The 59,896-nt window shown below is 46.9% G+C and overlaps 3 protein-coding genes and 1 pseudogene across 8 annotated transcripts; 3 read left to right on the forward strand and 1 right to left on the reverse strand.

The window, feature by feature from the left end:
- The first annotated feature begins 4,797 nt into the window (after positions 1–4,797).
- sagb (S-antigen; retina and pineal gland (arrestin) b) lies at positions 4,798–23,931 on the forward strand. Its single transcript, XM_031758984.2, has 16 exons — positions 4,798–4,825; positions 10,122–10,189; positions 10,952–11,012; positions 11,773–11,817; positions 12,182–12,381; positions 13,341–13,400; positions 13,599–13,666; positions 13,743–13,878; positions 14,008–14,092; positions 14,837–14,909; positions 15,212–15,349; positions 16,202–16,279; positions 20,944–20,958; positions 21,066–21,118; positions 21,557–21,566; positions 22,331–23,931. Exons 2-16 carry the CDS (start codon positions 10,142–10,144, stop codon positions 22,422–22,424), a joined length of 1,164 nt encoding a protein of 387 aa, XP_031614844.2. The 5' UTR covers positions 4,798–4,825; positions 10,122–10,141; the 3' UTR covers positions 22,425–23,931.
- LOC116335325 lies at positions 5,786–7,635 on the reverse strand (annotated as a pseudogene).
- A 1,718-nt stretch (positions 23,932–25,649) lies between the features above and the next one.
- LOC116335327 (diacylglycerol kinase delta) lies at positions 25,650–51,846 on the forward strand. 3 transcript variants are annotated; one of them, XM_039622664.1, is made up of 31 exons: positions 25,650–25,815; positions 31,325–31,435; positions 31,518–31,598; positions 34,881–34,985; positions 35,063–35,195; positions 35,552–35,658; positions 35,746–35,871; positions 35,959–36,061; positions 36,914–37,076; positions 37,169–37,277; positions 37,352–37,491; positions 37,587–37,671; positions 38,209–38,303; positions 38,387–38,486; positions 40,458–40,785; positions 41,504–41,665; positions 41,739–41,867; positions 41,990–42,065; positions 42,182–42,292; positions 42,369–42,465; positions 42,794–42,901; positions 43,152–43,265; positions 43,346–43,480; positions 43,560–43,720; positions 43,990–44,101; positions 44,186–44,278; positions 44,456–44,575; positions 46,086–46,203; positions 46,325–46,455; positions 48,222–48,321; positions 50,651–51,846. In XM_039622664.1, exons 1-30 carry the CDS (start codon positions 25,678–25,680, stop codon positions 48,309–48,311), a joined length of 3,681 nt encoding a protein of 1,226 aa, XP_039478598.1. In that variant the 5' UTR covers positions 25,650–25,677; the 3' UTR covers positions 48,312–48,321; positions 50,651–51,846. The 3 variants fall into 3 exon arrangements, with proteins under 3 accessions (XP_039478598.1, XP_039478599.1, XP_039478600.1); XM_039622665.1 differs by lacking the exon at positions 25,650–25,815 and adding an exon at positions 31,100–31,118; XM_039622666.1 differs by lacking the exons at positions 25,650–25,815; positions 31,325–31,435; positions 31,518–31,598 and adding an exon at positions 32,608–32,694.
- A 2,141-nt stretch (positions 51,847–53,987) lies between these two features.
- tsen34 (TSEN34 tRNA splicing endonuclease subunit) lies at positions 53,988–59,641 on the forward strand. Of its 4 annotated transcripts, none has more exons than XM_031759027.2 (6): positions 53,989–56,500; positions 57,340–57,436; positions 57,802–58,089; positions 58,314–58,434; positions 58,508–58,792; positions 58,977–59,641. In XM_031759027.2, the coding sequence occupies exons 3-6, from the start codon at positions 57,811–57,813 to the stop codon at positions 59,162–59,164; spliced, it is 873 nt and encodes a 290-aa protein (XP_031614887.2). In that variant the 5' UTR covers positions 53,989–56,500; positions 57,340–57,436; positions 57,802–57,810; the 3' UTR covers positions 59,165–59,641. The 4 variants fall into 4 exon arrangements, with proteins under 4 accessions (XP_031614889.2, XP_031614887.2, XP_039454157.1 ...); XM_031759031.2 differs by having other exon boundaries at positions 53,991–56,500; positions 58,317–58,434; XM_031759029.2 differs by lacking the exon at positions 57,340–57,436 and having other exon boundaries at positions 53,988–56,500.
- Positions 59,642–59,896: the final 255 nt, after the last annotated feature.

A 59,896-nucleotide genomic window follows, 5' to 3' on the forward strand; every position in this document is an offset into this window, starting at 1 on the left:
TTATCTACAGCTACTTTTAGTACCATCGATGTTAAGTTAGACTCTTTTTCTCCAATTGATCTTTCTGAGTTAACTTCAATAATTACTTCCACTTTTATGGTCTTGGGTTTTTGGGTTCATGAGGCATTTTGTGTTTTGTGTTGTTTGTTCTTTCTTTAGGGAATTGTGTGATTCTTATGTTCAGTTTTGAGAGCCCTGGATCTTGGTTCATTTCATTTTGTTCCGTTTCGTGTCCTGTTTGTCTTCCCTCTGTGTGTAGTTGCTCATGTCTGATTACAAATGTCAGTTCTTCATGTCCTTCACGCTCTCCCTCATTCTGTGTTTAGCCAGTCTGGCCGTAGTTAAACTTTACTTTAAAAGCCATCTCTAGACCCAGCTGTCTAAATTATAGGCCAATCTCCAACCTTCCTTTCTTCTCGAAAACTATTAAAAGAGTAGTTATCAAACAGCTAACAGATCATCTGCAGAGGAATGAGGCTAAAGCTTAAAGGTTTCGAGTTTGCTAAAGCACAGAGTTGTTATTAATCTCTGTCTCTCTTCCACAGCATGTCTTTATCCTGTCTTCCTTCTCTCACCCCAACTGGTCGCAGCAGATGGCCCCGCCCCTCCCTGAGCCTGGTTCTGTCGGAGGTTTCTTCCTGTTAAAAGGGAGTTTTTCCTTCCCACTGTTGCCAAAGTGCTTGCTCATAGGGCATAGGTGTCAAACTCTGGCCCCGGGCCAAATTTGGCCCGCAGCCTAATTACATTTCGCCTGCGAAGCCATACCAAATTATTATTAGAGCTAACCCGCCGGTATTATACAGCGTACTGCTAATACTACAAATCCCAGAATGCTCTGTTAGTGTTTTGGCGCGTTAGTCACGACAGGACCCATTAATCCCCTGTCCTCTGTTGACCGTAGTCATAGCAACCGTGCGAATACTGCCGCGCTACCTCTCCCAAAATGGCTAAAAGAAAGTCAGAAAACAGGAGCTTTCTGGACAGGTGGGAGACAGAATATCTGTTTACCTGTGTAAAAGACAGACCTGTTTGTCTTGTATGTGGAGCTCATGTGGCTATAACCAAGGAGTACAACATTAGATGACACTAACGAAACACCAAGAGAAGTACATGGACCTGGACATGACTCAAAGATGCTGGAAAGCAGAAGAGATGAAAAGAAGTTTTGTTTCTGTGGAGGCAGATTTCTTTTCTCATGTATTAATCACATATTTAATCATATCACATTAGTTATAGTAATATCACTTTCTCACTTTACTATAGTAAGAGCACTCCTGTCACCAGTTTGCATACATGTGGAATGTTAACACAGTGAGGCCATTGTAATGGGAGATATTGAACAGATAGTGGGACTCCTGGTTATCAGGGATGTAAATCCTTAGGTGACGGCTAAGCAGAAAACAAGGTCATAATTCTCTGTGAGGGGGCTATACCTCCCCTCATAATGTCCATCGTGAGAGGGCCAACATGTAAGAGTTTGTGGATGTTCTTTGTCTGTGTCTCTGTATATAAGATGTAAGGGCGGTGGCCACAATTCAGAGATGGTCCTGGTGTTTCACTGGGATGCTCTCTCCACATTGCAATGTGTTTATTAAACCCACTTCAAATCAAGCTCACTGGGTGTGTTGCAGGTTATTGTTAAATTTTCCACAACATTTACATCCACAACAGTAGCTGATCGCACACGTGGACTTGCCACCAATCTATATAACCAGCTGATGGAGAAGGGAAACAATTTTGTTGCATTCTCCCTCGCTGTGGATGAGTGACGCCTTTGATACTGCCCAGCTTTCAGTCTTCATCCGTGGGGTGGACTCAAATCTCTGTGTTACTGAGGAACTTTTAGGATTAAAATCAATGCATGGCACAACCACAGGGAAGGAAATATTTGAAGAGGTTTCCAAGTGTCTAACTGAAATGAAGTTGCCATGGGAAAAACGATAACGACAGATGGTGCACCAGCGATGTGCGGTCAAAGGAGTGGACTGGTGGGCAGGGTACGGGAGAAGATTTCTCTGTATTACTGTGAAGTGTTTACCTTACAATATAAAGCACCTTCAGATGACTGCTGTTGTGATTATGTGCTATATGAATTGAATTTTGCTGTTTGCACAGCATGGTCAAGACCAATGTTCCCTCTAAGCTGCGCACGTGTGCAATTGCACACTGCTGCGTTGCGCACAAAAAAAAATCTAACCTGAATTGAAATTGAAATTAAAACTTTAACAATTCTGTTTTGCAGTGTTACTCAGTAAGTGACTGGCTGCTCCTGTATGGGATTAGAACGATGCCACCTTATCCCATAGTCCAGCCAATGACACGATTCACATTCGTATATACACAGCCAATCAACGTGGTTGACAGGCTATGACAGCGTCCTTATGTGCCGACACCGGTGTTTTAGCTAGCAAAGCGGCGTGGCTGATGTGCAGTGAAGCCACATTAATGACAACGTGTCCAACCATTGGAGATGTGAGCAGGACAGACGGAACAACTGACGGGAAAAGTGTGGACTTTATACCAGTTTTTAAATTGTGTTGATCGGCCACGTAAAACCAGAGTTATGATGAAAATATCTGCAATGTTTGGTTTTCTTCCTGAATACTATCGTTGTTTATATTTACTGCGGGAAGAAACGGTAAAAACGGCGTTTTATAAGGAAAACACTCAAAAGCGCTCTCCACCTGTGACCAAAAACAAAACCAAAAAAAACCCCCACCCTTTCCTATTGGTCGAAAAATGTACCATGTCAACCAATCAAAAATGATATGGCAACATGGCATCTAGTTGTGTAGGAAGCGGGGAAGTTTTAGGAGTGACGGCGGTGTTTTGAGATGTGAGAGATTTGCGACGTTCTGCTTGTTTGGAGTCTAAAGTCTTGTGTAGTTAGTGTGTAGTGTAGTTTTGCTGTGTGTGTCAGAACAATGAGGCGGCTGCTGAATGTTACAGGTGTTACAGCAGTGATACATCTCCTGTTGTCAGGCCTGCAGGTATCAGGCTGTTGTTCTCCTTTATCTCATAGTGGACAGAAATTATTTTTTGGAGTGGCACAAATAATTTGTGTGGCATCAGATTTGATGCAGAACAGCTGATTGTTCTGTAAATAGTTTGAAATGTTTATTTAAAAAAACGCCTTGGCTGCATTTTTAGTTAAACAGCTGCAAAAAACTTTGTTTGCAAGTTACTTTTTTGAAGAAGTAACTATATAATTAATTGCCCAACATTGGTCATTATATACTGTATTTGGCAGACAGAGAGTTACAGGACTCTCCCAGACCACAGACTCATAATACAAGTCAGAGCTTTATATAAAATAAAAAGAAAGTTTTGTTTTCAAAATTGGAGTTCAAGTTATTTTTACTTCCAATAGTGTTAACATACTACACAGGTCATGAACAAGATTTTTTACATTTCCATTGTAAGTGGGTTAAAGCAGTTAATTAAAAGTAGTCTAACATAAATGTAAATGCTGTAATTTGATTATTTTAATAAACCATGTAACTTGGATGGATTCGATGCTGGCGTGACCACAGTGCACACGTCTGATTTCGCTCACAGTGGTCCAAGGGACGCTCAGGGAGTTTGTGTGTTCGCTCAGACACGTGAAAAATTAGAGGGAACATTGGTCAACTAAAAACATGTGGATGTAAATCCTGTCTAACGTCTGTCACACTTACTTTGCTTGTTTGTTCTTTGCTGATATCCTTCCTGTGTGAGCCCAGTGTGCCGTGTCAGGAAAGCACACCAGCTTAAAAAGTTTATATGTCTGTGTCAGTGACTGAGGTCAAAGGTTAATGTGTCCGCTTACTTCTGATATCCACGATGTCTTCACATTCAGGTCCTGCAGGTGACTCACCTTTAAGACTTTTTAGAAACATCAACGAGCAGCTGAATGGACCAACACAGGTCCAACTGAAGCTTCAGGTGTGTGTGTGTGTGTGTGTGTGTGTGTGTGTGTGTGTGTGTGTGTGTGTGTGTGTGTGTGTGTTGCTGCTGTCAGCACTTAGACTGCTGAGTCTGAATGACAGAAACTTATCGGCTCAGCTGAGTCGCATCCTGCTGATCATGTTGATGACATATTAATATCGATCAATACACAAACCAAAAACATCTGACCCCATGTGCTTTTAGTCTTCATTCATCTTTATGTATATATACATATATATGTGTGTGTGTGTGTGTGTGCGTGTGTGTGTGTGTGTGTGTGTGTATAAATAGACATGAAACTGCTGCAGGTTCTTCACGCTCTGATCGATCATCACGCAGCTGCTCACAGACAGCAGGCTCAGTACTCTGACTGTGACTCCTCCAGGCACTGTAGAAGCGATCGGGCTTCATTTTTAAAAAGACTTTAAACATGTTTTTCAGCCTAAAAGTTTGATGTAGAGATCTGCTGAGCTGAAAAAGTTATGAAGGATATGACATGATAGAAAAATCATTTACAAGGTCCAAATTTACTGCCAATGGTCAGGTTCATGGTGAGGTCAGGGGTTTAGATTAGTTATGTTGTTTAATTCCACTTTTATTCAAATCTGTTTTTCTTGTTTTCTATTTTGTTTTTTTATGTTTTTGTTGCCATCAGTCAGAAATTCAGAATATTCATCAACCCACTAGAAAAGGTGTGTGTGTGTGTGTGTGTGTGTGTGTGTGTGTGTGTGTGTGTGTGTGTGTGTGTGATTGTTGTGTGTGTAATGTCTGCCTGCAGGTGCATGCTGATGCTGACCAGGCTGTGTGTGCTGATTATAAATACAGCTGATCATTCTGATCAGCTTCAAACCTGCTTCTGTCCAGCTTGTCTTCATCGTCTTCATCGCTGCTGTTTCAGGTCAGTCTGTTCATTGAAAGATGAATCTGTTATCAGTGTGAATGAGTGTTTGATGATGGTTTTCATTAGTTTAATGAGGAAGTCTGAAGGTCAGCTGATGTTTCTTAATTCTGTGAAGCTTCACCTAAAAGCACAAAAAGCTTCACAGCTGATGTGAAACAACAAATCTAATCAATTACTTTCTAAAATTGGTGACGAGTTACCAGAAGTTAAAACTCATACATTTGTTTTTGTAGTATCCCCTGATTTTATATGATGCAGCATTAAGTTTGATTAAAAAAAACAACAAAAAAACAGTCAAAGGAGTTTGCAAAGAAAAGCGTCTGGACTTCTTTAAGTTGCTTGAAGACGTTTCACCTCTCATCCGAGAAGCTTCTTCAGTTCTAAGGTCAAATGGCCGAGAGTCCCAGATTTAAACCCAGTGGGAGTATCCCCCCAAGGAGGGACAAAGGACCCCCTGGTGATCCTCTAATCCAGGGGTGTCAAACTCAAATACACAGTGGGCCAAAATTAGAAATTGGAACAAAGTCGCGGGCTAACATTAATATTTATTGAAAAAAATCTTCCTCAAGATATAACAAGGAACCTTTTCTTATAGACTCAAATAAGTTTTGCTGAAAAACTGAATATGGAATAAGCAAAGCTTAATACTGAACGATATATAACTTATATAAAAATATATATAACTTAATATTGCACACATGCAAAATTGAAATTCAATTGAATAACATATCACTGGAATTCATTTCTTAAATAAAAATGTATTTGCAGCCTTCTGAATTAAATTTAGCAGTAAACTTTTTCCCAAGGCTAATAATAAATGTAAAAATAAAATAACAATAATAAACCACTTAACTAATAAAAATATCATTGTGAAACCATTCAAGCCCATGTCTGGGAGTAGCAAGACAAATTGCACAAAGAAAATGTTAATTATAGCTCAGTTTGCTACACACTGATCTACTCTGATGTGTCCAAGCCAGATACCTGGCATCTCTTCTTGGATGCTAGTTCCTCAATGTCTGGGCTCAGGTTCTGAGCTGAGGAAATCCTCAGGATAGAGTGAAGGTGTTCATCGGTCAGACGTCTCCTGTGAGATGTTTTAGCCATCTTCATCGAGGAGAATAGTTGCTCACATAGGTAAGTGCTGCCGAACATGGAGAGCATCTGAGCAGCGTGGGTGCGGAGCCCAGGCATTGTGTCAGGGATGAAATGTGGATGTGTGAAGTGCCCACAGCATCATACTTTGACTTCAGCGTGTCACTACACTGGAGTTCAATCAGCTCCATTGGAGGTTTGTTGGTGCTTTTGCCACGTCAACTGCAAAAGGATTACTGAGCAGTTCAAATCGACATTTCTGGGCATCAAAGTCGGCAAACCGCCGGGTAAACTCAGTACTGAGTACACAGAGTTTTCAGCAAACTGTGCACATGGGAACACAGCAGTAGAGATTTGCATGTTCATCGTTTGGCAGCAGGGAAAATGGTCCAGGTTTTTGTAGCATCTGATTCTGCCACAGGCACAATTTCGTTTTAAAAGCCCTCACTGCAGCGTACATATCTGTGATGATACGCCCCCGTCCCTGAAGCTGCAGGTTCAGCGCATTAAGATGGCTCGTGATATCACACATAAAGGCCAGCTCACACAGAAACTCCTGCTCCCTGAGCTCAGCTGTGTCTTGCCCTTTGCTTTCCCGAAACTGAAATATTTCCTCACGTAACTCGAAACATCTGTTCAGTACTTTTCCTCGGCTTAACCACCTCACCTCCATGTGATACGGCACGTCTCCGTATTCCGAACCACACTCCTCAAGAAAAGATTTGAATTGGCGGTGATTCAGACCTTTGGCTCTTATAAAGTTAACTACTCGTGTTACTGCGGTCATAACATGTTCCATCCTTAGGGCTTTGCCACAAAGTGATTCTTGATGTATGATGCAGTGGTAAACAGTCAGCTCACCTGCACAGTTCTCCGCTCGCATCTTCTCCCGTACCCTGCCCACCAGTCCGCTCCTTTGACCACACATCGCTGGTGCACCATCTGTCGTTAACCCCACAAGTTTTTCCCATGGCAACTTCATTTCAGTTAGACATTTGGAAACCTCTTCAAATATTTCCTTCCCTGTGGTTGTGCCATGCATTGATTTTAATCCTAAAAGTTCTTCTGTAACACAGAGAGTTGAGTCCACACCACGGATGAAGACTGAAAGCTGGGCAGTATCAGAGGCGTCGCTGCTCTCATCCACAGCGAGGGAGAATGCAACGAAACTGTTTCCCTTCTCCATCAGCTGGTTATATAGATTGTTGGCAAGTTCACGTGTGCGATCAGCTACTGTGTTTCTGCTCAGGCTGACATTTGAAAATGCTTGCTTTTTCTCTGGGCACACAACGTCGCAAACTTTCATCATACACCTTTTCACAAACTCTCCCTCACTGAAGGGCCGGGCTGATTTTGCGATCTCTGCTGCCACAACAAAACCAGCCTTTACAGCAGCCTCACTTTGTGATATGGCTTTTTTGAACATAGTCTGTTGAGAAACAATACTTCTTTTCATCTCTTCTGCTTTCCGGCGCCTTTGAGTCATGTCCAGGTCCTTGTACTTCTCTTGGTGTTTCGTTTCATAGTGTCGTCTAATGTTGTACTCCTTGGTTATAGCCACATGAGCTCCACATACAAGACAAACAGGTCTGTCTTTTACATAGGTAAACAGATATTCTGTCTCCCACCTGTCCAGAAAGCTCCTGTTTTCGTTCTTTCTTTTCGCCATTTTGGGAGAGGTAGCGCGGCAGTATTCGCATGGTTGCTATGACTACGGTCAACAGAGGAGAGGGGTTAGTGACTGACGCGCCAAAATACCAACAGAGCATTCTAGGATTTGTAGTATTAGCAGTACATCGCTGTATAAGACCACGGGCCAGCTCTAATAGTAATTTGATATGGCCTCATGGGCCAAATGTAATTAGGCTGAGGCAAATTTGCAGCTTTGGGCCAGAGTTTGACACCTATGCTCTAATCACATGAGCCAAGGTGTGAAAGCGGGTGTGGGACCTAATCAGCCAGGGTTTCGGGTGAGCTCATTGTTAAACCTGGCCCCACCTTGTCATGTGATTTCCTGAGGTCAGATGGCCCAGGATGTGAGTGGGCGAGGAGGAGGCTGCAGAGTTGGTGGATGTTAGTGGATGTTGGTGGATGTTGGTGGGTGTTGGTAGTTGTTGGTTGATGTTGGTGGATGTCGGTTGATGTGGGTGGGTGTTGGTGGCTGTCGGTTGATGTCGGTGGGTGTTGGTGGATGTTGGTGGTTGTTGGTTGATGTTGGTGGTTGTTGGTAGATGTTGGTGGTTGTTGGTTGGTGTTGGTGGGCACTGGTGGGCATTGGTGGATGTTGGTGGGTGTTAGTTGGTGTTGGTGGGCTTTGGTGGATGTGGGTGGGCGTTGGTTGGTGTTGATTGGTGTTGGTAGATGTTGGTGGATGTTGGTGGTTGTTGGTTGGTGTTGGTGGGCATTGGTGGGCATTAGTGGATGTTGGTGGGTGTTAGTTGGTGTTGGTGGGCTTTGGTGGATGTGGGTGGGCGTTGGTTGGTGTTGGTTGGTGTTGGTGGATGTTGGTAGATGTTGGTTGGTGTTGGTGGATGTTGGTTGATGTTGGTGGATGTTGGTGGATGTTGGTGGGTGTTGGTAGATGTTGGTTGGCATTGGTAGATGTTGGTTGATGTTGGTGGATGTTGGTGGATGTTGGTGGGTGTTGGTGGATGTTGGTGGATGTTGGTGGGTGTTGGTGGTTGTTGGTTGATGTTGCTGGATGTTGGTGGTTGTTGGTTGATGTTGGTGGTTGTTGGTGGTTATTGGTGGATGTTGGTGGATGTTGGTTGATGTCGGTGGGTGTTTGGTGGTTGTTGGTAGATGTTGGTGGATGTTGGTGGTTGTTGGTTGGTGTTGGTGGCCGTTGGTGGGTGTTGGTGGGCGTTGGTGGATGTAGGAGGGCGTTGGTGGGCATTGGTGAATGTTGGTTGGTGTTGATTGGCGTTGGTTGGTGTTGGTGGATGTTGGTTGGTGTTGGTGGGCGTTGGTAGGTGTTTGTGGGTGTTAGTAGGTGTTGGTTGGTGTTGGTGGGCATTGGTGGATGTTGCTTGGTGTTGGTGAATGTTGGTTGGTGTTAGTAGGTGTTGGTTGGTGTTGGTGGACATTGGTGGATGTTGCTTGGTGTTGGTTGATGTTGGGGGATGTTGGTGGGTGTGGTAGGTTTTTGGTTGGTGGGCCTTGGTTTTTGTTGGTGGATGTGGGCGGGTGTTGGTGGATGTTGCTTGGTGTTGGTTGATGTTGGTGGTTGTTGGTGGATGTTGGTGGATGTTGGTAGGTGTTGGTGGGTGTTGGTTGTTGTTGGTGGATGTTGGTGGGTGTTGATGGTTGTTGGTTGATGTTGGTGGATGTGGGTGGGTGTTGGTGGATGTTGGTTGGCATTGGTGGATGTTGGTGGTTGTTGGTTGATGTTGGTGGGCGTTGGTTTGTGTTGGTAGATGGAACATGAATATGAGTGGAGCACATCACTGCATCCACACAAAGATCCAGAAACTCCTCCACCTCCTCCGAGCAGGTGCAGGGGCACATCTGCTGAGGCACATCTGCAGCTTTAGGAGGATGTGCTCTGTCCGGACGGCGTCTGTGATTCCAGACGATGAAGAAACCTCACTGAGCACAGCCTGCAGCAGCACGGCTCCATAACTGACCCGAGTACAGCCCAGATCATCACCCACCGAAACATTAGAAACCACAGCTGGAGTCCTCCATCCACCAGACGGAAACATCTGGCTGGTCTTCTTCGTCCAAATGGCTGTTCATCATCTGGATTCCTGTTTGGATGTTTTTTATTATTCTTATTAGTCAGAGTTTTTTTTATATCTGTGCAAAGTTAATGAAAACTGCGTTAGATCAGCAGATCAACGCAGGGAGCTGTTAACAAGTCCGAATCACAACGTGCAGTGTTTGCTGTAGTGTTTTTTTGTTTGTTTGTTTTTTGTTTTTTAACTCGGTGAAAAAGAAAAAAAAATCATATTGAAGTAGCAAATAACCTAAAAGAAAGAAAAAAAGGAAAAAATACAAGCACCTCTCATGAAAGGTCAAAATGCCACCAATAATAAATATCACATTATCATTGATAAGCCTGTGTTCTCAGTTAGTCATATTACTGGGATCCTTTAATCATCCATAGATGCACAAGTGGATGCTTGGGTGTGAGGGCTGTGTGTGATTTAAGTTTGAGATGATAAAAGTTTGATATGTGAATGTCTCTGTGCTGCAGGTCAATTTCCAACACTCAGCATGAGTCCCAAGCACGTCGTCTTTAAGAAGGTGTCCCGTGACAAGTCGGTAAGTTCTGAAGATAGTTCAGCATCGACATCATCAGTCATGGAGAAGATGTGGTTTAGAAACCCAGAGCGGAGGTCATATCAAAGTTCCTTTTGCGGAGACTAAAGTTTCCCCCTGATGGGAACATCAGCACTGAAAGGATGCTGATTTTTACTCAGTACTCAGGACACCATTTAAGGCATCCATAAAGTTCTGGTCCCTGATCTTCCTCCACGGCTCTGTGTGGAGCAGGATCCAGGTCGTTAATCCGAACCCTCTGGGTTCCGATGGCATCTCATTGTGCTGAAATCCAAATTGAACTGACATGTGACAGAGTAACTGTAATATTAATGTCTGCTCACATTAGGATGCTCATACTTCCTGCTTTGCCTGCAGGTAAACATTCAGTTTTTTCATTTCTGACCTCAGAATGGGAAAAGGTTCAAAAACATTAACTCCATCGATGAACCGAACCGATGAGCCTCCTGCTCCTGGTCTGTGGGGAACTAAAAGCACAAATAAAAACCTCTACTCAGAGCTGTGCTGTCATTTCTGCCTCTGCAAGCATGTGATGGTCCACCCTGCTCAGAGTGAATGTGGAGCTCCTGCAGATTCTGAGTGTCCTCCAAGTTGGTGACTTATTCCCACAGAAAGACGTACCCATCCACCCATCTTCTGCAGGACAGGTTTAGTAGGGGCACCTGTGCTGCAGGAGGTGTAGCATAAGGAGGTGTTTGCTGTTGATCCTGCAGTCATTCTTACGTGACCCTCGTGTGTTTTCAGGTGACCGTCTACATGGCCAAGAGGGACTTTGTGGATCACTGCGACTTTGTGGATCCAGTCGGTGAGTCCCGATGCTAACTACCTGCTCTCGCTCTGTTTTTGCTGCTGTTTGAAAAATGTTTCATGAAAATGTTTAAAGATGGAGGACTGACAGATCCAGGCCTATGTCTTCATGACATCTCTGCATGTGCTGAGCCCTGTGAGAGAAAAAAGTATAAACTCTGTCGAGTCTGGGACCCCACAGAGACTGGGGAAGAAAGACATGGAGACATGACAGACTGTGGAGACAAATGAGCAGAACACAGAGACAGGACTATGACAATAAAGAGCCACAAAGACAGACCAGAGAAGGAGACACAGGTACAAGATGGGGACAGACCGGAAACGAAGACACCAAACATGAACAAGAAACATAGAACTAGAAATGTGAATAATGAAAAATTCAGAGCACTATGAAATACAGAAATAAAGAGTGAGTAATACAGAGCTAGAATTTGAAATCTGAGTCACAAACCATAATTCACTCCAAACTGGGTCAAAGACCCAGGACCGACTCTTTAAACAGAGCTTCTCCACCACACAGCACTCCTGGTGAATGTTGAGGGGTGGCCTGTGCTGTGGGATCCATACACCGCAGTGAACAGACTGAAAAACAGTACTCACTGGGTTACCTGCTGATTGTAAACCAGCCATGGATATGTGGATGGTAGCAGAGCAGGAAGTAGTTGATCATTTCTACTCATGCCCAGTAGGAGGACAGTGACAAACCTTTAAAACAGTCAGGAATGTGTTGTGATTTGATCACTTCCTGTTTCCTACAGATGGCGTGATTGTGGTTGACCCAGTGCAGCTCAAAGGAAAGAAAGGTCAGTGTGTTTAAATGTGTGCAGTAAAATGAGGCAGAACCCTGAGGAGGCGTTGTGGGACTCCCTCCTTCAGCTCGTCAGTGTGGAGAAGCTCAAATCCAGCTTTACTGGAGGAGCTCCACGGGGCTTATGACTGTGGTTCCTGTGTAAAACATATTTCACTGAATGAAAGCTTCTTTCTGTGCAGATAGACTGCAGTGTGGAGTGGGTGCGACACAAAAGATCTCAGAGAACAATGAGCAGCTTCTGACAGATGTTTCTCCAGCTTCTATTCACACTGATTTAGGTTTGATGGAGCCAGCTTCTCCTGGTGCAGCATCTTCTTGGATGTGTGGCTTCATTCCTGTTTCTCGGTGTCTGTTAGTGTACGTGATGCTGTCGTGCACGTTCCGCTATGGCCGTCAGGACATGGATGTGATGGGCGTGGCCTTCAGGAGGGACCTGTTCCTGGTGACCCGGCAGGTTTACCCCGAGCTGCAGGACAAAGAAAAGCTCACCCACACCAAGATCCAGCAGAAGCTGCTGCGAAAGCTCGGAAACAACGCCTTCCCCTTTTTCTTCGAGGTGAGGAACAGCCTGAACCATCTGGAAAGATCAGGCCCTGCTGGAGGAAGAGGTTTAAGCCCTCCATCAGGTTCAAGGATGAAAAACAGAAAGGCCGCATTTGTCATGTCTGGAATAGAGTCCTTTTTGTTGTGTTAGGTTTTGTACCCAGTGCAGATCTGGCCTAAACCTTCATCCAAAATCCTCAAGGTAGAAAAGGAAAACCTGATTACAGAATGAATAAAAACATTACAGCACCAGTCAGAACAACAAAAAACCCACAAATGTTTCAGAAATCTGTCAAAACCCAGTTTAAAACTAGAAATGTGGCACGGTGGTTAGCACTGTTGCCTCACAGCAAGAAGGTCCTGAGCTTGACTCCACCATCAGGCCGGGGTCTTTTTGTGTGGAGTTTGCATGTGTGCGTGGGTTCTCTACAGCTTCCTTCCACCATCCAAAGACATGCAGGTCAGGTTCACTGGAAACTCTAAATTGCATGTGTCTATATGCCCTGCGACAAACTGCCGACCTGTCCAGGGTGTAACCTGCCGCTTGCCCTAAGACAGCTGGGATAGGCTCCAGCAGAATAGGGTGGATGGATGGATGGATGCCCACATTTGAGCAGAAAACAGTAGAGTTCTCTGAGAGGTTAGAAATTAATGATCATTAACCGTTCAGAAAGAAAATCTAACATTTTAGGGAAAACATTTTCAGATATACAGAGAAAGGTTCTCTGCAGCTGTATGAGAACCTCCGAGAACCTGACTGAAATCTAAACACAGGCGAGGTCGTTGTTCTGTAGTCACCAGCATGTGTCTGTGGCGCAGTTACAGAGGAAGGGGTGGGTTTCGCTCTTCTAATCGTGTCGATTACTATTCCTGTGTTTATTTTTGAAGAGGTTAGAATGAGATGTACCGATTCGGGTACCATGCAGGACGAGCGTGATGGTCTAACGTTGGTGAAACAACTCTGTGCTTCAGTTTCCAGACAATCTGCCCTGCTCCATCGCTCTGCAGCCCGGACCGTCTGACGTGGGGAAGGTAACGCCATCACTACACTCAACCTTTCATGTTCTTCATCTGTTCATTGCTTCAGCGCCACAAAGTCTCAGAGTCCACACACTGATGTTTCACATCGGCTTCTCACGTTCTCACGCAGTCCTCTGAAATCAGCCAATTCCCCCGATGACTGATACGAGCTGTAAATGTGCAAACTGTGTGTTTCTGTGTGCTGGACAGAAATGTGCGGTGGAGTTTGAGGTGAAAGCTTTCTGTGGTGAGAACCAGGACGAGAAGATTGACAAACAGTGAGTCGCCCAGAGTGGATCTCAGTCTGAGGACTCGATGGACATCCTTTCACGCGTTCCTCCTTCCTCTCTGCAGGAGTTCTGTCCATCTCACCATCCGTAAGATCCAGTTCAGTGCAGAGGACAGCAAACTGGTTCCCAGCGCAGAGACAACCTTCGAGTTCCTGATGTCCGAGAAACCTCTGCACGTCAAACTGAGCCTGCCCAAAGAGGTCAGAGCTTCAGTCAGGTCCTGAACCAGACACCAGAACCACCAGGTTCTGAAAGCTGGTGGGCTCTCACAGATGTACTCGTGAACGCACTTCACCTGTCTGTCTACCTGTCTGCTTACCTGTCTCCAGACTTTTTACCACGGCGAGCCGCTCAAAGCCAATGTTGAAATCACCAACTCGTCCAGCAGGAACATCAAAGACATCAGCTTGTCAGGTGACACCAGTCTGGCTTCAGAGTACCTAAAGGTGACGTAGAGCAGCGTATCTCTGCCACCAAGCATCAGTTTTTCAGTTTTTTCTTTTATGAAAGGAAAGCGTGAAATGTACAAGCATGCAGAAGTTGCATTACCATAAGGGGAGACCATTGATTTAAAGCCAAGAAGTCTGTAGTGAGCAAAAACTGTATGAAGTCCATTCCAGAGTCCTTACTCTCCAGAAACATTTAAGCTAGGCATCTACATGTAAACATGTTAATCATGTCTTTCCCATCATTATTTTGTTGGCTTATTTATTTCAAGACATACTGGCTTGAAATAAAATGTCTCCCCCTGCTGGTACTGCAGCTTCTGCACGCTTGCACATTTCCCTCTTTGGAGGGGCAAAGCGTGAAATGGACACGGTGGATGGCGTGTCTAATACGCACTTTTCCGTGGTATCGGGTTGACTGGAGACATCAGCTGATAACACTTCCTTCCACCAGCATGAATTTAAAAAGTCATGCAACCAAAGCCTGCTCAGACACGATTGGCAAAGCTGAAACCACACAGGCTCTTACAGAAGCCTTAAAGTTCTGACCTGAGGAGATTTTTAACCAGAAAAGCTGCTCGTTGTAAACATGAGGAAAGGTGTCTGTGGCGGTGACATGCTGCCTCACCTGCAGGCCTCTACAGCTGACAGCAGACAAGTATGTTTCCTCCCTGCAGCAGCGTGGTGACTTACTTTGAGTTTCTGTGCTTAGTTGAGCAGGTGACCCATGTCATCCTTTACTCCAGCGATAAGTACGTCAAGTCTGTGGCCAAAGAGGAGACCAGGTGAGTTAAGGATGCAACAGAAGTATATTTATTTTGAATCTTTTCTGAGAGAACTTAAACCAGGAGTTGTGTTCACTGTCTCAGTTTGATCAGACAGAACATTTTTTCTTTTTTCAAAAGGAAGATGTTTCCTGTACATTTAAATTTTGCATTGATCTGTTAAAAACAGATGTGCCCATGTCGTACCTGATACATCTTGGTCTAAAGTTACTCTTAGTGACCTTACACTGTCAGCTAGGTTAGTTTTAACCACTCTGGGTTTGGCTGAGAGGTTTCTAATCATGTTATGTTTTCGGTTACAGCGACTCTGTGCCTTCTGGCACCAGTCTGAAGAAGGAGTACACCCTGCACCCTCTGCTGGCGTACAACAAAGACCGCAGAGGACTCGCTCTGGATGGACGACTCAAGCACGAGGACACCAACCTGGCTTCATCGAGCATGTCAGTGACACACTGAGGTTTTAATGAAGGTGTTAGACAGGAAACACGGCTGCTCTTTAAAGGACAGGTTTACAGGATTTAACCTGGCAGGTGAGACAGATCTGTCATCAGAGCATTCTGGGCAAAATACACTTCAATGTTCAGACTGGCTGCATTCTCACGAGATCTCCGGAGACTCCATCAGGTGAGCCTGAAGGCTGGTCAGGCCATCGGGGTGATGGAGCTTCAGTTAAATCACGGCTCGATGACCTCTGACGACTGGACGCCTCCGGAGACTGAACTCTGTTTTCCAGAAAATCAACCACTGAAATTAGAAATATGATGGAAATGGACTCATCCAAGTGTCAGAGCCGAGGTCTCATTTTGTTCTGTCAGGTCGTGAAGCTTCCACAGTTTAATTTTCTTCTCAGAGGTGGAACCAGAAGCTTCCTAAACGTTAGTGAGACGATGATTTGATTCGATGATTCGGACATCTCCCTCCTAATGTCTCCTCTGCGGGGTCAGATCTCTGACCTGTTTCTAGCTGCAAGGTTAGAAACACCACGGGGACTCTGGATGATCTGAAGCTCTGTGCTGCAAACGGTTCCTGACTCTCAGTTTGTGCTGACGAGCCTGAAACCTTGCTCGTGATTTCAGACATCCGTGACCCCTGAAAGAGCTGTGAACCTGTCCTTTAACCACGTGACTGGCAGGTGTGTCATTGAACAGATATGCGTGACCTCCCTAGAGTCACGTCACATAGCATGCTAGAACACAATGCTGAGAGCACCTGAGTTTCCTGAGCTTAGCGAAGAGCGTTGCATGACTTTCAGAAAGTTTTCCTTCAGCTGATGAGAGCTGTCTGTGTCTCAGTGTGAAGCAGGAGGTCCTGAAGGAGGTTCAGGGGATTCTGGTCTCCTATAAGGCCGTGCTGAGGATGGTCGCCTCAGGGTGAGTCTCACACTTCCTGCTGTTAACAGTGTGTGCATATTCAGGTGTCTGGTGAGGGGTCAAAGGTCACGACAGGCCCTCTGCCTGACCTCACTTACAGCAGCTCAGGTGTGATGAGGTTTGAACACATTGTGAATATGAGCGACTGATGACACAGAATAAAAAAAACAGCTTCAACGTCGCCAACACCTTGGCCCCACATAGCAGACAGGTCTGGCCCGGATCCGGCATCAAGCTGGCACTTCTGACTGACTGGTGTCATGGCAGGGTGTATGTCAGCCAGTTGTGGGCCAGGTCTGACAATGATGTCACTATTTATGTTCCTGTTTTCCTATTTTAGTTATTAGACCCAAATGCCATGTTGCAATACTATACAGCTATGTTAGCCAATGTTTCAAATGCAGGTTTGACAGGTTTGTGAGTGTGCACTTTATCCAAAACCTAGGGAGGGTTTACTCATGTTTATCACCGAGTGGCTGTAGCTCAGGAGGTAGAGCAGGTCACCTACTGATCAGAAGGTTAGGGGTTCGATTCCTGTGTGATCCTTCAGTCAGCAGGTCAAGAGTGTGAATGTGTATGGATGTAGTTAGGAAGCCCTCAGTTTAGAGAAAGTGTGTGACTGTGACATGTTGTATAGAGCACTTGGAGTAATCTAAGAGAATAGAGAAGTGCTATATAAGAATGAGTCTGTTTAATTCAATTTTATTTATACAGCGCCAAATCACAACAAAAGTCGCCTCAAGGCGCTTTATATTGTACAGTAGACTCTATAATAACAGATACAGAGAAAAACCCAACAATCATATGACCCCCTATGAGCAAGCACTTTGGCGACAGTGGGAAGGAAAAACTCCCTTTTAACAGGAAGAAACCTCCGGCAGAACCAGGCTCAGGGAGGGGCGGGGCCATCTGCTGTGATTGGTTGGGGTGAGAGAAGGAAGACAGGATAAAGACATGCTGTGGAAGAGAGACAGAGATTAATAACAGATATGATTCGATGCAGAGAGGTCTGTTAACACAGTGAGTGAGAAAGGTGACTGGAAAGGAAAAACTCAATGCATCATGGGAATCCCCGGCAGCCTACGTCTATTGCAGCATAACTAAGGGAGGATTCAGGGTCACCTGGTCCAGCCCTAACTATATGCTTTAGCAAAAGGAAAGTTTTAAGCCTAATCTTGAAAGTAGAGATAGTGTCTGTCTCCTGAATCCAAACTGGAAGCTGGTTCCACAGAAGAGGGGCCTGAAAACTGAAGGCTCTGCCTCCCATTCTACTTTTAAATACTCTAGGAACAACAAGTAGGCCTGCAGTGTGAGAGCGAAGTGCTCTAATAGGGTGATATGGTACTACAAGGTCATTAAGATAAGATGGGGCCTGATTATTTAAGACCTTGTATGTGAGGAGCAGGATTTTGAATTCTGGATTTAACAGGAAGCCAATGAAGGGAAGCCAAAACAGGAGAGTCAAAGGAGCTTGCAAAGAAAAGCGTCTGGACTTCTTTAAGTTGCTTGAAGACGTTTCACTTCTCATCGGAGAAGCTTCTTCAGTTCTAAGGTCAAATGGCCGAGAGTCCCAGATTTAAACCCAGTGGGAGTTTCCCCCCAAAGAGGGACAAAGGACCCCCTGGTGATCCTCTAATCACATGAGCCAAGGTGTGAAAACGGGTGTGGGACCTAATCAGCCAGGGTTTCGGGTGAGCTCATTGTTAAACCTGGCCCCACTTTGTCATGTGAATTCCTGAGGTCAGATGGCCCAGGATGTGAGTGGGCGTTAAGTCGTCTGGGAAGGATCTCAAAACTGGATTATAGATGGCAGACAGTTGGTGTCGTAAGCCCCGCCTCTGTTCAAAGATGGTCGCTCACAGTGGACATAAATGGCCTCTTTCACTCCTCTTTCAAACCATCTGTCCTCTCTGTCCAAAATGTGAACATTGGCATCCTCGAAAGAGTGACCTTTATCCTTTAAGATGCAGATGGACTGCTGAGTCTTGTCCTGTGGAGGTGGCTCTTCTATGTTGTGCCATGCGCTTGTGAAGTGGCTGTTTGGTCTCTCCAATGTAGAGGTCTGGGCATTCCTCGCTGCACTGTACAGCATACACCACGTTGTTCAGTCTGTGTTTTGGAGTTTTGTCTTTCGGGTGAACCAGTTTGTGTCTGAGTGTGTTGCTGGGTCTGAAGTACACTGGGATGTCGTGCTTGGAGAAAACTCTCCTGAGTTTCTCTGATACACCAGCTACATAGGGGATGGCAACGTTGTTGCGTCTGTCTTTCTTATCCTCCCTCGCTGGTGTCTGATCTTCTTTTCTGTGACTCTTTGCTGACTTTATGAACGCCCAGTTAGGATAACCACATGTTTTGAGTGCTTCCTTTACGTGTGTGTGTTCCTTCATTTTCCCCTCAGGCTTAGAGGGAACATGTTTGGTGACATTCACATGACAAGGTGGGGCCAGGTTTCACAATGAGCTCACCCGAAACCCTGGCTGATTAGGTCCCACACCCGTTTTCACACCTTGGCTCATGTGATTAGAGGATCATCAGGGGGTCCTTTGTCCCTCTTTGGGGGGGATACTCCCACTGGGTTTAAATCTGGGACTCTCGGCCATTTGACCTTAGAACTGAAGAAGCTTCTCGGATGAGAGGTGAAACGTCTTCAAGCAACTCAAAGAAGTCCAGACGCTTTTCTTTGCAAACTCCTTTGACTACGATGACCTGGATGACTGAGAACTTTCACAGACCAAAACAGGAGAAATCTGCTCTCTCTTTCTAGTCCCTGTCAGGACTCTTGCTGCAGCATTTTGGATCAGCTGAAGGCTTTTCAGTGAGTTTTTAGGACATCCTGATAATAAAGAATTACAGTAGTCCAGCCTGGAAGTAATAAATGCATGAACTAGTTTTTCAGCATCACTCTGAGACAGGATATTTCTAATTTTAGAGATGTTGCACAAATGGAAGAAAGCAGTCTTACATATTTGTTTAATATGTGCATTGAAGGACATGTCCTGGTCAAAAATGACTCAAGGTTCCTCACAGCATTACTGGAGGCCGAGGTAATGCCATCCAGAGTAAGAATCTGCTTAGATACCATATTTCTAAGATTTTCAGGGCCGAGTACAATAACCTCAGTTTTATCTGAATTAAGAAGCAGAAAGTTAGCGGCCATCCAGGTCTTTATGTCTTTAAGACATTCCTGCAGTTTAACTAATTGGTGTGTGTTACCTGGCTTCATGGACAGATAGAGCTGCGTGTCATCTGCATAGCAGTGAAAATTTATGCTATGTCTTCTAATGATGCTGCCTAAGGGAAGCATGTATAATGTAAACAGAATTGGTCCTAGCACTGAACCCTGTGGAACTCCATAATTGACCTTAGTGTGTGAAGAGGACTCTCCATTTACATGTACTGTCACAGTCTGGCTGAGGCAGACTGTATGTGTTTGCAAAAGAGGACTCGAACGCAGACCAAAAACTGAACGTGACGTGGATTTAACAAAAAACAAGCCGTTTATTGAGGCTAGGAAACAAAGTACAAACAAAGGGCATAGGTGAAACTAAACAATAACCTAAACTGGGTGAACTAAAACTAAACATGAAAAAAACCTTAAACACGGTGAACTGACATGGATACCTGAAGTTGTGACGTGGATGAGCAGACGACCTGACAAGGAATGACTGAAAGCACACGGACTAAATACACACAGGAGGATAATGAGGGAAGTGGGAACACATGGAGAAACAGCTGACACACATGAACATAACGACGTCACAAGGAGAGAGTAAAACTAAAAACATTGAACATAGGAACACAGGACCCCTTCAAAATAAAACAGAAAACAATGAGACGCAGACATGACAACGTGAACTTGACAACATAAGACTCACAGACATGAAACACATGAAGGGCAAGGGAGACTTCACAGGGGTTGAAAACACAAGGGGGAACTAATAAGCAAATGAACATAGGAGACCTAATGAGCTTAAACATACTATAAACATCAAAAGAACTAAAACTCAAAACACTGGGTCATAAGACCCAGAGTCGTGACATGTACAAACTGGAGTCTATTAGATAGATATGATACAAACCACTGCAGCGCAGTACCTGCAATACTATTGTAATAAAATGTTCACTGTCTGAACAGAGTTTTGTCATGTTACTTTTGCACTATTATGTCCTGCACATGTTGTTATTACATGGCTTGATTAAGGTACACATTAGGCTGACATCTGGGGCCAGAGCTGAAACTGTTCTGGGCCAGCACAGGACCACCAGTGTGTCTGCAATTGGCCTTGTGCTGGCCCATGTGTGGGCCACCTCTGGCAAACCAGATCTGGGCCACCAAAGGGCCGTCATTCTTCGTGGTATGTGGGCCATGTGTAAGCACATTGTGTGGGCCAGATCCAGGCCATACCAATTTTGCTATGTGGGTTGTGTCAGCCTCCTGAGACACAGCTGACCCTGACACCAACCACACCTCTATCATGTGCCGGGGTCATGAAACTCCATCTTTTCAAATCAGAGATCATGAAGTGTCACTGACCAATAGGAGCGCTCTCTCAGCCAGGGTCATGCCCGCCCACTGCGCCTGACAGTTTATCAGAGGGAAAATTAACCTCCGAGGCAATCTGACGCTTTGTGTCTGTTCTCTCTCTGCTGCCCTTCATTCACAGGACGGTGGGATCCAGGTAGGGTCATGCTCAGACACACTGTGTGTGTGTGTGTGTGTGTGTGTGTGTGTGTGTGTGTGTGTGTGTAAAACATCTGGACTCACAGCTGTGTCTGTGCTTTACAGTGAGGTGTCTCTGGAGGTTCCCTTCAGGCTCATGCATCCCAAACCTGAACCAGGTAAAGATTTCTTTCAGCTTCCACAACACACACACACAGCTGGACCTGCTTATGAGCCAGTTTACATGAGAACATGTTCTGTGTGTGTGTGTGTGTGTGTGTGTGTGTGTGTGTGTGTGTGTGTGTGTGTGTGTGTGTGTGTGTGTGTGTGTGTGTGTTTTAAGCTGCTTTTTGTGTATTGCTGACAGCAGTTTATGATATAAACAAGAAGCTGCGTCACACAGATTAACATCCAGATTAGCAGCGATTAATAGAGTTTAAGACACACACACACTCAGGTCTCTTGTGTGTTCCCAGTGTGACCCTCCAGGTGTATTATTGTAGGGTCTACCTGACAGTATGAAGCCAGCTGTTGTGATTTGGCGCCATATAAAAAAAGATAATTGAATTGTTCATATTTCACCTGTTTCTCTTTTCTTGATGCTGCCTGACCTGCAGCCAAGGACAGGTAAGTGTGACAGTGAACGACATCACTTCCTGTCCCACACAGTGAAGTCTTCCTCTGTGTGACGGACATCTTAGGGAAAGGTTGGCGCTTCCCAGCCCCATTCTCTGTCTTACAAAGGGGGAGGGGGGGCTCAAATCTGATTGATTAAATTTAGAAGGAGCAGAGCAGCAGACGTAGCTCACGTGGAGCAGGAAGGTCAAGCTCGTCTTACATGGAGGGCCGAACCAGTGAAGCGCCCCTGCTGTCCCTGTAAAGATGAATCCCCTTTTAATCCCTGAGAGGCGTAAATAATATAAAACAGGCATCTCCTTTTTCCACACGACAACGAAACGCAGCATATCAAAGAAATCTGTCAGCACGACATGTAGAAAACTGGCTCGTCGCTCATCCCGTGACTGGAAAATATTATGCTGTCGTGTTCTGTTGTCACCTCGGTGTGAACAGCTGGAGGATTTTGAAATGAAAACACAGTTAAAAGTCCAAAATTCCTGCCCTCCTTCACGTTTGCCCAGCGGGTGAGATTGGAGGCCAGTTTTTGCGACCTTCATCGGGCGGCTGTGGTTTAGGTGGTAAAGCTGGTCATCGACCAATCACAAGTTCTCAGGATTGAGCCCCATGTGACTGTTTACGGCAAACACATCGTGTGTGTAAACGTACCCATGTGTTCCAGTTTTTTCTTGTTTATCAAGAACAGGAAGTGACTTAAACTGCTGAGACAGGAGGCGGAGCTTGCTGTTGACCTTCCCACTGTGTCTGTGCCGCAGCGAACCAGACGACATGGTGTTTGAGGAATTCAAACGGGCCTACCTGAAGGGCATGGTCTACGGAGACGATGACGAGTCCCCCACCGACGCCTGAACTACAAAGATGGCCGCCTCAGGTCGAACGGCGCAGCGGCCACTCGGAGCTGAAGATGAACACAGTGTGGTTGTCCACCCGTGGTTTCCTCGCTGTTTTAACGTCTCCATCATGTTTCCTGCAGCGCCACCCCCAGGCTAACTACAGCCGCGAGGTGGTGCTAGGAGGAACCAAAAACTCTGCCAGAAATGACCATCTCCTCCTCTAATGCAGTACTTTTACCTGGAACCAGGTGTTTTTACTTTGTTTTCCTGCAACACTTCCTCCATGGCTGGGTTTGGTGTGTACTTTAGGTTTTCCCAAACCTGATGCAGCGGCCTCCGGTGGGCACAGTGATTATGCTGTGAGCAAAGCTGGGTGATGCAGTCGTGGCTGGGAGGATGCTGAGGTGGATGGATGGGTGGAGCCATCTGCTGCTTGTCTTTGATGAAGGAGATGGTCTAAGTCACAGGTGTCAAATTCCAGGCCTCGAGGGCCGGTGTCCTGCAGGTTTAAGATGTGTTCTTGATCCAACACAGCTGATTCAAATGGCTAAATGACCTCCTCAACATGTCCTGAAGTTCCCCAGAGGCCTGGTAATGAACTAATCATGTGATTCAGGTGAGCTGAAACCGTTAGTTGATATCTGAAACCTGCAGGACACCAGCCCTTGTGGACTGGAGTTAGACACCCCTGGTCTAAGTGCTTCATTAGGGTTAGGTGAAGAATGCCGACGTGGCCACAGGCCTCCGTGATTGGCCGTCCTCCGTCCACCTCCACCTCCTCCTGCAGCACGTGGAGCTTCTTTTGTTCCAGAGGAAAGCAGCTGAGGGACTGAGGGTCATTTCTGGGCATAGCTCAACATTTCCCGTCCTCAGAGGGTCGGTGTGTCACGTTAAATGAAGGAAACGCTGGAAATGATGAGTGTCAGCAGGCCAGGCTGTTAGCCGTGAGGCTTTGAGCGAATGTAGACGAGTAAAGTGCATCTTTAGAGCTCAGTGAAACGAGCTGCTGATGTTCTGTAGAGCACGTCATAGCTGACCTGTCAGTGTGCTTATTTTACAGGCAGTGGTGTTTCTCCTGTTTCTGTCTGATACCTGACATACATGTGTGTGTGTTCCACTTTCTCTGCATGCATTAAACAGAATGAGGCCGTGAGCTGTTAGTCGCTGTGCTTCTGTCTGATTAAAGAAGCCTGTCGTCCATGTTTCACACTCCGCACGGCTCCATGTTTTTACGTTTGGGTTTCTCACTTCTACTTCCTGTCACACAGAGGTACTTTTGTTATACAGTGACAATAAAGAGATCAGATCGAGTCCAGTGAGCAGAAACAGGGCAGCATCCATCTATAATATTCTTGATATTTATAATTGAGTGATTTGTGTATATTAGTGCTATGTTTTTTTTCTTAAATTTGAAAAGTCTGTAACATGTTGTATTGTTTAGTTTAGTCTGTTACTGTCTTGGAGCAACTGTAACCTACATAATTTCCTTAATGATTAATAAAGTATCATGATTAATGAGTACACCCACAAACTGTGTCTGTGGATACTAAGTGTCAGTCACTTAACAGTGAGGCTGTGGACCCAGAGGGCCCAGACTCTAAGGGCCCGGGATACGTTTTCAGGGCCCAAATGTACTCCTTTGCCTGGGTCCGCAGAGAGCGGCTAACAGCAGCGTGTAAATCCATTTTGAATTCATGGCTTCAAAGGAACACGACAGTGTTTGGAAGAGTTTATTATCCGAGATGAGTTTGTGACAGAATGACTCAAATTCAGCGTGAATTTGAATTTCATTCGGAAAAATAATAAACGTCTCTACAGGAGACGAGCTGATAGGGTTAAGAGTGTAGAGGAGTTTAGATTTTAGGGTTATGAACGGAGCCTTAAACTATGATGGCTGAGCTCTTTTGTCAGACACAGAAATTAGGAGGTATTGACTTTCTCTACCATGATATTCTCAAAGTGCCCACAAAGCTGTCAAAGTTCCACCAACAAGCTCTCCTGTACTGGAGCTTACTATACAAGCATGAGTTCACAACACATAATACACTCAAGTGAAACTAAGGATACATTGGTACTAACAGAAAATCACAGTTTTTGGATACCTGGGAGCAAAAAGCACCATGGTCCGTGACTCACTTCATGGACAATACAGGTATGAAGATCGTCCCGGTACCCTTTAACACAATGGTTCAACAGATTGTGAGATATTCTAACCTTGTTGTAGAAGTGAGACCGAGAACTGTTGAAGGTATCCAGCGAGAGAGGGAAGACAAAAATCGATTAATAAAAAACCTTTTGTCAACAAAACGCTAGCCTGGCAAACTGAAAAGGAAATATGTTATTTTCAGTGGAGATTAGGAGGCCAACAAATACGACATCGATGAATTTAAACTTGTGAACGAGTTTTCTCAGTTTTCACACGTTAGGCTGAACTGGAAGACGTTTCTGTGGATTCCTTGAAGATGACACTGAGACTGTGGAAAATATTTTATTACAGCCTAACTTAGTCTGTGAGTTTGGACCAATTCTCAAAGTTGGCTTTGTTCTAAAACATTTCTATGTTCTGTTTATGATGTGGACTAAAACTGGAGTATTAATGAAAGACAAAAATCTGGACTGAATAATGTGATTATTTTAGCAACAGTCCGAGCCCCACTTCTGTGCGTGGAAGGATCGGCTCAAAGTATTTTCCAGATCTGGACACAAAAGCCCTGAAATGTATTTCCTTACTGGACTCAAAGATGCTCAAACCCCTCTTTTATTTTATGATTATTTAGTTTTCCTCTTCTTTCATATCATTTATATGTTTTTTTTCTCTATTCCTTTGCTACTGACTCAACACCACTGTATGGCTGTTTTCTGTGTTTGAGCCAAAGGCTTGAACTTTGTTTGGTTTGGAAATTCGGCCTAAGAAATAAAATAAAAAACGACTCAGTTCACCTAAGAGTACACCTGAGTCTCTGGCGTGTGGGAGCGAGCTCGCCCTCGCAGATTTAGTGAAAAGTGATTTAGTGAAAAGGTTAGGTGTAACCCACCTAACCTTTTCAGGTAAGAGGCGGGGATGCTGTGGGTCACACAGGCCTGTCGGAGCTCGGTGGACCATCAAACCCTCTCCGCTGAGTTCAGGCTGTTTTCACGCCAGCGGATAACTCGTGTTATTGTAATGTCACCGAGTGACCACCAGGGGTCGGCTCCGCTGTGCTGCCCGGTCTCTGCCGCTGGGGGGCGGTGCTTCCCCTAGCGTTAGACACCGGGGGTCTGATGGCAGGATGGCGGAGGCAGGGGGACCGGAGTCCGCCGCGGCCCGGTGCCCGGACGAGTCATCGGACAGTGAGCCGGAACAGGAGCCCGGAACTCCGCAGAAACTCATCCGAAAAGTGTCGACGTCCGGCCAGATCCGCAGCAAGGTACGTGTGCTAACATCCGGGGCTCCTGGCGCATAGCCGGCGGTCAGCGGCGGCACTCATTCAGCGGCGCAGGGCCACACGCAGCCCGAGGGCACGGCGCTGTCCACCGGCTCACCGGCCCGCAGAACTCCCTGTAAAAATCTGACTCTTTAAAAGCCGGTCCCTCTTTCTAGCGGTAAGCAGCCGGTTTATTGTTAGAGTGAGACATGTTCGGACCAGACATCGACCGTCGGATACTCCGGCGCGCAGAGAACATGATGTGTGTCGTTCATAGAGCCGGTTTCAGCGCCGCTCTGACGTCTCTTTCCCGGACAGCCGTCCTCCACTGGCCGCTGCGGGCGGCGCTATCTTTGCCTTTAAAACACAAGTGTGAGTTGTGGCCTGGATGCTGGTAACGCCGAACTGAAGACCGGACGCGTTTGCACTTCAAACCGGTGTACTGTCTTTGGCCCGTGCTCCCGTAGTCCAAAGATTGGTGTCACTTTAAATCTGACGGATTTTAAACGGAGTTCGGAGCCCAGGCTTCAGCGTCCCTGGGAAAACTGTGCTTTTTGGGGTAAGCGCCACAGCTCTTAGACCATCTCTCCCGGTAAACCACATAACGGGAAACGCTGTAGTCAGATACCGAGTTTCAGGAGATGACCGGGTGTAAACAGGGAATCTGACTGGTCCGGTTTTTTCACCATCTGTGAAGCTTCAGTTAAACCTAATTAGGGCAGAAACGGCATAAAGTCAGCGGAGACGCCGGTAAAACTCACGGAAACAACAGAGAAACGTCGCGAGTTCAAACCGGTAACACACACCGGTAACTGGGCGAGCTCACTCCTGATAACGGAAAGATTTGGGCCCGCGGTGAGACATCGGTGTTTCCTACCGCTGGTGGCCTAGAGGCGCATGCTGCTGCGGGGTGGACAGAGGGGGCTGAGGCGGCGCTACGTTAGCTTTAGCTCTGTGACACATAACGGTCCCATCACGGTCGACACGTAACGGCCGGTTTTCCGGTAAAATCAGCTGGAACTTAACTGCGATAGAGAAGAGCGGGAACTCAACCCGGCACCGCTGATCAGTACGTGACAGATTACACTTTTATTGATTATTGATCGTTTTTCATACTGCTGCCTTTACGGGCAGGCTAAAACCTCGGAAATGTGGACATCGTGTTGTCAGACGATCTTAAAGCAGCTCCATTAGGAAACAGTTTAAAAAACAAACAAACAAACAAACCCGGATTCCTGAAAGCTCACTGTGAGGCGCTTCCTTCGACCTACAGAGCTGACCAAAGACAGGTTCTGGTTTTCAGGGCAGTAAGCATCAGTGATGAGCAGGACACAGGTGAGTGAGGTGCAGGTGTATGAGGCGTGGTTCCTGCTACAGAGGGGCCTCCGGTGACGTAATCCCACTCACAGAGAGCGGTGTAAACTGGTCTCTGAGTGCACTGAGAGAGAGAGCTGTGCAGGAAGTAAAGCAGCCAAAGTCAGAGGGAGTTAATGAGCATGTTTATCAAACGTGAAGCGTAGTTTGATCTTCTTTTGCTGCTGGTTCAGTCAGTTTTGGTCAGAGTGACGAAACCTGCAGCTTCAGAATCTGTGAGCAGTCGACTTTCAGCCCCGACGGCGTGTCTGTGGACGATCCACGCTCTGTGGTTACTGTTTTTACCTGCTCTTTAATCGTTTGAGCTGTTTGCCGAAATAGTTTTGTGAGCTTGAACCTGAGATTCTGATGTTTCTGATAAAATATTTATATGTAAAACTCATTCAGGATTTAATGAATCAAAGACGCTTTATTCAAACTCAAATCGATTTTTTTAAACCCAGCCCTGGTTCGAACACGTGAAGGCCTGAAAGCAAACGCAGTCTTTACAATTAGTCTTGTGTACCTTGATGTGCAGAAACATAATGCACTTTGACCCCTGAAGTGACTTTTTGTTAAAATAAGTTCTTGCAAAATCCAAAAGTGATTGAATCTGAATCCAACATGAGCAGAGAGCACAAACATGCTGAGGCTGTGTGAGTGCAGTGACAGACTCACAAACTCATGCGCACACTTATGTCTGCAGTTTGTTACATACAAACACAATGACAGCAGCAGTGCTGCGTGTGTGTGCACAGACACAGTTTAGTCTTGCTATACAATATTTGAAATTTAACAAAACAAAACATTTTCAGTAATATTTGTGACGTTTGTTTGTTTTGTACTACTTGAGCGCTAAAGTGTCCTCCAATGAGATGACAGTGCCAGCAGTGGCCCACAGCTCGTTTCAGTTTGAGAGCCCTGATCCATGGTCTGCTGTGCTCGGGTAACAATGGCTGTATCCCAATTCAGTGTCTGCAGCCTTAACGGTCCTCAAGACTTCTGCTAAATGGGTCAAACTGGGCAGAAAGTCTACAAACACATAACATCCTTATAGAATATGATGTAACACTATAGATCAACTTACCTCAGAATATATAAAGCATATAAACAATTACAGCAATATGATGCAACAAACACAGCAGTGCTACTAATCCAAAATACTCAAAGCTTCATAGAACTGAAACAAACATTTATTTTTAGCTCCATTCTGCTGCTGATACATACTTTAGGTTTCTGAATATTAAACTTGTTGCTGCCTTTCATAGTGTGTAACTTGAAGGCCCTGAGTACTTTCTCCCACACTGAAAACACTGGGATGATAACATTATTTGAACATTACCTAATAAGACTGATTCAGGACAGACAATTAGTTATGTTAAACTTTCCTAGCAGTCCTTCACAAACAGGGAACAGTCTGTCTATTCTCTCCATCTGTCAGCTGCTGCTGGCTCTTCCTCCTCCTCTTCCTCACACACTGCTGAGTTTGTCCTGGTGGATCATCAGGGGTGCAAAGCCTCACAGATGATGTGCAGCAGTGGGTCCCTCAGTCTGTCCTCACTCTGGACACTTGCAGTCGTCACACATGGAAATCAAATGTGTGATAAGCTGCAGGATTCAAACACAAGTGTAACTTATAAATACATGTTCATACTTTTATTCCACAATCAGAGAGAAGAAACAGAGAGAGAGTGCAGGACAGACAGACAGGTGACAGTCTCAGGTGTACACACTGCTACAAAACAGCACAAGAGAAGGAGGATTTAGTGTTTGTGTTATTACGAGTGCTAAACAAGAAGAGTTCCCAGATGGTCCAGTGGACACATGTGTGACTCCTGTGATTAAAGCATCTTTCTTTCAGCTTAACGAGTGAACCGTCAGCTCGTTCAAACACACGTTAAAGTCCGTTTGGCTCGACACCACCGAACAGAGGCAGCAATATAACATAGCTAACATTAACAGTGCAGTGAATCCTGCTTGTGCCGTCATATTCAGGACTGCAAACCGAGCAGCATCACTGACTTTCAGCTTGTTGTGTTTGTGGATATATGACTGACTTTAATTATCCATAAAATCATCACATTCTCTGTGAGATTAAGGTCGACTATTGAACGGCGTATATTTTAAAGTCAAGGCTTAAAACCAAGTTAGTACAAACATCACTAATGTCACATAACTCTGCCGACATGTGGCCAACAGTAATGTTTAATTGTTCCTCGTTATTAAACATTTGCACATAAATAAGTGACATAATATTCAGTACTTACTTTGTAAAAGTTTACTCTTTGGCCACTCCGCTTCTGCCGTCTGCGGCAAAATTATCCACACCCACCGCCGCGCTATGAAGTCTGGGATATTCTATTTCTATTCTTTATAAAACAAGAGATGCTTTGAATAAGAACTGCCTTTATTTATTGTATACTTCCCTTTGTTTGCCTTATATGACCTATTGTGCAGAAATTTGGGGGAACACATACAAAACATATTTGGATTCAATATTTAAATTGCAAAAAAGAGCTATTAGAATAATAAATAAAGTTGGATATAGGGAGTCCACCAACCAGTTTTTTGTAGGATCATCTATGTTAAAATTCATGGACATTATATATTCTAAAACTTTAGAAATGATATTTCGAGTGATGAAAAAGAATGTTCCAATTTGTATTTTAAGTATGTTTCAACTAAGAGGTGGAAAATACGATTTGAGGGGGTCTTATGTGTTTGAAATACCTAAAGTGAGAACCAATGTTAAGTATAGATGTGTGTCAGTTTGGGGAGTGAGATTATGGACTGGACTTAATGATGAACTGAAGATGTGTTTTTCTTTGTCATTTTTCAGGAAGATTTTAAAAATTTGTATCATACAGGGTTATAGAAATTTGGTTTGATGAATAACTTTGTGTTGATTTAATTTATTGATTTATCATTGATTTCTTTTCAAACTGTTATGTAACTTATTTATCAATGCTATTTATTTTCTTGGTTAAGGATTTGATTATTCCTATGGGGGTAAGTGATAGGATAATTATAAGCCACAAGGCTTCAGCCTATTCCTTTTTCTGTTACTGTTTGATTGAGTACTTTTATGTAAAATTATAATCTGTTGTTGTTGTTGTTGACCGAAAATAAATTTTATTTCATATTTCATGTTGGGCCACGAAGTCTACACCGCCACATCCTTAAAATTCAGGGAAATGAAGGACGCATTTCAGGCTGCATTTCGAGCGGCCTTCAAATTGGGACAGCCTTCGTCGCGTCGCTGTGACATAATCGGCCTTAAAATACGGCCTTTAAGGCTGCAGACCCTGAATTGGGATACAGCCAATGAAAGCACTATATCATGCTGAACTCTGATTGGCTGCAGAGACTCCAGGAAGAACTGCAATGGTTCTGGAGGAGGATCAGTTTCAGTTTTCAGTTTTATTTGTCATATGCAACTTAGCCCAGGGTTAACATTACAATGAAATGTGTTTGACAAGCAGAAGACAGTCACTCAGCAGAATGCTACAGTAGAAAAGAAAATAATAAAAAATAAATAAAAAAAATAGTAAAGAGCAAAATATTAATAAGATGTAGTAAAACAAAAAAAGAGATTTTCAGTTCACTGACTAAATATATATATGTAAATATATGTACACACTAGTGATTAAATAAATAAAATCTTAAATAGGAATGTGACGGGGGGGGGGCGCGGGGGGGCAGATGGGATATTGCAGGATCAAATCTCTTTAAACCCTGAAAATGAGAGAAAATTAGAATAATGTCAATAATAATTGTGACAGACATACAAGAGGGAGGTTTTTTAACTTTTCAAAATAAAAGCATGGAAACGAGGAGATAAATCACAGGTTTAATGCCTCTGCTCTTGCAGTGGTTATGTGAAGTCTGGAATTTCCCACAGCCCCCGAAGGCAGCACAGGCGTTCTATTGAGAGTATGGGACAAAGATGGAGAGTGAGTCATGTGGGACATTGACAGGAAGCCGCACTCCACTGTTTCCTGCTGTCCCATGCCTCAGCAGCCAGAAACATTCAGACACTTCCAACTTTATTTAAAGCTGTGCAGCTTTACACAAGATTTACACACTTTCAGCTTGAGCAAGAAGAAAGCCAGAAGAGGCGTAGTCTGTGCTCACAGGTGTGTGTGTGTGTGTGTTTCAGACGGTGCTGAAGGAGGGGAACCTGCTGAAACAGACGAGCTCGTTCCAGCGCTGGAAGCAGCGATACTTCAAGCTGAGAGGGAGGACGCTGTACTACGCTCAGACCGCCAAGGTGAGCCCCGCCCCACTGCTCAGGTGCTGGGCTGTGTTCTCAGGACACACGTGTGAGCATGACCCTCTCTGTGTGTCTGCAGTCCATCATCTTTGACGAAGTCGACCTGACGGACGCCAGCGTGGCCGAGTCCAGCACCAAAAACGTCAACAACAGCTTCACCGTGAGTCTTAAACTTGCAGCAGCACGGCCAGGTTCATCCGCCGCTGAAAATAGTCCCCACACGGGCCGCTGTTCCTGCTCTGTGTGGTTACACTACAGGAAGTGACCTCAGGATAGATTCCTGTTTAATTCACACTCTGTCTTTCTAATCAGCTGATCAGTAACTGGAGGCAGGCGTGGCTGAGTTACATCTTTCACTCATCGTGTGTGTGTGTGTGTCTCTGTGTGTGTGTCTGTCTGTGTGTCTGGTGTGTGTGTGTGTGTGTTTGTGTCTGTGTGTGTCTGTGTGTGTCTGTGTGTGTTGCTGGCGTCCATTAAAAACCTGATTTTGTGTGTGTGTGTGTGTGTGTGTGTGTGTGTTGTGTCTCTGTGTGTGTTTGTGTCTGTGTGTGTGTGTGTGTGTGTGTGTGTGTTTTCAGCAGAAACATATTTGTTCTAATTTATTTATTTATTTCTATTTTTCTGTTTTTAACATTTTTCACAGATTTTTTTTCTTATAAATTTTGAAATGTGTTGAATAATCTTCAGTTTTTCTTGTGTTTCTAACTGAATCCATTTCGTGTGTTTCGTGCTGTTGTTGCTTTGATGCTCGGAGCTGTTTGTGCTCATCAGAGTTTCTGTTTTAGTCACACAACGGACTCAAACAGGAAGAGAGCGTCTTATTTTGGCGAGTGAAGTCATTTCCTGTAATTGAGGCCTTTGAAGTTTGTTTAAAGAGCCTGTGTGTGTGTGTGTGTCTGTGTGTCTGTGTGTTTGTGTCTGTGTGTGTGTGTGTGTGTGTGTGTTTGTGTCTGTGTGTGTGTGTTTGTGTGTGTGTGTGTGTGTGTGTGTGTGTGTGTGTGTGTGGTCGGTATAATAACAGTCTGTGTGCTAAAAATACACAGTCACATGAACACAGCTGACACACACACACACACTCCTCCTTCTTGCTGGTTGGATTGGCTGGGGGTGGGGGGTTGGCATGACGACAGTAGGCGTGAGTCATAGAAAAGGAAGTAGGCGGGGCCGGTGCAGGGAGAAATAGTCAGAGTGAGGCAGAGACGACAGCAGACCAGAACCAGGATCAGGACTCTGAGCCGGACTTTCATCAGGACGCGGTAAGTCAGCTATTGGTCAGAAGGTCATGATGTCACCGACAGCTGACCAGCTTCACGTTTCCTGACTCACCGCTGCGTCAGATCCTTCCCGCTGTTATTAGTGACGTCTCTCCTCCGGGCCTTCACGCATGTTTTGCTCTGAGCCTCAGCAACGCTGACCCAAGTGGGCCGGGCGGTCTCCGTCAGCGCTCGCCGTTAGTCAGATGGTGGAAGCAGAGCGATGCCGCTTAGGGCGATCGTGGCTCAAGAGTTGGGAGTTCGTCTTATAATCGGAAGGTTGCCGGTTCAAGCCCCGGCTCCGACAGTCTCGGTCGTTGTGTCCTTGGGCAAGACACTTCACCCGTTGCCTACTGGTGGTGGTCAGAGGGCCAGGTGGCGCCAGTGTCCGGCAGCCTCGCCTCTGTCAGTGCACCCCAGGGTGGCTGTGGCTACAATGTAGCTTGCCATCACCAGTGTGTGAATGGGTGGATGACTGGTTGTGTAAAGCACTTTGGGGTCCTTAGGGACTAAGTAAAGCACTATACAGGCGAGGCTGCCGGACACTGGCGCCACCGGGCCCTCTGACCACCACCAGGCCATTTACCATTTAATCGAGCTTTCGTTTTGTCGACAAAATATCTCATCTTAAATGCTTCCTTTGCCCATGTGCCCTGATCACACAAAGGAGGATTATTGTGAACTGTGGCTCATGCACAGCCGCTCTGGTGGCTTCGGTGGGGGAGGGGCAGGAAACACTGCTGCCTCTGTTTGTGCTCACAGAGGTCAATTGTGTGCGATGGCATGATGTCACTTCCTGTCTGTGATGCTCGTTTGCCAACAGCAGCTGTGCAGACCGAGGCTGAGCGGCTCCACGCATCTGCAGGAACGACTTAACGCAAAATTAAAACAAAATACAAAATAACGCTGCGGCTCCTCATATGTAATCTGCAGGCTTCCCAACGCCAGCCAATCACAAGAAAGTTGTCTTACAGGGGGAGGAGCCTAGAATAATTGTAACAGTTCTAGATGTTCTGCGGCCTTTCCTCACGAAAGCTGTCACAGCTGCAGCCCAACCCGGGCCAGATCTCACACAGAGTGTTTCTGTCTGTGTGGACTCATCCCACAGTGTCAAAGTCCAGTCGGCAGCTGGTGGTCCCGCGCTCCGTGCTCGCTCTTCCTGTTCGTCGGGTTTACGTGACCACTGACGGCTGATTCTGGGATTCCTCCTCTCCATCTGGCACCACGCTGCGAGCTCTCCTGACCAATCAGGTGTCAGCAGACCGGGCGAGGAAGTCTGCTCCTAGATATCCAGACGTCCTGCGATGCTCTCTGTGTGACGGCCGAGCCTGTGGTGCAGATTCTGTGGTTGGGTCCTGAAACAAGGCTTTGTTGGGATGTGACTGAGCTCTGACACGGAATCCTGATCATTCCCAGAGTGTTCGGACTGAGCCTCGTGTGCTTTTATTCCCAGACACGCAGAGTCTGGGAATAAAAGTTAAGGAAACTCTGCAACAGCAGGAGCAAAACTGATCCAGTCAGGATGTAGCCTCTCATCAGACCCTGCAGCAGTCTGAGCGCGTTTCCCAGCATGCACCACACCTGCGACACAACCTGAGGAGGAGCAGAGTTACAGAGGCACCAGGAAACTGTGTGTGTGTGTGTGTGTGTGTGTGTGTGTGTGTGTGTGTGTGTGTGTGTGTGTGTGTGTGTGTGTGTGTGTGTGTGAGAGAGGCACTGTGTGTGTGTGTGTGTGTGTGTGTGAGAGAGAGCACTGCATACCTGATAAGGCTTTCTTCGTTGGGTCTATTTCTGTCATTGTGGGAACAGAAGCTTCATTGTAGAGTAGCTGATCATGAGGTCACACACACACACACACACACACACACACACACACACACACACACACACACACACACACACACACACACACACACACAGTCACACACACACACACACACACACACACACACACACACACACACAGACACACACACACACACACACAGTCACACACACACACACACACACACACACACACAGTCACACACACAGAGTTATGAGGGCAGCTGCTCTTCAAGCTTCCAGCTGTGTCCTCATGATTTGACATCTTATTAATTAAAGTTTGAAGTGTGACATCCGAAACTCCTACATCTGACTGTGAACTGTGAATGCACCGTGATGTACGCACCTGTGTACCTGTGTTTCAGGTGATCACGCCCTGTCGGCGCCTCATCCTTTGTGCAGACAACAGGAAAGAGATGGAGGAGTGGATGACAGCGCTGCGCAGCATCCAGAACAGACAGAACTATGAGGTCAGTCCCGTCCCCACCATCCCAGTATACAGAGACTGGTCTCTGTGCAGCCCGCTCACTGTGTGTGTGTGTCCCAGTCCACCCAGTACAGCATGGACCACTTCAGTGGGATGCACAACTGGTACGCCTGCTCCCACGCCAGACCCACGTACTGCAATGTGTGCAGGGAGGCTCTGTCAGGGGTCACGTCACATGGCCTCTCCTGTGAAGGTACACAAGTGCACACACACATACACACACGGTGCAGAGCAAAGAGCGGTTATTGTGGCAGTGAGGAGTGCTGTTTGTGAGCAGCAGCCTGTTCCTGATCAGCAAACTTGGAGCTCAGTGTGCTCCACCCACCTCCACCTGTGTACACGTGCAGTTGCAGTAAGGGCTGAAGTCAGCATGCAGGCAGACTGCATCCTTCAGATAAAAGCTTTGTTACAGTCCAATAAAGGAAAGCTGTGAGGATGAATGCTATCAGCAGACAGCTCCAGCTCAGGGGCTGTGCTCTGCAGTTTGTAGCTGAGCTGCAGGATAATTTGACCTGTGTGTGTGTGTGTGTGTGTGTGTGTTTGTTTCAGTGTGTAAATTTAAGGCTCATAAACGGTGTGCAGTCAGAGCCACCAACAACTGTAAGTGGACAACGCTGGCTTCTATCGGGAAGGACATCATTGAGGATGAGGACGGGGTGAGACACACAGCACAGATGTCCTGTCTTCCTGTCTCTTCTGAGTCAGGGAACGCCTCACCTCTGACCTCTGACCTCTGTGCTCAGGTGTCAATGCCTCATCAGTGGTTGGAGGGAAACCTGCCGGTGTCAGCCAAGTGCACCGTGTGTGATAAAACGTGCGGCAGTGTGTTGCGGCTGCAGGACTGGAGGTGTCTGTGGTGTAAAGCAATGGTGAGAGACACACACACACACACACACACACACACACACGTCAGAGGTCAGATGTCAGATGTGTCAACAGGTGAGCTGTCTCCACAGGTGCACTCCAGCTGTAAGGAGCAGCTGTCCTCCAAGTGTCCCCTCGGTCAGTGCAAAGTGTCCGTCATCCCTCCGACGGCGCTCAACAGCATCGACTCAGACGGTGAGTGTGCTTCTGTCAGTCTGAGCCCCCCGCTGCCCCCCGCAGGCCAAACACACTCACTGCAGATCTGCTCACACAGCTGTCATCCCCACCATCACCATCATCATTATAAACACTAACATTACCACCATCACCATCCCAGCCTCACGCTGATGGACCCTGCAGGTTTCCTTCTTATGTCCCCTGATGTCAGTAACACACACAGTGAAGCCTCTGCATTGCAACATGATCGCACAGTCAATGTTCTCCTGAATGATGGGTGCGGCCACATCTCCGTCTCTGTACCTGTACGTCTGTGCTGGAGCTTCATTAAAATGGCGGTAAAAACGGACACATCAGAGAACTAAACACAGCTTTATTCATCCCACAAGAAAGAACATCTCGAAACTGCGATTAAAGACAATAAAGATGAGAGTGAGCTCAGTAAACAGGAATGCAGCCGGCAGGTTCATCCACACCATGAACGTGTCTCCTCACAGAGAAACGTTGAGCTCTGTGCCATAAACTTTGAAGATGTCAGAATGCCGACTCTTCCCCCACAAAGACGACCTTTGACACCAGTACAAACCATAAAAGTTGTGGTCTGACAACCGTTTAAAAAGCTCGCCACCCTCACTGGTCTCTGCAGCAGACCCACTCATTTTGTTCTGTGCAGGCTGAAATAAGACAGCAAAGGGCCTCAGCGGCGGCGGTTACAGAGGTTTTAATGTGTGATGGTGTGTCAGCAGCACCAGAGCCAGCACCGCCCACGTCTGTCTGCAGGAGGTCGACACAAACCAGCGCCCCACTAACCCACAGCAGACCAACAGCTGATGTGTGTGTGTGTGTGTGTGTGTGTGTGTGTGTGTGCAGGTTTCTGGAAGGCGTCGTGTCCTCCGTCCTGCACCAGTCCTCTGTTGGTCTTCGTTAACTCTAAAAGTGGAGACAATCAGGGCGTGAAGTTCCTGCGGCGCTTCAAGCAGCTGCTGAATCCGGCGCAGGTGTTTGACCTGATGAATGGAGGGCCTCACCTGGGGTGCGACGCACACAGACGCACACAGACAAAAACACAGTAACACACAGTATGTTTGACATGAAAGTTCACACCTCTGTGCGTGTGTGTGTCAGTCTGCGGCTGTTCCAGAAGTTCGATACCTTCAGGATCCTGGTGTGTGGAGGAGATGGCAGCGTTGGCTGGGTGCTGTCTGAGATCGATATGCTCACACTGCACAAACAGGTACGAGCTCGCAGGTTAACTCGTGCTCTGCCTCCCGCCGTGCTCACCGCTGACCGTGTGACTCTGTGTTTCAGTGTCAGCTCGGCGTTCTTCCTCTGGGGACCGGGAACGACCTTGCCCGGGTTCTGGGCTGGGGTTCGGCCTGCGACGATGACACCCAACTCCCTCAAATTCTGGAGAAACTGGAGAGAGCCAGCACCAAGATGCTCGACAGGTGACCAGTTATCTGATGTCACACGAGGGTGGGGACGGCCTACGGGTCCGGGCTGTAGCTCAGATAAACCGCGCCTTTCTGTCTTCCTGTTCCAGGTGGAGCATCATGGTCTATGAGACTAAGTTTCCACGGCAACACTCTGCATCCACTGTCACCGAGGACTGCAGCGATGACTCTGAGGTGAGACCTCAGCACTGCTCTGATGAAGAATGGGTGTGGCCAATCTCATTAACCTCTGCATTGGTCGTGTGTGGGTTTTGGGTGTCTGTGGGTGTGTCTGTGATTCTTTCCTCTGGTGGAACAAACCAAAGCCGCTCATTTACAAAGAGTATAAAAGTATTCAGAGGCTTAGCATGGTTGGATGAGGCTTTATGAGCAAACTGCCTTTTTCTGGTTTGTGCCAGTTGTCCAGCTTTGGCAGGTTTTAATATTAGTTAATCAGATCATCATCAATAAGACAATAGTCAATAACCGGGGCAGCAGTGATGACAGAGCTGCATTGTTACCTAGCAACCTAATGATGAGTAACTCGATATGTTTCCGTGATTGTGGCTGAGCTTGTGCTGAACGTGAGCAAAGAGGGGCGGAGTCAATCCAATGGCTGCTCTGACGCTGACAGAAGACACCGTGATTTTATTTTGAAAGTGTCGTGCTGCTGAATCAGGAGGAACAACGAACAGACTCCTCTGACTCAAGTGTTTCCATCCTCTAATCCAGGTCCAGCACATTCTCACCTATGAGGACTCAGTGGCTGCTCACCTGTCCAAGATCCTGACCTCTGACCAGCACTCGGTGGTTATCTCCTCGGCCAAGTACGCCCACCCACCTGCGCAGCCATCTCTGTCGTGTCCCGGGTGTGTTTGAGTAACGGTGGTGTTTGTGTGGTTCATTGCAGAGTTCTTTGTGAGACAGTGAAGGACTTTGTGGCCCGGGTTGGCAAAGCTTACGAGAAGAACACGGAGAGTTCGGAGGAGTCGGAGGCCATGGCCAAGAAGGTACCACGACTGAAAAGCCACGAGTCATGATTCTTCAGTCATGACTCGTGTCTGTGGCTGTGTCCCAATCCAGCGACCGCACGCTTCAGAGTACGCGCAGTTCGCGTACTAGGAAGTACAAGAAGTGCGAAAGTGCGAGGCGTGTGAAATGGGACGGTCTAGCCTTCGTCACGCTGCTCAGGTTGCCTAGCAACCATGATACTAACCGCGAGAAACGTTTCATACAGCATTTTTTGACAGAAATGAAGGAGAAAATCTTTTGTTCATTTGTTTGTTTGTTTCTACATGAGCTTTGATTAGTTGAGCATCTGAGGCTGAGACCACAGGACTGTAAAACATGATAGTTGGGTTTCATTCCTGTACTGAAGTCATTTTAAGATTAGTTAGTAAATAACAATTAGCTCATGTTGTTCATGAGACTAAAATCATCTCACTTTGCTAATGTAAATATAATATGGCCAATATTATAGTTATCATATTAATCATTATTAGTTATCACAGCAGTGAGTTTGAACTCTGTGTCAAATACTGAGCTTCAGTAAAGATTCAAGTTGCATTTATTTATATTTCCTATCACCTTAAATCTTCACTCAAAGACACTCAAGTATCTCTGACAGTGTATATACAGATGTATTATATATAAGAGACAAATATTGTTCCTTCAGTATGCTGGCATTACTAAATTTGGCCCAAAGCTTACATATATGTGTAAAAAGAAAATGTACGAGCTGTGATAACTGTTTCTGATAGAATGAAGATCAGACTGATATATGAAATATTCCTTTATTGGGTGAGAAAATCAGACCATGTCATAACTGCTTTAAGTCATACAGAATAGATATCAGAGCCTTAAACAGGCTGACTTCTGCTAAATGGGTCAAACTGGGCAGAAAGTCTACAAACACATAACATCCTTATAGAATATGATGTAACACTATAGATCAACTTACCTCAGAATATATAAAGCATATAAACAATTACAGCAATATGATGCAACAAACACAGCAGTGCTACTAATCCTGAAAATACTCAAAGCTTCATAGAACTGAAACAAACATTTGCCTTTTTTTAGCTCCATTCTGCAGTACTTTCTCCCACACTGAAAACACTGCTGATACATACTTTAGGTTTCTGAATATTAAACTTGTTGCTGCCTCTTCATGCTGTGTGTAACTTGAAGGTGCCTGAGTACTTTCTCCCACACTGAAAACACTGGGATGATCACATTATTTGAACATTACCTAATAAGACTGATTCAGGACAGACAATTAGTTATGTTAAACTTTCCTAGCAGTCCTTCACAAACAGGGAACAGTCTGTCAGTCTAACATTAACAGTGCAGTGGATCCTGCTTGTGCCGTCATATTCAGGACTGCAAACCGAGCAGCATCACTGACTTTCAGCTTGTTGTGTTTGTGGATATATGACTGACTTTAATTATCCATAAAATCATCACATTCTCTGTGAGATTAAGGTCGACTATTGAACGGCGTATATTTTAAAATCAAGGCTTTAAAACCAAGTTAGTACAAACGTCACTAATGTCACATAACTCTGCCGACATGTGGCCAACAGTAATGTTTTAATGTTCTTAGTTATTAAACATTTGCACATAAATGAGTGACATAATATTCAGTACTTACTTTTAAAAGTTCACTCTTCGGCCGCCCTGCTTCAGCCATCCGCCGTTTTTTGTCGGCAAAATTATCCACACCCACCGCCGCGCTATGAATTGTGGGATATATGGGGCCACGAAGCGTGCACCGGACCACACTTCAAATTTGGGGAAATCGACGGCGCATTTGGTGACCGCATTTGGAGTACACTTCGGATTGGGACAGCCGTCATCGCATCGCTGTGACGTAATCGGTCTCAAAATGCGTACTCCGAAGCGTGCGGTCGCTGGATTGGGCCACAGCCTCCGTTTGACGACTCGAGTCTGTGTTTGATGACTTGTGTTTTCTGTCTCAGTGCGGTGTGCTGAAGGAGAAGTTGGACTCCCTGCTGAAGACTCTGAATGAGGAGTCTCAGGCGTCCTCCGTGCTCCCTCCAGCTCCTCCCCCAACCATTGCTGAGGAGCAGGAGGAGGTCGAGGTGGGACTTGTGCTGCCTCCTCTTCATCTTCCTCCTCCTCCTCACTTTCTGCCCAGTTCCACCTGCTCTTCACGCCCCACCCCTTCCACCTCCTCCTCCTCCTCTGTGGTAGCAGCTGCCATTTTTAAACCTCGAGAGCAGCTGATGCTGAGAGCCAACAGTCTGAAGAAGGCCATCCGGCAGATCATCGAGCACACGGAGAAAGGTGAGCCCGTCATGGTCAGGACTCACCTGAACAGGTGTGGTGGTTTCACAGAGGTGCTGTTCAGATACAGCTCAGTGATGTCAAATCTCTATGAGGCTGTGGATACTCAGCTACAGTCAGTACAGCTGCCCCTTAGGAGGCTTCCACAGGCTGGCCTATCAGAGGAAAGCAGGCGTTTGGGGAGGAGGGCTTTAAAGAGTGATAACAGGTTTATTTCAGATGATGGATCGAGGGGCTGTATGACATGCAATTAAAGGGAAAAATGAGATTTTCTGTCCTTCTGAAAAATTTGGGTAAAAGCTCATCAGTTCCTCCCACAGGTTGAAGCTGGGCTAAGTTACAGAAATGAGAAACGCACTGATCCAGGATCAGATCTCAATGTCTGCTGCTGCAGAACAGCTCGGCCTCAGGTTTGTTGTTAGACTCTGTCCACAGACAGACCGCAGCTACAGAACACACCATCTGTGATGGTTAACCATGTTGCTCCAGATTCAGGAAACCGGGCCAGGAAGCTTGATGAGTTGGGTCACTTTAGAAATCAGTAAATGACCAGCTCTGATAATTTTATCAGTGTAATGTGAGGGGACTGCTGATGTTTGGGTCAGGTTTGTACAGCAGGCCCAGAGTCCCTGTATTTACAGCACAGGGACGAGATTTACAGGCTAAACCCAGAAGAAGAACGTGGTGCGAACGAGCTGAGCTGCTTCTGTGTTTGCAGCGGTGGATGAGCAGAACGCTCAGACTCAGCAGCAGCAGGTCTTCTCTCTGAGCCGGGCCGAGGAGGAGGGGCTGGTGGAGGAGGACGAGGAGGAGGACACCGAGGAGGACAAGACGTCCCTGCACTCGTCCTACAGCTCCAAGCATCGCGGCGCTCGCAGAGGTCAGAGACATCCAAAGCGTGCTTTCCTCACGGGACGGCCGCCACACACTCACGCTTTGTTTTCTGTCTTCAGTCAGTAAGACGCCCTGTGAGAAGCTCATCAGCAAAGGCGGCCTACCGCTGGGCAGCTCCGCATCACTTCCTGTCCAGACAGGAAGCCGGGACAACATGCCTATGCTCAACACAAAGATCCTGTATCCAGGTAACAGGCCAGCAGGTCTGACTCCTTAAAGTGTGTATTTATGATGCCAGTAGTGATGCCTGTGTGTGTGTGTGTGTGTGTGTGTGTGTGTGTGTGTGTGTGTGTGTGTGTGTGTGTTGCAGGCTCTCTGTCCAGCAGCTCCGTCATCAGCCGATTGTTGGTCAACGCCGACCCATTCAGCTGCGACCCCGACAACATGTGAGGCTCCATGACTGCATCATAAGGTCCTTGCCACGTCCACACATGCTCTCATTAACCCTGCTGTGTGTGTGTGTGTGTGTGTGTGTGTGTGTGTGTGTGTGTGTGTGTGTCAGGGACTGCTACACTGAGAAGTGTGTCATGAACAACTACTTCGGTATCGGACTGGACGCCAAAATCTCTCTGGACTTCAACAACAAACGAGATGAGCATCCAGAGAAGTGCAGGTAGGAGCGAGCACGGTGACGGCGGCATGGTGAGCTCAGAGAGCGCTAACTGACTCAGATGTGTCCTGATCTGCAGGAGTCGCACCAAGAACATGATGTGGTACGGAGTGTTAGGAACCAAGGAGCTGCTGCACAGAACCTACAAGAACCTCGAGCAGAGAGTCCTCCTGGAGGTGAGAGCAGAACCAGGAAGTCCCTCACGCTCTGCTGCCTCCTCAGTAAACTCACACTGACCTTCATGACGTCATGAATGTCTTCAGGGTCTTTGAGGCCGAGTTCAGTTTTCTTCACAGTATTTTTTATAAATGGACGTAGTTAAAACACCCTGCAGCCGGCTGGGAGGGGCACGAAGGGGCACGACAACTTCCTGCTTCCTCTTAGGTCCTCAGAGCAGAAACACACCTGCTCTGTGAACCACCTGACCTGTCACTCCACTTCTTACCGTGTTCCTGTAGTGACATTAGCTGGTAACACGCGTGACACTGTGTGTGTGTGTTTCAGTGCGATGGTCGGCCAATCCCTCTGCCCAGTCTGCAGGGAATCGCTGTGCTGAACATCCCGAGCTACGCAGGTGGGACCAACTTCTGGGGAGGAACCAAAGAGGATGATGTAAGACCTCCACCTCCTCCACCTGTCTGTCTGTACTCGTGTGAACATGTTGATGCTGAAAATTGTTTAAAAAGTACTTAAGAAGTAATACATTACTGTAGTACTGAACGTTTCATGTGCCCACACGTCTCATGTGAAGGTCGGCATTTCCGTAGCTGCGGTCGTTGTGAGCGCCCGCTGTGGAACAGGAAGTTGTCTGGTGGTTACTAGTAGTTGAGCGGCGATGACTCGCCCTGTATGTTTCTGTCAGACCTTCACAGCTCCATCCTTCGATGATAAGATCCTGGAGGTGGTGGCCGTTTTTGGCAGCATGCAGATGGCCGTGTCCCGAGTCATCAACTTGCAGCATCACCGCATCGCTCAGGTACCCACCTACCCACCTACCTACCTACCTGTCCAATCCACCCACCTACTTGTCTGTAACTGTCACCCCCTCCCTCTCAGTGTCGGACTGTGAAGATCACAATCCTGGGCGATGAGGGTGTCCCGGTTCAGGTGGACGGGGAAGCATGGATCCAGCCTCCGGGGTACATAAAGATCATCCATAAGAACCGGACCCAGACCCTGACCCGAGACCGAGTAAGTGCAGCAGCTCTGGGTTCTTCTGGGAGTCCCGATCCGGCCCGGCGGAGGTTTTCAGCTCATGTCTGTGTTTCAGGCGTTTGAGAACACCCTGAAGTCCTGGGAGGACAAACAGAAGTGCGAGTTTCCCCGGGCGCCACCTCAGCCACCGCTGTCCTCCCAGCCTGAGATCGTCTCCGAGGAAGAGGCGACGCTCATAAGCGAGTTCGGTCAGGCAGCTGGAGTGCTCATCCACAGGTGAGACCCACCCAGTATTCCCCACTGCTCCCAGAATCAATGTTTTTACTTTTGATAACATAGTCCATGTAGTGAAACGACGTGGCGGTGTCACAGTGGTTAGAACCGTTGCCTCACAGCAGGAACTGGTTTGAATCCTTTGGTAGGACCTGTCGTCCTACCGCAACTCAATAAACAGATGGATTTGGTCTGATTCTGTGGAAAAACAACCTCAGGGTCGACCTCTGTGTTCCTGTTGTGAGTACCTGAATGTGTTTGTGGCGTTTCAGCATCCGTGAGGTCGCTCAGTCTCACCACAGCATGGAACAGGAACTGGCTCACGCTGTCAACGCCAGTTCAAAGGCCATGGACGTAGTCTACGCCGACTCCAAGAGCTCCAGGGTACGACAGCTGCTCTTACCTTTTCTGTCGTTCACGTAAGTTCTTGAGCCTTCAGCTGTGTTAAGTATCACTGTTTGTCTGCAGGCTCTGAGCTGCAGCGTGGTCATTCAGATGGTCAGCAACGTCAAAGCTTTGGTCAGTGAGACTGAACTTCTCCTGTCTGGAAAGATGTCCATGGTAACTACTTTGGTCCTTCACTTTATCCCAGAATGTTAGAAACCTTAGGCTTTATCTTTATCTGTTACACAGCAATGCAGTGTTTACTCTGATTGTTCATGGGTAACCACACCAAAAAAACAAAAAAAAGCCTGGTCCTAGTGGTCCAGTCCTAACATTGTGTGTCTGTCTGTGCAGCAGCTGGATCCTCCTCAGCAGGAACAACTGAATGCAGCTCTGAGTTCTGTGGCTCAGCAGCTCCCCCGCCTGGCTGATGTTCCCTGGTTGTGTCCAGTTATTGACCCATCAGACCATGAGGTAATTCAGTTCAGTTTTATTTACACAGCGCCAAATCACAACAACAGTCGCCTCAAGGTGCTTTATATTGTAAGGTAGACCCTACAATAATACATACAGAGAAAAACCCAACAATCATATGACCCCCTATGAGCAAGCACTTTGGCGACAGTGGGAAGGAAAAACTCCCTTTTAACAGGAAGAAACCTCCGGCAGAACCAGGCTCAGGGAGGGGCGGGGCCATCTGCTGTGATTGGTTGGGGTGAGAGAAGGAAGACAGGATAAAGTCATGCTGTGGAAGAGAGACAGAGATTAATAACAGATATGATTCAATGCAGAGAGGTCTATTAGCACATAGTGAGTGAAGAAGAAACACCCAGTGCATCACCTAACCAAACCACCTCGGGGTGTTTAGCGGGTGGGAATATGAAAAGCACCAACCCAGGACTAGGGATGGGTATTGATAAGATTTTCACGATTCTGATTCCATTTTTGATTCTGTTTAACGATTCGATTCTCTTATCGATTCTCTTTAAAAAAGGAGAACACTTATGTCGATTAGCTTAGAACTTTGTTTTATATCTTCTCTTTGAACAAGATAGAAATTTAGGAGTAACATGGCCTTACAAACCCAACAGTGAGATCTTAAGAGATCCACAGCCTACGGCTCTTCAATGGGGTGTCACAGGGTCCCCAGGAAAAAAAAATGTAAATGTAAAACAATAAAATAAATATTCTTCTGTAGCAATAACAAAGTATAACATAAATTATTCTGTAGCAATTACACAAGAATATCCAGTAATGTCCCTGCCTACAATTAAACACATTCACTTACTGAAAATCGGGGGCATCTGCTGTGGCAAATGGGTGCAAGCCTTTGACCACAAACTTAGTCACTGCTCGGTGACATTCGTCTATCCTGGCCTGAAAGGAGACGCTACCGGTAGACTGCAGCGAGAACTGCCAGCCAGACTCTGTCTGTCTCATCATGGTCACCTAAATGCACAGTAATGGCAGGTTTTGTAATAAGGCAGGTCGCGCTAACATAATATGCACTGTTAGCTGATTATTTACCTGCTGCATTAACGGAAGAGGACGTGCAAACGTTACCGCTGCTGCTGGGTTGAGATTCACGAGTCCGGAGCGGAATTAAAAACACGACATTCATTTAAGGTCATCGTGTGTTTTGTGAGCAAATGCTTTTGCATATTCGTAGTGTTTCCTCCTTTAAATGAAATATCTACTTTGTAAGTATTGCAAGTTGCCCTGTTGTCATCCGTTCCAGTATAACCAAACTTGAGCGTTTGAGCCGCTTAGGCGCCCTGCCAGGTAAATGACGCTCCGCAACGCGGTGACGTCATTCGGGGCGACTGGAATCGATAAGGGAATCATTTGTAAAAATGGCAAACAATTCCAATTAATTGAAACAGTGGGAACCGGTTCTCAACAAGAACCGGGTTTCGATACCCATCCCTACCCAGGAAGCGTGAACACATTTAATGGCAAACATCTCTGCCTGCCTGTCTCTCAGGGTCCACTGACAGATTTTCCAAAGCGCAGTCGGAGCGCCAAGTTCCGCCTCGTCCCAAAGTTCAAGAAGGAGAAGAACAACAAGAACAAAGAAACATGCGCCACGTTCTCTCTGCCAGGTAACATCTGTCTCTCTCTGTGGGATTAAATTCACCGAGGATGCTATAGTCATGGCATTTTATTAAATCACTGTTGGTGGTGTTTTCTGTCTGTCTGAACCACTTCCTGTTGATGTCTCAGTTCACCAGTGGGGGACAGAAGAGGTGGGGGCATGGCTGGACTTTTTGTGTCTCACTGAGTATAAAGACATCTTTATTGGACACGACGTCCGCGGAGCTGAGCTCATCCACCTGGAGAGGAGGGACCTAAAGGTACGGCGCTAGGTCACCGCTAACTGCTGATAGGTGTAGGTTGATGTGGCATGGATAGATGGATGGTGGAGATGCGATGGGTGGATGGTGGATGGTGATGGTGGAGATGTGATGGGTGGATGGTGGTGATGTGATGGATGGATGGTGGAGATGTGATGGATGGATGGTGGTGATGTGGTGGGTGGATGGTGGAGATGCGATGGGTGGTGGTGATGTGATGGATGGATGATGGTGATATGATGGATGGATGGTGGAGATGTGATGGATGGATGGTGGTGATGTGGTGGGTGGATGGTGGAGATGCGATGGGTGGTGCTGATGTGATGGATGGGTGGTGGTGATGTGATGGATGGGTGGTGGTGATGTGATGGATGGATGGTGGAGATGTGATGGATGGGTGGTGGTGATGTGATGGATGGATGGTGATGTGATGTGGTGGGTGGATGGTGGAGATGCGATGGGTGGTGCTGATGTGATGGATGGGTGGTGCTGATGTGATGGATGGGTGGTGCTGATGTGATGGATGGATGGTGGAGATGTGATGGGTGGATGGTGGTGATGTGATGGATGGTGGTGGAGATGTGGTGGATGGTGGTGGAGATGTGATGGGTGGATGGTGGAGATGTGATGGGTAGATGGTGGAGATGTGATGGGTGGATGGTGGAGATGTGATGGGTGGTGGTGGAGATGTGATGGGTGGATGGTGGAGATGTGATGGGTGGATGGTGGTGGTGATGGGTGGATGGTGGTGATGTGATGGATGGTGGTGGAGATGTGGTGGATGGTGGTGGAGATGTGATGGGTGGATGGTGGAGATGTGATGGGTGGTGGTGGAGATGTGATGGGTGGATGGTGGAGATGTGATGGGTAGATGGTGGAGATGTGATGGATGGATGGTGGAGATGTGATGGGTGGATGGTGGAGATGTGGTGGATGGTGGTGGAGATGTGATGGGTGGATGGTGGAGATGTGATGGATGGATGGTGGAGATGTGATGGGTGGATGGTGGAGATGTGATGGATGGTGGTGGAGATGTGATGGGTGGATGGTGGAGATGTGATGGGTGGTGGTGGAGATGTGATGGGTGGATGGTGGAGATGTGATGGGTAGATGGTGGAGATGTGATGGATGGATGGTGGAGATGTGATGGGTGGATGGTGGAGATGTGGTGGATGGTGGTGGAGATGTGATGGGTGGATGGTGGAGATGTGATGGGTGGTGGTGGAGATGTGATGGGTAGATGGTGGAGATGTTATGGGTAGATGGTGGAGATGTGATGGATGGATGGTGGAGATGTGATGGGTGGATGGTGGAGATGTGATGGATGGTGGTGGAGATGTGATGGGTGGATGGTGGAGGAGATGTGATGGGTGGATGGTGGAGATGTGATGGGTGGATGGTGGTGATGTGATGGATGGATGGTGGTGATGTGATGGATGGATGGTGGTGATGTGATGGGTGGATGGTGGAGATGTGATGGGTGGTGGTGGAGATGTGATGGGTGGATGGTGGAGATGTGATGGGTGGTGGTGGAGATGTGATGGGTGGATGGTGGAGATGTGATGGGTGGTGGTGGAGATGTGATGGGTGGATGGTGGAGATGTGATGGATGATGGTGGAGATGTGATGGGTAGATGGTGGAGATGTGATGGATGGATGGTGGAGATGTGATGGGTGGATGGTGGAGATGTGATGGATGGTGGTGGAGGTTGGCTGACAGAGGGAAGTGCCTGCCCAGCCTCGCTGACCTCCTCTGGTGTGTGCAGGACCTCGGTGTGACGAAGGTGGGCCACATGAAGAGGATCCTGCAGGGCATCAGAGAGCTGAACAGGAACAGCAGTGCCAGCGAGGCCTAACTGCTGCCAGGTGACTGCTGCTTTAAATGAACAACCTGATGTTCTGGCTAATGTTAGCTTGGCGCTAACAGACTCTGTGTTGTCTTTGTCACATGGTAAAAGTGTCTGATTCGTCCCAAGTCTCAGGACTGACTGATCCAACTTTATCAGCTAATGTTAGGAACCAACCCAGACAGCAGCGTCTATCATCGACTTTGCCATTACAGAGAACATAGTCAGTAAATCATGCTGTGTGTGTTGTGTAGCTGGTGCTAGCTCTGATGTAGGGTAGGTGTGTGTCTTTGTCATAGGGAAGGGGTCGTTTCTCCGTCGTAGTGCTGCTCTGCCTACGTTCCACCTCTCTGTGCATGACCCCCACAGTGGACAGTTAAGTGCCATTGCCATTGGCAGTGCCAATGTGGCTTTCTCGCCGGGTGAGTGTAGCTTACCTGCTTGGAGATGATGACTGGTGTGGCTGGATAGTGCAGTGAAAAACCAGGGGCCCGTTCTTCGTACCTCGCTTACTACATCCAAGATCAAATCATCGCGCTAACTTTGAGCTCGCTAATCCGGTTCTCCGAACACACCTGTTGTTGACGATTAGTATAGCTGGATGAAGTAATCTGAGATCACTGGGTGGCTTAAAAGGGGCTACGCATCGATAGTAGAAACATTGATCGGCGACCCTGTGATTGGTCGGCGAAGATGTCGAAGGAGTGCACTCAGTATTTCACGGCAGCAGAGCAAGAACTCTTGATTGAGGGATATCAGGAGTTTCAGAGTTTAATTAAAGCGCAGGGGAACACTGCAAAGGCTGCAAAAGCAAGGGAGAGGGCTGGCAGAAAGTTGCTGACAAATTAAACTCGTAAGTGATCCATGATATTACATTATATCATGTGATATTATATTATACCACATTATATTATATTACATCATATCCTCTTTCACATTAGAGCCACAACAGGACCCACTAGAACATGGGAAAAAGTAAAAGTGAAATATAAGAATATTCTACAGAATGGTAATATTTATCACTTATATTGCTTTTAGTCTATGACAAGAGACCCTGGAATAATCTGTTTGTTTGTTTATAACAGCAACCAAGAAAAGGGCAGAGCAAATAAAGACAGGTGGTGGTCCTGCACCCCTCGTCACACCCCTTTTTGTACTGTGACATTTATTGACATTGTGGGTTTTTTGTGTGTAGTTTGACATAACACTCCATCACTTTTACCTGTTCCCATGCAAGGGGTGACTGAAGCATGCACAGTAAGTCGGGAGTAAGTATATACAGTACAGTAAGTATATATATATATATAGAGAGAGAGAGAGAGAGAGAGGAAGAAAGTAAATAATACCCTCACGGGAGAATCGATATCTCTCTATGAGCACACCGTCGCGCTGAGCTAAAGGATCCTGTCTATCCCGCAATATACGCTAAATTCTGTAAACTCTCCTTATCAATCTTGCAGCGTACAAACGGACAGGACATGGCTGCGACAGACTTCCCAAATCCACCTTCGCTTTTATAGCCGTGGTCTCTCATCTTGATTGCACGTAGTAATTTACTATTACTACTCTAAAATATGAATTACATCTGACATGATCTACTACATGTAATAGAATGATTAATAGTACATTTCCCTTTTTTCGGAAATGACCTGTATGTATCTGTATGAAATCAATAACAGAATCAAATACTGCATTATCTTTAGTTACATTGATAATATTTATTTATGGTAAAACAGTGGCGAAATATCGCTCTTGCTTTCGTATAACTGCAGCGGACATACCTGAGTGGCTGCGATCTAATCCTGTTTACATAAAGTAAGCCTGCTCCCGAGCAGGTTTACGCTTACGGATCTGTTGCTATGACAGCAAGTCCCAGATGAGCTTCGGAGAACCGAACGATCCAAGATCACGCGAAATCGTCAACATTCAAATCCGGCTAACTTACTTAGCGAGGTACGAAGAACGGGCCCCTGGACACAGTGATAAGACATGAAGTACTGAAACCCGTCATACATGGAGCTAGGAATGCAGGGATCATTTTTTCAACACTGAACATGTTTGTAGCAGCCTACACGCTGAATTTTATAATGTAACTGTAGGTATAGGTGTAGATGGGCCACCACCCATGGGGCGAATGTTTGAGGTCAACACATTGCTGTGCCGTCTGGGAAACATCAGCACGTTTCTGCAGCGCAGCTAACTCACAGCTACTTGCTAATGCTATCTCAGGAACATTAGCACAAGCTGAAAAGCTAACATTAGCTTGATGAACACTGTGGTCTTCACTGACTCTGAGCTCTGTTTGCAGGTTTCACTGACTGTTTTTCTTTTTTCTTTTTGTTGTCCAGCAACAGCTGCCTGCTCTCCTGTTTACCTGTGCTGCTATTCACGACCTCACCTGCCTGACCTCTGACCCTGGCCCAGCGCCTCAGCCTACAGACGCAGGTCCAGGACTCGCTGTGATTGGACTTGGATCGGTCTGTGCTGGTTTTCAGTAACCTCACTGAACCCAGACACCCAGGATTTTAGGAGAAACCACCAATTACATGACCTCACAGTGCCTTGTCACCCCACCCACCAGCCAGTCAGCAGGAGGTCAAGGAGGGCGGGGTTTATCATTCAGGACGTTTGTGTTCCTGCAGACTGTTGAAATGTTCAGGAAACACAGAAAGAGCGTTCAGCAGCTCGTGACCATCTGTGTCACGTTTCAGGAGGTCAGAGAAGCTCCCAACCTGATTTCACTGCCGGAGGAGGAGCCAGAACAGGTGGAGCCAGAACATCACTGTAGGTTTGAGTGTCTGAGCATCAGAACGTGAAGACTCTCATCACAAGCCGTGTCAGTCGCTGTCCGAGGTGTATCTCCGCTTTGAAACTCGTCAGTGACCCAGGTCCAGTCTGCAGGACTGAGGTGCCCACCTGTGAGCCGGCAGCAGACCAATCACAGCGTCCTCTGGTCTCTGACACGTTTAACCCTTTAATGACTTTACTTCAGGCTGCTGAGCAGGAACTCTGTGACTTCATCAGAAAAGTGTGGACACCTGAGGGGGAAGGGGCTGCGTTACCCGGGTAACAGCAACTGTAGCAGGTCAGATATTTATGTCTTGTATGAAGTGATCTGTGGAGTCCAGGAAGTATCCTTAAGAAGCGTCGTGATGAGGAGATGCTGGAGGAGGGGTCATGTGCCCTTCAGGCCTGCGTTTGTGTGGATTCTTCTTCTGTGGTTTTAGAGAAGCCTTAAGCTCTGCCTCTCTGGGGGCGCAGCATCATGTTTCATATCGTTCTTATCTGTCCCGCGTGCTTATTTTAACACAAACTTATCAGACATGACAGGACCTCCTGCCTGCAGACACTCACCTCAGCCCTGTGACATCACAGGAGTCTGGTGTTTACCTGAATCCAAACGAGCCTTAAACGTACCCTCGGCCCTGCCGTTTCAGCTGGACGCTGCCCCACCACTGCGATCTGATGATGTCAGCTGCTGTAAATATTTTGTTGAGAAGCGCAGACGTGTCGGGTTAATAAAGCAGCTCTGTGTCTGTCTGTAGTCCTGCTGTCTGTCTCTCTGTCACAAACACAGCTCCAGGTTCAAAGTTACAAACTCAGCGGAGTTTTGTTTCTGTCAAAGGTGATGCGAGACAAGACGCCAACACAAGGCCTGAGGACAGGACGTGTGTGTGTGAGGAGAGGTGAAACGACAGTTTGAATCTATTCAATTGAGTTTTATTTATATAGCGCCAAATCACAACAGCAGTCGCCTCAAGGTGCTTTATATAGAGATTGACAGACCACATGACTTTCGTGCATTGCTTTGTGGGTACCCGTGGCAACAAAATCAAAACACTGCATCAGGCGCTAGTATTTCCAGCGCCGGTAATCATTAATTCTGCAGTTTTAATCCCTACTTGCATTTTATTTGCCCCAAAAACAGTTATGTACAAAACGAGGGAGAACACGGCAGGTCCGTACAAAGACAGACTTGACGAAAAGGCAAAAAAAAGGACGAGGAAAAAATCAAAGGAGTGAAAGGGTCAGACCCGTACGAGCGTACAGAGCGGAGTAAGGACGTTAGCGTGCTGCCCAACTTTCATCACACACATATTTATTATTATATGGTCCTAAGTGTGAGTGCAGACACTCACAAGATGTTTAGTAACTTCAGATCCCTGCAACAAGCCCAGGTCCAGTTTACTTTGGTGATTTGGACTATTCCATTTCACAGCTGCTGTTACATTTTTTTCCTTTATCTCCTGTACAGGCCAACGCATCTATTTGTCGTTTCAGGTTGTAGTATTACACAACATTTTCAGATCTAATAGAAATAACATAAGTGTTTCATAATTCATTCAATTTATTATCTTTATTTATAACTGGCATTATTGTTTCATTATATTATAGAATCTTACAAGAAAGAGGCAAAATTGTAAAAATCCATCATGCTTTATTAGCTGCTTCAGTGAAAAACAAATCAACAATGCAACAAAAAAAAAAACAACATTGGAAAACAACATACTGGAAAACAGTTATTCATCACTTGATTGCTTCAATACAACCCTTGGGCACATATATGCAGGACGTTTCGTGGCTGTTTTGATGTCGCTCTCTCTCTTAACCGATCAAATCTGGCTGTGGTAGCAGCTTTAAACTCGGTCTGACCCAGGGTGATAGAGGTGCCCAGTCTGGATCGCATTCCAGCATTTTGTAGGCTGGTTTTCCTACAAAACACAACAAACATTAGCCCATAAAAGCCACCGTGAACAAAGCAGCATAGCGCAGCGAATTCAATTCAAATCAATATAAGACTTATTTGTAACCTACATCAACAATTGTGTTATGATAAATTACGTAATAACTACAACAGAAGACTTACCTTTGTGGAAATGCTTGGAGCAGACTAACATGTGAGCTGGAGTGTTCTGGGACGTTATATTTGGTCTTCAAATGGCTGCAATCCAGGTCATCCGTCGCCTCTTTCTTACTTCGGAAACATGGCTTGAACAATTTCTCTTCCACGACGTAATCCGATAAAAAACAATCTCTTTACCCGTCGGCTTCCCGTAGCTGTCATGCGACCGGCTATTGCAGTTAATAATACAACAGCTTCTTGCCATTCTTTGTGTTTCTTTTTATCGCTGTGTGACTGTTTTCATGTGAAAGCCTGCGCTAGTATGGCTTGCCACTCATTCCCAAAATCCTTTGCGGTTTTACCCCGGAATGACGTCACATTTTCAATCTCTATTGTACAGTAGATCCTACAATAATACATACAGAGAAAAACCCAACAATCATATGACCCCTATGAGCAAGCACTTTGGCGACAGTGGGAAGGAAAACTCCCTTTAACAGGAAGAAACCTCCGGCAGAACCAGGCTCAGGGAGGCGGGGCCATCTGCTGCGACCGGTTGGGGTGAAAGAAGGAAGACAGGATAAAGACATGCTGTGGAAGAGAGACAGAGATTAATAACAGATATGATTCGATGCAGAGAGGTCTGTTAACACATAGTGAGTGAGAAAGGTGACTGGAAAGGAAAAACTCAATGCATCATGGGAATCCCGGCAGCTCACGTCTATTGCAGCATAACTAAGGGAGGATTCAGGGTCACCTGGTCCAGCCCTAACTATATGCTTTAGCAAAAAGGAAAGTTTGAAGCCTAATCTTGAAAGTAGAGATAGTGTCTGTCTCCCGAATCCAAACTGGAAGCTGGCTCCAGGTGACCCGGGTCACATGACCTGGACCTGAGTCCGTCGGTGCATCTTTGTGCTCATCATGGCAGCTGCAGCTGCTTCATGTGATGTATGGTTACGTGTCCAGTGGTGACGTCTGGCTGGAAACTTCGCTGAACCCTAATGAGCACCTCAGAACCAATCACAGACCTCCGTTCACAGCATGGAGTTTTGTTTGCTTTTAAATAAAACTCGGAGCTGCTGCAGGTGAGTCGCTCTGATCGAACACTCGAAAGGAAACGACGTCATCGGAGGCCAATTCTGACCAATCATGTCAGAGTCGCTCAGTGGAGGAGCTGTGTGTGCGTGTGTGTGCGTGCGGTTCATCCACAGCAGCAATCCCAGCGACAGCTCAGGCATCATGTTCTCTGTCATACGTGTGCTGTTCCTGCCTGTATGTATATGAGCCGGCCATCATCACCAGTTCTTTGATAGAATGTAATAAAAATCACTCAGAACTCAGACGTGTGGAAAAATGGTGTGTGTGTTGGATGTAGATGCTGATGTTCCTTCTGTGGTCGGGATTAGAAGCTGCACCGCTTCCGTCCATCCAACAGTTACCAGTTTGGGACTCACAGTAACGTTTGCTCCCAGCAGCACAGCAAAGCCGATCCTCAGGTTTGTGAGACAGAAGGAAAGAAAAGCAAAGACGCTGTGTCTCATTTATCGAGAGCATCCGCCACAGGACCGCACACGTCTTTGAAACACTACAAACATCCCAGTTTATTGAAGCAGCATCTGATCCACGAGGTTAGCATCATATTTGAGCAGAAGTTCAGTCAAAGTAAAGCCGACAGCCGCTCCTCAGGTCATGGTCTCCTCCTCTAGGTGGCGCTGGAAATTGTGTTCAGTATCACTAAGTGATTAAAGTGGGCCAGGCGACCTCGGTCCAGCTCCCTGATCCTCTGTTCAGTTTGCTGATGGTTTTACACACACGAGCTCCACCATGAGGGCAGCTCATTGTTTATACAGGCAGGTCCACAGGTATTTGGACGCAGACGGTTTTCTAATGTTGGACCTGAAACTGAATCTTCCAGGAAACAGATGCAGGTGAAGTGCAGACGTTCAGCTTTGACTCAGTGAGTTAAACACAGACTGCAGAAAACTGTGAGGAGCTACAGACTTCCTAACACAACGCCGTCATTTCAGGGCTCTAAGGTAAATGAAGATAAGTGAAAATAAAACGTTCATTTTAACACTTGGTTGCAAACCCTCTCCCGACACTGACAGCTCATGGACGTCACCACGTGCTGCTTTGCTCTTTAATGCGCTGCCACCTTTACTGCAGTGGCTCAAAGCTGCTGTTTGTTTGTGGACATTTCTGTCTTCAACCAGTGAAATGCTCGGTGGCTTCGTCGGTCTCTCCTGCACCGACAAAAACCATCTGCTTCATTAAGATGAAATAAAGTTGTTTAGTCAACGATAATCTTTGTTGTATAACTGCACAACTTTCATACCAACATGATTTGTGTGTTTGTCACCTCATGTTAAAATAACACCAAGTGTTTGTTTACATTTACACCTGTTATATTGACTTTATGTTAAACTGATATCACGATTTTATCAGAAGAATTATTTATTCTGTCAAGCTGCTGTTTAACATGTTTGCAGTGAATGGATTTTCTACATGCTCTAAGAAACACCTTAAAAACAGTAAGACAATAAACACAAACACTTCTTTAACCAGTTATCTGTGTGTCCAGCTGCACTTGAACTTAGTGTCTAATAAACTGAAAAACAGCAGCAGGTGTCCCAGAGTTTACCAAAGGACAGCCCGGTGTCCTCTGGTTGGTCACTGTCGTGCCCTCAGTGGATCCTTGGGTGTGAAACGAGTGTTTCTGCATCAAAGCCAAGCTGAGGAACATTAGGCTGTGTCAGAGTCGTGACACGTCCACAGGACTCCATCCACTGAAGAGGAGTTCAGCAGTTTCCAAGCATCGGATCCAAAAGCCGAAGCTTGAGGTTGGTGTTGTCGACGCGGCGTCTGTGTGGAGTCCATCTCTGACGACTGATGTCTTCAAGGATCAGACATCAGGTGTGTTTATCAGATCAAAACATGTGTTACATACTGCCGCCATCATCATCATCACAGAGCATTTTTATAACCACCAAAAACTGTGATTTAACCCTCTGGAGTCCACGGACGCACCAGCGCGTCCAAACGACCTATGACCCATCATGACCGTTTGCTGTTCTCTGTTCGTGGTCTGTGTTCATTTTTACTTCTTACGCTGTTCGACTAAAAACACTTTCACAGGAAAGAGCAGGGAGCTCACGTGACCCGGCAGTTGCGCTGCTTCTTCCGGTCTGAGCGCTCGTGTTTCCGGTCCGCCCTCCTGCCGTCTGTGGAGGACAGCGACAGCCGCAGCAGTTTACGGCAGGTCGGGACCGGGCGCGTGCAGCAGGCGCTCCCTCGAGAGCTCGGTGATCGGATCAGCTGACGGACCGGAGAGCCGGAGTGAGCCTCGGATCGGACCGTAAGTGCGCATGCTCAGGCTGCTGGCTCCTCTGCTGTTTGTCGGCTCGGGGACTGTCACTACAGTCTGGGCCCATCAGGGGTTGGAGTCCAGTCCTCGAGGGCCTGAAACCTTTACAGGTGTCCCTGCTGCAGCACACCTGAGTAACATCAGCAGGTCATTAGCAACACCTGACTGCACGCTCAGCCCCGAACCCTCCTCAAGTGTTAGTGTTTGGGAAATGCCCCACGTTCACGCGTGACATGATGATCGTCATGTTACTCAGGTGTGCTGCAGCAGGGACACCTGTAAAGGTTTCCCCGAGGAGTTTGTGACTTAATTGATGACACAATCAGCAGACGATACAAGTTTCGGGCCAAATTTCATTTAGCTATTAAAACACTTCACGTCTCCTACAGAGCAGCAGGTCTCTGTCTTCACATCAATAAATGTGAGATCTCATTGTTCGGTATCGTTCTCACTAAAGACCAACAAAGACGAGGCTCATTAAACTTCAGTTTCAGTCGGTGCTCATTGAGCTCGGTCTCTGAGAGGCTTCAGTACTCATGCAGCGGGCATCTCCAGGTGAGCTGTAGAGCTGGGAATGGATCCTTGACTCTTCAGCTTTGGAAGAATCAAACTCATTTTATAAAGAAATCTTCAATGATTAACTCTTATGAGAACGCTGCTCTGACTTCCTTCCTCCTCTCTAAACAACACATTTATTATTACTCAGCTTCCTACAAGCATGTGTGATGTCATTCCTCTTCATATCCTGTCTAAAACTGGAGCTTTCATTTCTTTGTCTGTAATTCTGATGTTGTTGAAACTGTGATGAAGAGGTCAGAGCTCTGTTCCAGGAGGATCCTGTTCCTAAGCACATGCAGTCTTCTTCTGGAATCGCCTCGTCTCTGGTATTACCTGGAAGAAGGACGTGTCCTTTAAACGTGCCCACAGGTGTGTCCTACCAAAGCTGTCCTTAAAACACTCAAACTGTGATGTCACATACGAGTCTGTTCATTTGTTCTGGCCGTGCTCACACTCCACACATGTTTATGTCAGAGACTATAAAAGTGATTCCCAGTGGTTTTGGAACGGCGTCTTATCCGGACCACATCAGGACAACAAGTTGTGAAACATTGTGTACTGTATGTATTTCATGTAATCTGTGTGCGACTGAGGTAGCTGCTGCGCTTGGACTTTGTTCTTTTATGGAATAAAGTTTTGCTAACAGCGCGCCATCATTTGATCCTCCTGCAGAGACCGTGTGTGTGTGTCTCTCCCACCTGCATGTCAGCTGACTGAGTCCTCTGTCTCCACAGGTCGTCCTGATGGAGGCGCTGTCCTGCGGGGAGCAGCATCTGGGCTCTGAGGAAGAGGAGGCCGCCCCAGCTGTGGGAGTGAGTCTGTGTGACTCCACCCCGTTGGTGTGGAGGATGCAGGACCTGAGGGCCGTTAGGGCTCGAGGCCTGGTGGGGGTGCTCCTGGGGTCGCTGCCCCGAACGCCCCGACAGAACGGGCGCCTGGGTCGACCGCTGCTGCTGCTGCCGGAGGAGGAGGGGCTGCTGAGGGAGCGCCGCGCTGCTGCAGCCCTACCAGACCGCTGCCAGGTCAGAGCGGGTCGTTACAGGTGCAGGCGCTCATCCTGGCGTCTCATTAAGCTGGCCGCCATGTTGGCTGTTTGGAGGTCACGGTCACCCTGTACATACAGTTAGCGTGTCAGGCTGCAGACATATTTATTTTAACACGGGACTCTGTGGCACGGACTCGCTGCTGGTTGTCATAGGAACTGCAGGCCGAGCTTCCTGTGTGTTTGATGTGTTCTTGTTCTCAGCAGGATGGCGGGGGGGCGGAGCTCCGTCAACAGTACGAGGAGGAGGAGCAGAGGAGCTTTGAGGAGCAGAGCGTCCTCGCACTGGAGGACAGGAAGTCGGCGCTGCTCCGAGCTATGACAGGTGAGAGTGTTGCCGTGATAAAGTTTCTGCGTTCTGTACCTGGCGGCTGCTCTCACGGTGCCCGTCCTCTCAGGTGCAGAGTCCGGCGCTGCGAGTGCAGATGAAGCCCTGCGGTGCCGCCTGCAGGCTCTGGACCAGAACTTCACCTTCCCGCAGTCAGCAATGGCGGTCCAGCTGAGCACGGCGAGGGCGGGGCTAAGTTACTGTCCTGAAGCCCGAGCCTTCCTGCAGGCCTACGGGCCAACTGGGGCTGAGCCCCGCTGTGACATCAGGTACCAGGTGTTCAGAGACCTGCGGGGGCGGGGCTTCTACCTAACCTCAGCGGGAAAGTTTGGAGGAGACTTCCTGGTGTATCCAGGTGAGTGAGGAGCTGAACACCTGACCAGAAGTCTTCATGATCAGTGAAGCTGATTGGTTTAAAGAGAATGATTCCAGAGGCTAACAGCCTGACATCACTGATGTCAGCAGTGATGTCAGGCTTCTGCTCCTGCTGATGATGATGGTGATGATGACGGCGACTCTGTGTGGTCATGTCTCGTCAGGTGACCCTCTGCGGTTCCACGCTCACTTCATCGCTGTTTGTGTGTCTTTGGATGAGTCCGTGTGTCTGCTGGACGTCCTCGCCGTGGCTCGTCTGGGATCCAACGTGAAGAAGACAGTCCTTCTGTGTTCACCGGGGCCGGACGCCAGCGTCTGCTACACGTCGCTTCAGTGGAGTGGGATAGTTTAAACGCGGGGGACAGGAGAGACGGCGCCCGCCGGCCCATGTTCAGGCGGGTCCGCGTCCTGCGTCTAAAACCTGTTTCTGTAACTCTGAGGCTGAAGAACAACTGCAGGAGGTCATGTGACTGACAGGGCGGAGCAGGGCCGCGGCCTCTAAAGGACCAGTAAAGCGTGATGGGTCTGCTCTTTGTTTCTCCGTGGCGAGCGTCACAAACACAGCTCTCTGCAGCTTTCAGACTCATCCACACGATTTCTCTGATGAAGCCTGTCGTGGAGCCGAGTCCAGCTCTGATCTCCGAGCCGTTCGACAACTTTGTCTTAAGGCAGCGTGCAGGAGGTGAAAGGACCCCGACAAACCCCGCCCACTTCTTTATTTCTTTTTATTAGTGACAGTGCGAGGAAACAAAGGACAGCTCTCCTTTTTTCAAAGAGTGTATTTTCTCAGTGAGTCATTGTGTTGAAATAAAAGTGATGTGGGTATTGATCTGTGATTGGGAGTGTGATTTCTGTCCCGATCGACAGACCTGCTGTGTACATGAGCCACACGAGGCAGTGACACGGAGACTGTGAAGAGCCGTGGTGAAAAGGTAACGACACCAACAAGGATCTGCAGGAGAGCTGAGAGAAAATCAAATACACCTGAATTTACTGCAGAGTTTATAATATCAGATGTGACAAAGCTCTGGGAGAAGGTATTGATCGGTCTCTGTGCACTCGACCCCACCCACACCAAAGTGAT

Source organism: Oreochromis aureus, linkage group 14 (genome assembly GCF_013358895.1).
Source record: "Oreochromis aureus strain Israel breed Guangdong linkage group 14, ZZ_aureus, whole genome shotgun sequence".
NCBI lineage: Eukaryota > Metazoa > Chordata > Actinopteri > Cichliformes > Cichlidae > Oreochromis > Oreochromis aureus.

Excerpts from the sequence above, each read along its gene's own strand:
- sagb (XM_031758984.2), top strand. The coding sequence starts at position 10,142 with ATGAGTCCCAAGCACGTCGTCTTTAAGAAGGTGTCCCGTGACAAGTCG. Across the intron at positions 11,818-12,181 it reads GCAGCTCAAAGGAAAGAAAG|TGTACGTGATGCTGTCGTGC; the intron begins GTCAGTGTGTTT and ends GGTGTCTGTTAG. Across the intron at positions 14,910-15,211 it reads GTGGCCAAAGAGGAGACCAG|CGACTCTGTGCCTTCTGGCA; the intron begins GTGAGTTAAGGA and ends TTTCGGTTACAG.
- LOC116335327 (XM_039622664.1), top strand. The coding sequence starts at position 25,678 with ATGGCGGAGGCAGGGGGACCGGAGTCCGCCGCGGCCCGGTGCCCGGAC. Across the intron at positions 41,666-41,738 it reads GCATCGCGGCGCTCGCAGAG|TCAGTAAGACGCCCTGTGAG; the intron begins GTCAGAGACATC and ends TTCTGTCTTCAG. Across the intron at positions 43,266-43,345 it reads AGCATCACCGCATCGCTCAG|TGTCGGACTGTGAAGATCAC; the intron begins GTACCCACCTAC and ends CCTCCCTCTCAG.
- tsen34 (XM_031759029.2), top strand. The coding sequence starts at position 57,811 with ATGGAGGCGCTGTCCTGCGGGGAGCAGCATCTGGGCTCTGAGGAAGAG. Across the intron at positions 58,090-58,313 it reads CCCTACCAGACCGCTGCCAG|CAGGATGGCGGGGGGGCGGA; the intron begins GTCAGAGCGGGT and ends TCTTGTTCTCAG. Across the intron at positions 58,435-58,507 it reads GCTGCTCCGAGCTATGACAG|GTGCAGAGTCCGGCGCTGCG; the intron begins GTGAGAGTGTTG and ends CCGTCCTCTCAG.